The sequence below is a fragment of the Dasypus novemcinctus genome, chromosome 2, assembly GCF_030445035.2.
Source record: "Dasypus novemcinctus isolate mDasNov1 chromosome 2, mDasNov1.1.hap2, whole genome shotgun sequence".
Lineage (NCBI taxonomy): Eukaryota > Metazoa > Chordata > Mammalia > Cingulata > Dasypodidae > Dasypus > Dasypus novemcinctus.
The window spans coordinates 95620561-95692649 of NC_080674.1; the positions used below are offsets into that span (position 1 = coordinate 95620561).

General features: G+C 36.3%; 1 long non-coding RNA gene across 1 annotated transcript; it reads right to left on the reverse strand.

The window, feature by feature from the left end:
• Positions 1-13308: 13308 nt before the first annotated feature.
• On the reverse strand, positions 13309-48407 carry LOC105747309 (uncharacterized). Its single transcript, XR_011646232.1, has 4 exons — positions 48271-48407; positions 47549-47684; positions 46561-46702; positions 13309-17245 (listed from the first exon to the last, which is right to left on the reverse strand). It is a non-coding gene; the product is annotated as an uncharacterized lncRNA (long non-coding RNA).
• Positions 48408-72089: the final 23682 nt, after the last annotated feature.

The following is a 72089-nucleotide window of genomic DNA, read 5'->3' on the forward strand; positions in this document are numbered from 1 at the left end:
AATAACAGTGGTGATAGTTGCATCATTGTCACGTTCCCAACCTCAGTGTGAAAACATTCAGTCTTTCAACTTTGAGTACGATGTTAACTGTAGGCTATTCTTATATGCATTTTACAATTTTGAGAAAGTTTCCTTCTGTTCCTATCTTTTGGAGTGCTTTTATCAAGAAAGGATGCTATATTTTGTCAAACGCCTTTTCTGCATCAATCGAGAGAATCATGTGCCTTTTCCCTTCAATTTATTAATTTGGTTTATTACATCAATTAATTTTCTTCTATTGAACCACTCTTGCATATGATCAGAGTATATGATGCTTTTATTGTGTTTGATCATAGTGTGCAATTCTTTGATTGTGCTTTTGCATTCAGTTTCCAAGTATTTTGTTGAGGATTTTTGCATCTACATTCTTTAGAGATATTGTTCTGTAATCTTTTTTGTTGTATCTTTATTAGGTTTGGTATTAGAGTGAGGTTGGCTTCATAGAATGAGCTTGGTAGTGTTCTTTCCTGTTGAACTTTTTGTAAGAGTTTGATCAAGACTGGTATTAGATCATTGATGAATGATTGGTAGAATTCACTGTGAAGCCATCTGGTCCCTGGGCTTTTCATTTGGGAAGCTTTGGGTGACTGTTTCAATCTCTTTACACATGATTGGTTTGTTTAGGTCTTCTATTTCTGCTAGGGTCACTGTAGGTTGTTCGTGTGTTTCTAGGAATTTGTCCATTTTACCTGTGTTGTCTGGTTTGTTAGTATGCAATTGATCATCATATTCTTTTATGATCTCTCTTATTTCATGGAGTCAGTAGTAATGTCCCCCTTTCATTTCTGATTTTGTTTATTTGTATCCTCTCTCCTTTGTTCTTTGTCTAGCTAAGGGTTTGTCAATTTGTTGATCTTCTTGAAGAACCAACTTTTGGCTTTATTGATTTTTTTGGGAGGGGGTCTCAATTTATTTTATTTCTTCTCTGATCATTACTGTTTCTTTCCTTCCACTGGGTTTGGGATAAGTTTGCTGTTCTTTTTCTAGTTCCTCCAGTTGTGCAATTAGGGCTTGAATTTTAGCTCTTTTGTCTATTTTAATATAAGCATTGAGGGTTATAAAATTTCCTCTCAGCAATGCCTTTGAAATATCTCATAAGTTTTGATATGTTGTGTTCTTGCCTTCATTTTCACTTGTCTCAAGATATTTACTGATTTCTCTTGTGATTTCTTCTTTGACCCACGATTACTTAAGAATATGTTGTTTAATCTCCCTATATTTGTGATTTTCCCTTTTTCAATCCACGACTGTTTTCTATATTCATTCCATTTATATCAGTGAAAGTGCCTTCAATAATTTCAATCTTTTTCAATTTATTGATCCCTTTCTTGTGACCCAACATATGGTCTGCCCTTAATAAGGATCCATGAACACTTGATAAGAATGTACATCTTGCAGTTTTGGGGTGTAATGCTCTGTAAATATCTGTTAAGTTCCTTCATTTCACTGTCATTCAATTCCTTGTGACCTTGTTTCATTTTTTTCATTCTTTTCTCTTTCTGTTCTCCTGTTTTTTCAAGTGCAGATGCTCGGTCCTCCAATTTACTAATTCTGTCCTCCACCAACTCAAATCTGCTATTATATGCCTCTAATGTATTTTTAATCTCATCCACTTTATCTTCCATTCCCATGAGCTCTGTTACTTTTATTTGCAAGCTCAAATTGTTCTTTATGCTTACCAACCATCTTCTTAATATCTTTTATCTCCTTAGTCATATTTTCCATCAACTCCTTCAATTTATTTAGGAGATTGGCACAGTCTTTGATTTGGTGTCTTAAATCCTGTGTCTCATCAGAATTTTTGGTGGCTCCTTTGACTGGGCCAGCTCTTCCTGTTTCTTTGTATGGCCTGTAAATTTTATCTAGGCATCTGAATATGTTGGTGTATTTACTCTGATGGTCAATTTCTCTCTCTGGCCTACTGGTTTTTTTCACTGCTCTTTTTTGATTTTTCATTCAACTTAATTTAAGTCTTTATAATTGCCCATCTTAAGTTATTAAAATAGGATGAGTTATCCATTAAAGGAGCACAGATTTACTCCAAGGCATCTGGGATGAGAGACTCCAAAAAGGTTTATTTCCTCCTTGCAGTTTCCCAGCCAGCCAACAGATGGCATTTGTCTGTGAATCTTCCCACACAGGTGTCTCTTTTCAACCTTCCCTTGCCTGTGATTTTGGTCTGGCCAGAGCCAAGATTAAAGGTGGGTCCTGCTGGCCAAAGTCACTAAAGAGAAACCGCTCTTTACCTTTGCCACACCCTCCTTCTTCCCAGGGAGATGTCGCTTCTCCTCTTAGTTGGCTACAGTAAACCATGGGTTTTATCTAGACCGTTAACCTTGAGGATAGAGAATCAGTGCTGTTCTCAGCTGTGAGGGCTAGTAACTCAGTTTTCTTTTTAGCTTCTTCATCTCTCTGACCGTCGCCCTCCTGAAAGATGTACAGTGCTCTCCTGGTTGACAGATCCCCAAAGTATCTCCCTCAGAGAGCTTTTTGCCCATCTTCCATTGTTTTTGTGAGAGAGTAAGCCCTACCTACCTACTCAAGCACCATCTTCCTGGAAGTCCTCCATAATATCATTTTTAATAAAAGCTGTGTATGAAAGCTTCCTGAAAATAAGGCAATCGGCTTTCACAGCCAGGACAAGCTAACTCCAGGACACCACAGTTTACTGCTCATTGAGACTGTACAATGATTTCCTTATGAGTCCTTTTTGTTTTGTTTTTTTCTTCTGTGCAAGCCATCTCACATATACTATGTGTGGAGACATAGCTCCTATTGGGAAACTCAAGATATTTTCCTTATCAGGAGAAGAAGCTCTAAGCTATAGAATGACTGTCATTCAGGAATCTCATTTTGGACTTCCCAAATATTTCTCACCATTCAACTTCATGTTAGGGTTCACTCCTTCTACATTAAATTGCTCACTGTTTCAAGGATACTTTCTATGTTCTTATACCATACTTTTTGCCTGGGATTTCCTTCTCACCATCCCTGCTTTTCCAAATCCTTTGCATACAATGAGTTTAATTAAAAATAAAATTCTATGTGAATGTCCCCCTTTCTCCAAAGCTGCAAATGGCTTCTCCCTTTGTTTCCTCTCATACTTGCCTCACTGCAGCACTCATTTTCTACCTCACACTAATTAATTCAATATATTTTTGTTACGTGTCTATGATGTGGAAGAGAATATTTTCAGTGCCAGAATATGGAAGAAAAGACAGTTCTGTTCTAATGAAACTAATGAAACTCACGCTTTAGAGAGGAAGATAGCAAATGCATTATTGTAGTAGTATATGGGATATGCACCTTATGTTAAAGGTCTTAAGCAGAGAAAAGGAGAAGAAATTCTAGGCAAAACCACTTTCATCTTTATCATGTCTTGAATGAGCATAGAATACTAATAGGTAGATACAGCAGGAGTGGAAGGTATATGGAAGCAAGAGACAATAAATGAATTATAGAGATTAGACAAAAACGTTATGACAGCAACTTTGAATTTCATTTACAGGAAGTTTGGACTTCATTCTATAGGAAATGGGGAACCTTCCTTTTTAAGGAATTTACAACTACATTTCCAATAATGTCATATTTTCATCTATAATAAAATGAATGTACAATAGCTTTACTTTGATTTCACAAAATGGATAAAAAGAATAAATGAATTATTTTTACATTAATTTTCTTGTTGAATTGTCTGAATTAAAATGGAAAATTTAACTAAATATGGGGTTCTCTTCTACAAATGGGCCAAAATAGCTATCATTTCACTTTATATATATATTTCAAAAAGCTCAGAATCAAATGTAAGTGAAATTAATTTGATATGAGTAGTAATTAGATCAAATGAAAACAGTCTCCTAACAAGATCTATCAACTTTTTTTAGTACATACTGATGCTGCTTTAGCGAGTTTGAAGTCTTCTGTTTACATGCATTCAGTTATGTCCTTATGATGGGTGATAAATGTCAACAAATATTGTATGCACGCTCCACATATAGCTCCAAAAATATTAAGAAATTGAAAACCAGTACTTCATTTTTCAATAAATATGCACTTTCTGTTGTTTAATTATTTTTCTTAAGAGAGTAGAGAGTGTATTGAAAAAGTAAAAATATCACTAAACAGTAAAACAATTGAATGGTTTTAGATTTGCACTATATGGTAGATACCAAAATCACTTTAGCAAGGGTATTTAAACTATTCCTTATACCTTCCATGGCAGAGCTGCTCAGCCTTTATTGCCTGCCTTTTCATGTATACTCAACCATGTTTTGCACTGACTCCACTTGTTGATGACTCCCTGCAACTAGCAGGTCAATTATGGACCTGGCACAACAAGTGCCATTAGGGGCATTGGGATGGAATTTCCCTCCATTCCCACCTGGTATCAAATGAAGTTAGCTGTGCCTGGCCACTAGTGTCTCAGCACTCTTCATTCTATCGTTAAATAGCCTGCAATCATGGGAAATGGGAGTTTAACTACATTGTGTCCGGAAAAATTTAGAAAGGGGAAATGGGTTATCAATAGTCATATTTCTGATTTTACCACGTCTTGGAGTGAGAATTCTGTTCATAACACATATTGCACATACATTACTGGATGAGCCCATGGCAGAAGCTATGAAAAAAAGGTAGATATCTACTAAGCCCAGACAAGCTTATTTTAATGCAACTATTAATAATATTTAGTTAAAAATATAAGGTATTGTAAACAAACATGGAACTGGGCAGGACACAGAGCCAACAGGAATAAAGCAGAACTATCCCAAGAAAACAGGAATATATAGTCACCCTTGTATGAAGTCTCACTCTTATGGCCAAATTAATTGATTTGAATTCCCAAATATTTAACTTTATATTAATGCATGATATTACAGCCAATTTTCAGAGTTTAGTTTTCTGTTCCAACTTCCAAGATGCCCTTTTCAATCCTCACATTTTTTCCTCTAATGAGGGTGATTTGCCAACATTTGCATGGCCTTTATGGCGTGGTTGAAAAATGTATTCATTCTCATGTGTTAAAGAGATAACACTGGAGGAAGAACAGTTTTTACAGGGAAGATTTAGTTTTTAATGTTTCGTATTTGAAGTGCCTAAGAGGCATGCATAGAAAAACAGTAAGTAGGAAGTTGGGTATATTGTCGATTTGGAGCTCAGGTGAGAGGTCTATGTTGAAAATCTAGATCTGGGAATCATCAGCTTAGAAGAGGTAATTGAGAACACAGGTTTATATAGCATGTTTGCAGGGAGAATGAACAGAGTAAGAAATGACTTAAATAAAAAACATTGGGAAACTACATTTTCCATAGATATTTTAAGTTACTTGTTACCGCAGGATCCATTTTTAGTTTGGAGTAAACCCTTCTTGAGTAATTTGCCACATTTGCAAAAACATTACTCTCAGAACTTCCATCTCTACAGGGTGGGCTCCCTGCAGCCAAGTTTTTTCCACATAATCTTACTCCAGGCCCTGGGGACTAAGACAGCTGTTACCAATGGATGTCCACTTTGAGCCAGTTAGAATTATGCATAGCTAAGATATGTCTCTGGGTTGTAATATATAATCACCAGGATGTAGAGCAGCCATATTCTGTCAGGTGAGCACAGAGAACATCAATGCAGAGGCACAGGGATAAGACATGGAAATTGACCAATTTCTGGTTTGCCTGCCACAAGCTTTGCTGCTCCCTATTCAGTCCTTAAATTAATCAACATTTATTAATCCAGCACCCTCCACATGCCAGACACTGGGTTGCTAATTATGGCCACAGTGGTAAATAGATAAATTCCATGGTCTCAAGGAGCATCCTTTTCTGAGATCTGTTACATGCCTTTATATTGAATTCCATATATCCTTACATTAAATCTCCCCCTGGTTCAGTGCTGGCTTATCATATGACCCAGCAATACCACTGCTGGGTATATACCCAGCAGAACTGAAAACAAGGACACAAACCGATATATAGTACACCAATGTTCATAGCAGCATTGTTCACTACGCCAAAAGTTGGAATCAACCCAAATGCCCATCAACAGATGAGTGGATCAATAAAATGTGGTATATACATACAATGGAATACTACTTGGCTATAAGAACAAATACACTACAAACACACGTGATAACATGGATGAATCTTGAGAACCTTATGCTGAGTGAAGCAACCCAGGCATTGAAGGACAAATACTACATGACCTCAATGATATGAAATAAGCAAGCTGCCTCAGAGAGCTAGAGACTGGAAGATAGGCTTACAGGAAATCGGGGGGTGGAGGAAGGATGTGAGCCGAAGTCTGCAGGGGTGGAATCTATGATGAGCTGGCGAATTATGGCCCTAAATAATTTGAACATTTAATTTCGGAGTTTCTGATTGTGGCCTGAAGGGGGCGCCAGTCCTCAGAGGAACCGGAAGCTCCCAGTTTCCTTGGCTGCCCTGGCTGCCAGGAGAGAGCGCCTGACTCGTCTTTTTGGCCCATCTGAACCTCAGAGCAAGTGAAGAAGACCTCCCCTTTAGGCCCCAAGACTGTCGCTGTGTCCAATGGGGCAAGGGCTTCGTGGTGTGGTACCGACGCGAGAAGACCCAGGGGCCGTGGGACAACTCGCGCCCTGTCCACAGTGAGTGAAACGCTTCAGTCCTGAGTCTCCGCTCATGTCAGCCTCGTGAAAAGTCCTCCCCAGGTCGCCCTCCTTGAATGAGTCCCATCAATGGCTTGTGGTTTTCAGATCATAAAAGTGGAACATACTGATGCCCTTCAGAATGTAGCCTGAATCTCCGTCTCTACCACAAATTCCTGCTGATACCACCACAACTACCAATTCAGCATGATCATCCTGCTGTGGCATTTGGTATAATCACATAGTTGTGCATTCATCACTTCAAGCTTTTTTGAGCATTTTCATTATTTCAATAATAATGATAATGAAAAAACAGGAAAACAAGAAAATTCTTCACCTCTCATTCTTTCTCTGTGTCTCATGCTATACCTAGTTACCAATTATGGTTATTCTTTATTATTTATTCATTAATTAGTTTCATTGGAATCTACTCAAATTCAATGCAATCTATCTAAAGTGTGTAAATGGGGATTTTTAGTATAATCCTAATGTTGTGCATTTATCATCCCCCAAAAGTTTAGATGTATTTCATTACTTCAAAGAGGAAAACTCCACACCCCTTAGCCTCCCTTCCCTACCACTAATTAAGTTTCATCTATATAAAAAAATAAATAAATAAAAAAATGCTGACTTATGTTGGTTTCTGCCAAACAAACACGAAGCCCTGACCTGTATATGGCTTTCATAGAACAAAGCAATGAATCCTATACATTATCCCCATGATGCTCAATAAATGCTTGTGCAATTAATAAAAATTAAATATTGAATTAATGACTATTTTCAGTATTTCCATAATGTCTGTCATACACTTGAGAGTTAGTTGAAGTTCTAGGATCAAGGCATTTTATTACAAAAAATATTGGTTCTCCAAAACATACTGTCAGGGGTTTAACATAATTCTAATCAAAGAACACTGACTCATTTACTTCAGAAAGAACAAAATCCTTTAAACAGAGAAATCCTAAAAAGCAAGTTTGAATCATATCTGTCTGTATGTTCCAAAGTAAGCCTTTTAAGGGTGTGGTGCTGCTTGGTTTACTATGGGAAGGACACATTCAGTTTTTACTATATTCATTTCTTGCTAGCCTTCTCTGAGGATAGCTTTGTAACACTTATGATCGTTTCACTTATTGAACAATTAGATCAACAGAAAACATATTATTCCAAGAACAGTTAAAATATAGGCAGTAAATAAAATGATGTTAATCTTGTCAGCCTTGTTGCAAAACACTCCCTCCAACCCAAAACCCTGAAGCAAACAACTACATGGGCACAAAAATATACAGAAGAAACAATAAAATTTAGCTTCTACTGTTATATTTAGCACTGGAACAGCCAAAGCTTTCATGAACATTCATGGGATCAAATTGATTTAGAATTCTGTCTCTGTCAGGTTCTGTCTCTGTGATTTTGGGAAGTTAGTAAACTTTCTATCCCTTTATTTCTTAAAACTTGATGCCAGAACTGTTGTGGAGACTGAATAATATAACCAAAGTAACTTCTTTAGCCCAATGTCTTGTTTGACAAAGAACCATTTTTAGTAGCAATGTTTCCATAACTTGTTGAGCTGCCTTTTTCTATTCTTTTATTTTTATAAATTTGAAATAAAGTTGTTGATTTAAAAAGTAAATAAAGACCAGCCATGAGATCCTCAGTCATGGCAAGCCCAGTCTAGATTCCATACATTGATTTGTGACCTACACACAGACTCTACACAACAAGAGAAAGTGTTTCACATCTGTACATTCAGGTTTCAAAATGCAAATTGTTGATATCTTTTGTATCTTCTCTGTTCTGTTCTTCAAACATGATCATATTGCTGATCTGTAGGTTATACTCTTTGAATTCTTTGTCTAAGAGTGGAATTGTGTGGCCCTTCCGCATTTTGTCTAGCAATGAGAAGGTGAGCAAACTTGGGAAGTTTTGAATGTTGTCTTCTATGTTCCGGTTTTAGTTTCCCAGCTGCTAAAACAAATGCCATGCAATGAGTTGAATTAAAAAATAGGAATTTATTGACTCATAGATTTGAAACTGGGAGAATTTCAAAATCAAAGTGTCAGCAAGGCAATGCTTTCTTCCCAAAGACTGTAGCATTCTGGTGCCAGTGCCCGCCATCCTTGGTCCTTGGTTTTCCCATCACATGGCAATGCATATGGCAACATCTTCTCTTTTCTCTTTCAATTTCCATTGACTTCTAACTTCTGGGTGCTTCCTATGGCTTCTTTCTCTGAGGACTTCTCAATAAGGCCTCCAGTAATGGAATCAAGCCCCATCCTGATTCAATGAGGCTAAACCTTACCTCAATGAGGCTAAACCTTACCTGAAGTAACCTCAACAAAAGGTTCCATTTACAATGGATTCACACACACAGGAATGGATTAAGATTAAGAACATGTTTCCCTTGGGTATGTAACTCTAAACCATGAGAGTTACCAAACTTGTGTTTTCCTCTTTCTCCATCTCAATGGTAATTCCTCCCTCTGATGCAGAAGCATTGATTTTCTAAGTTTCTTTCTACTCTCTTTCTTCCCCATACCCATCAAACAGGATGTACATGTTAACTGATTGGCTGACTGGTGAAACTTGTGTGTAATTGAGTTTCTGCCTAGCCATAGGCAAGCCTGTATATTTTAAACCTTTGTCTCTAATTATAGAAAGAAAGGTGATATCCCCATTAAAGAAAGGTCAGGCATCTACAAAAAGAAAAGCAAGACAGGGGTCTGTATTTTTGAGAAAGAAGGCTTACACTGAAGGTAAATCTGAGTTATTCCTTTTAGGCTTATTGTTCATATGTTCAGAAGAGACAAAAGTCCTTTATTTGAAATGGCCTGTTAGTCACTTTGGGAGAATGGACTCAGAAGTGACTACTAAAGGCCTGCTACTGGGAGTAACCAAAGCACTGTTTCCTGACTTCTCCCTAGGGCTGAAACCATACTCCCAATATAAGTGTGTTTGCTGGGATCTCTTCCTACAGAAACTACACTTGATGTTGGAAGCAGATCAGAAAAGAATAGGGTAGAAGGAAAATCCAGCAGAGCAGGGGAGATTGCCAGAAAAAGGAGCCAGAGCCAGGCTTTGGAGTGAGCTCAAACCATCAGTCAGCATCAGGGTTTTGCTTAGAAGAGACTGAGTGGAGATTTCAGATCTCTGACTTATCAAGATTCTCAAGGAGCCTAGAACAGACATCAGGTAGAAATCTAAGTCATCAACAGAAGGAAGTGGAGACATAATCTTCACCATCAAGATTCATATAACCTTTAAGTTCCGGACAAAGTTGTGGTCTTTGGAAAGAGCAGGGCAGAATGAAAGAGTTGGTTGGGGAAATAAAATAATTGCCAAGGTTAGTCCCTGGAAACAGTTGCCACAATTGAACTGAGGTAAGTGAGGTTTCCTCTCCTCGACACTGTGCTTTAAAGGACTACTCCTTCAGCCATTCCTTAACCCATGAAGTAAGGCACATACTATGCTAAATCAAGTCCATCTAGAACCTTGTGTCTATCCTTCTATGCTCAAATGTTCCTAAGCCCACTTTGGGGCCATGGACAGGTCTTTCCTAGTCCATCCTCTCAGAAACTGACTGTATTACCAGTATTGGCACCACTGGGCCTCAGCAGTGACTAAGAAGTGGCTGTTTGGGAAATGAGGAAGGTGGACAGTGCTCAGATTTAGGTGCACGGTTTTGATGTCCACTCACACACACACAAGATCCCTCAGATGAAGAATGAAGCTAAGAGAGGGAAGAGGAGGGGGCTGGCCAGACAGCTGACATTTGTGCTTGGCCTGGTGCTCCTGAAACTCCCTTGACTGGAGAGTGACTTGACCCCAACGTCTGAGTGCTCCTTGAACTTCTAGGTAGAAATTCAGAAGTTATAGGTCACAAGGTTAGTGGACTCCAACAGTAAAGAATTAATAGATCATTCCAATTACACTTCCTTTCACGACTGAAAGATAATTTCCCTCCTCCCCCACTTCTTTTCTAATCTTACCCCCTTTCTCAGAAGAAAAAATAGAATCCATTACTGTATTTACTTTACTTGTTTAATTAGTGCTTAATGTTTTTAAAAAATTCCAATTAGGGGATTGCAAACTTAACTGTCTTCAGGGGCCATAGGTGAAAAGAGCCTGTGGTGACCTCAGGGTACAGGATTTAGCCAAAGGCATTTACACTGAAGAAAAAATATCAAGTGAATTAGCAGAATTTAGCCCAAGGTCAAGCAGTTTGCCACTTTTGAATTAAACTTCTTCATTCCCTTCTTGAGTTCTTAAAACTTACTATTATGCTTTTTTTGATTATTTATGGAAATTAAATTTATTTTTTAAAAAAAGTATGTTAGTGGAACATTTATTTTTATTAATTAGTTAAAGGTATTATTTGTGCCCTAAGTTTACTGTTTTTACTCTTACGAAATCTATGAAAGAAGAATGTATGTTTAATAAAATTTTGTTCAGAACTCTATCTCTACCTGTGAGATACTGTGTTACATATGTCCCAGAACCAGTCTGGTTTTAAAAAATAACACTATTCTATGATAAAACGCTCTTTTGTAAGTATATAAACATCTATAGGTCACATAGCAATGTTTAATACATAGGACTTGTCACTTGGCAAGTTGATTCCTAGAGGAAATATGAAGAGTACAATAATGAAATAAAGAAGCTAAATTTTAAACAACCTAACCAGAATGGATACCAAAAAATGAGTGTTCCCAATTTCAACTCAGCTACTTTAGGGGAACAGACACTTATTTCATTGCTCAGAATATTTTTGGAAGTCCTCTTTGGGAACTTTTGGGTTCCTTTGGTATAGTCCCTTTGAAGTATTCTTGGTGATGGTGAAGCTTCATTAATTGAGGTCAGATTTTATTTTTAGACAGAGCAAAAAGGCAATGAAAGGGAACTCTGCTGAGTGAGATAAGTGATCAAGCTGAGTCATTCCACTTCTGATCAAAATCAAAGCATGGTTACAAATCCCTGAGTGGTATGTTTATGTGGCTTTATAAATTTCTACTGGCATAGAAGACAATTTTAGAGAAAAGCTAAAAATATATTCTAAGTATCATTAGAATATATGATTAACTTCCCAAGATAACAAATTTGAAGAAAACTTGCACTTGGATCTATAGCTTTTAATAGATTTTTATAAAAGAAACAGAAAGAAATTAGATTTTTTTTTCAATAAAACTACACATCAGAATGAATTCCAGATGAATTTTAAATATTCTTTTAAAATTAAATCATAAAAATCTAGAAGAAATTACAGGTGATTAGCTTACTTAACATGAAAAAGTGAGAAACTTTAAGGAACATATTGATAAAATTGATGGTTTAAAAATAACATATCAGAACAAGGCTGTTAAGCCCACCCAGCTGGGCTAGAACAGCCTATTGAACAAATGGTGCTGGAAGAACTGGATAGCCATATCCAAAAGAAAGAAAGAGGAACCTTATCTCACACCTTGACTTAAATATGAAAGTGATAAACATAAAACTCCTAGAAGAAAATGTACGAACATCTTCAAGATGTTGTGGTAGGCAGTAGTTTCTTAAACCTTACACCCAAAGCATGAGCAACAAAGGAAAAAATAGATAAATGGGACCTCCTCAAAATTAAACACTCTGTACCTCAAAGGACCTTGTAAAAATGGTGAAAAATCAGCTGATTCATTGGGAAAAAATATTTGGCAATCACATATCTGATAAAGATATATAAAGAGATCACACAACTCAACACTAAAAAGACAAGCCACCTGATTAAAAAATGGGCAAAAAAAAAAAAGTTGGAAACAGTCCAGGTGCCCATCAACTAATGCATGTATAAACAAATTGTGGGGTTTACACACTATGGAATATTATGTAGCAGAAAGGAAAATGAAGTTGTGAAGAATATGACAACATGGATGAACCTAGAGGACAATATGTTGAGTGACGTAAACCAGACACAAAAGGATAAATACTATACGACTGTGCTTTAAGAACTAAATATATTAAGAAAACTCATGGAATTAATAATTAGAATATAGGTCACCAGAAAATAGAATGAGGATAGAGAATGGAAAGCTGAGGGTTAAACTGTGCAGAATTGATTAAATACTTGTTTGTAAATCTTCAGAAATGAATGGAAATGGTGAGAGCACATCAGAGTGTTTGTGACTAGCAGAGCTATTATATGGATATGGCAGTGGTTGAAAGGGAAAGTCTAAGGACATGTACATTCCTAGAAGGAAAGCTAAAACATGAAACATGGGACTGAATAACATACTGAACCCTCATGTAAAATACAAATATGGTGACATTGCATATATGACTGTCTTTTGAAAATATAAATGCATATAAACTAGAGAGAAGGAAACAGAATAGCAGCTAAGTATGGCTGGGGAAGCATAGAGAAACTGAGAGGCGATAAGTTTGGTTGGTTTGTTGGTTGGTTGGTTGGTGTTTTTTTAGTATTAATAATGTTATTGGAATAATGAAAATGCTCTAAAAATGACGGAAGTGATGAATGCTCAACTATGCGATTAGACCAAACACCATTGATTATATACTTTAAATGGATTTAAGCTTTATTAATATGTATCAATAAAATTGATTTGAAAAAAAAAATACATTGGGAATAAATGCATGTAGAAAATTAAAAGGCAACACATGGAAGAAAAAGGTTCAGTAAATTCAACTTTATGTGAGTTTTTTTAATATTAGAAAAAAAATTAAATTGTTATGCTCAGTGAAAGTAGACATGCTCTCTTCCTAAACTATGGGAGTAAAAAGGGCACAACGTTTCTGTAGGAAAAATTGGAAATATTTAAGAATTGCCTTTAAAACATCATACCCAGTAAGTTAACTTATAAGAAATTATTTTAAGAAAATCATTATGAACATGCACAAATATTAATATTCAAATAATTTTTGCTTGAATTTATATTCAAGTAAATTTGTACTAGTGATGGAAAGGAAAATAACCTGTGCCCAAGTAATAGGTTATTAAACTAGTAAATTTTGATAATTTCATATAATAGAATAAATGACAGAAAAATGTTTATAAAATAACAAAAGTTTAAAAAGTGGATTGTCAACCATTACAACCAGTCCATTTTACTTCTTTAGACACACTTTTAATTTATATTCAAACACCCTTAATTCTGTTATTTAATTAGGATGAGACATTGCATTGAGTGTATGTGTGCATGTGTATCACAAATATCTACTTTTGAAACACGACTTTGCGGTATATATATATTGTAGACACTCTTCATTTCTCCTGAATAAGGTGTCTCCTCTCTTCGTAGACGTTTCCTGACCAATAATACCATGCACTTTAGTCTGTGATGGAAAGAAGATGCAAAGCAATCACTTCTGGTGCATTTACAAAGCTGCCTCCTTTGCTAGGCACATTGTACCACTACCTTTTCCTCCTGAGAATTAAGGTTTCTTCCTTCTGAGGCATTCAAAGTAAGTGATTTAAAGATTGTGATTATCACTTCAAAACTGTGAGTCTGTTTTTAATGATGTTTTAAATCACTGGGAACAACACTGACCAATCTACTGATATCTTTTCTGTACCAGACAACAACTTAAACCCTATCTTTCTTTAGATCCTAGCACCTTTTCACATTTGTTTTCTTTTAGTTAAAGCTGAGAATATGATTTTGATTATTCATTTATTTTAGTGTGTTAAAGCTTGAGCTGCTTAATCTTATTTCAGGCTTATTTAAAAGTTTATAAAATTTAAAATACTTTCTATGAAATGGTCAGTCCATCATGCTTCTACATTACAGAGGGTATCTTGTGAAGAAAACCCCCAAAAGAAGACCTTGTAGAAACTGTAGAGGTATGGTTTCTATATCCATTCACATGCACACAAAAGCCCTCAGATGCAGAATGCCTCAGCAGGAACCAAATGATTGTTTTTTAAAGACTAAAAAGAGGCCATCATCATAATATTGGAAAATTGGGAATTTTTAGAAGTTCTATAAAATATATTGCTTGTTTATATGACTTCTCAAAATTTTTGATAAAAAATTTTATTCACCAGATTTATATTGTGGACTCAAGTAGGGCTACAATGTGTGCCATGTTTGTCTGATTTACTAAAGGACTAGAAAACTAAGTGATTTATTTTGAATTTTGTTAATAGGCCTGAAATTCTGTTTAAGTATAATTATGTTCTGTATAGTACAACTACAACTATGTTTCTCAATTTGGAGAAAGGTCATTTCATGGCAGCAGGTAGTTAAAATCATGGGCTTCAGAGTCAGACATACCACCACATAGTACTATGCTACCTTGAACAAACTGTTTTCTTTTTCCCAGGAACAAAAAAACATAATAATCTGTATCTTGAGAGTCAATTAAAAGATAAGTGAAACAATACCTAAAGAACTTTGTAGAGTTCTTGGATCACAGTGAAAACTAAATGGTTGTTGTCATTACTCCTAATAATAATAACAATTTTAACACCCACTAAAAATCCTGTTGTTCTTGTTTCCTGCATTGCCCCCTCACTAAGATATGCCGCCTCTCAGTTTTATTTCAAATTTGGCTTTTTTCCTATGCTTTCTTTTATCAATCTCTCTAATTTCTTCTGAGTCTTACCCTTTACCCCAAATGAATTGTAACTTCCTAGAGAACATAATATTTATGCCTTCCATGGCTTCTAAATTATGTAAAATGTATTTATAATACAATTGTTCTGGTTATTTATTGTTATATAATAAACTATCCCAAAACTCAGTAGCTTAAAACATATCTCATGATTTTTGTGCACCAGGAATTCGGACAGGGTTTGACTAGATGATTCTTCTGTTCCTTGAGGTAGTGACAGAACCACTTGGTGGCATTCAGCCGGTAGATGAACTAATATGGAGGGTTAAAGGTGACTGTACTCACGCATCAGGTGCTGGGCAGAGCTGATGGGAAGGTTGGGCTCAGCTGCAACAATCAATAAGAATGCTGGTGGCTGCACAGAGCCTATCCTTGTGGTCTCACCGGCAGGGCCACCTCGTGGTAGCTGGACTTCTTACATGCCAGCTCAGGGCCCCAAAGAGTGAAGTGTTCCAATAATCAAAGCAGAGGTGCATGGCCTTATGTGATTTAACATCGGAAGTCATATAGCCACCATTATTGGGCAAAACAGTCATACCCCACCCAGATACATGAGGAAGGAATGTAGATCCCACCTATTGACGGGAAGAGTGCCAAAGAATTTGCAGCCTTGATTTATTACTGCCACAATTCTCTACTACAGAGAGTCCTTGGAGAGTAGAGACTATGTCTTGGTCATATTTATATTACCAAGAATGCCTAGCAGATCTGGATTTATTCAATAAATAAACACAAAGAAAACCTGTAGAACGTATAATTTTAAAACTTGATTTAAAATCTTAGCTTTGTTCATATTCTCTGTGGTTAAGAAAAATCAAAGAAATTATTCTGAAGTTTTTTCATACCAATGTCTTGCCTTTACAGAACCTTACCTCCATGAAACCAGTGACCATATTGACAATTTTATTCTTATTGTCTCACAATTCTCATTATTTCTGTCTCCATCTCCCTTCCTTTTCTCTTCTCCTCTTTATATATGTATGTGTGTATACATGTGTATGATTTAAAGTCAGAAGATGTGGTGTTTTCTAACAATAATTCTGAATAAGTCACTTCTTCAGAGCAAAATTTTCTCTTTTTAATAATAATAATGTGGTTTAATTATCTGATATCCAAAGTTTCATACATCTCTAAAACTGCTTGCAACTGTGGGTTTAGTATTACCAAAACGAAAATGGAAGAAAGGCATAGAGTGGTGAAAAGTGCTGAAATTGGAGATGCTAGGATATGGATTTTTAAGACCCTCTACCTTCTAGTGGTGTAACTTTTGGGGATGATAATAACTTTTCTACTAAGTTCCCATGAATCCAATGAAGTACGTATATGAAAAAATCTTGATAAATTATGAAACATTGCATATAATGACTGAAAAACATTTCTCTGCTTTCTAAGGGGTAAGGGTGGCAGGACAAGGCCATGCAGGGTTTTAGATGGGCTCTGTTCTTATACTAAGCACAATTTGGAGCAGTTCCGCAAACAGACATCTCTACTGGAATATCTCCTGAACCTGTAACTAAACCCAGCCCATGTAAATATCATCCCCTTTCCTTACTCAGAGGCTGCATTTGCAGTCCTTGAAAACATGCACATTGTCAGGGAAAGGCTCTGATAATTCACCCTCTGAGCCAGGATAGAGAAGTTATTCATTATTGGGTTCAACCCAAGGTCAAGAACATCAAAACCAAACCATTAAGCAAAATGGTGACAGGCATGGTAGTGACGACCCAGAGTGAATATATTGCTCATGGGAAACAAGGTCAGGAATACAAGAGGCCTGTAAAAGGTTGCCCAGTCAAAATCAAGAACAACCAGCTTTAAGTCCAGAGGTTTATGTGAAAAACAGCACATTCCAGATGGAGTAGAGGCGGCAGCAAAGGAGATGGCAGTCATCACCAAACAGGAGAGGGTGTGGAAATCACCAGTGCGTGTGTTCTCATTTGTTTCTTCACTCCCAAATTCCTTCTCCATAATCTAGACTTCCTCACCTTGACCTTTCTGAGGAGAAATTGGAAGAGACAAATGATCTCTTTACTGCTGAAGAAGGCAGATTGTTTTGACCTCTTAGCCTCAGACTAGGTATTGGACTCACTTCTTAAAATCCATCACCTCAGCCAGGTTCATTCTCACCTCAGGAAACAGGGGTTCCAAAAGAAAAGTGTATTTAAACATATTAAACTATAACAAACCCATTAAAAGCATGCTGAATCCATTCATTTAAGGACTGTATAATTGTTTAGTAATTAATAATTGTGTTCTCAGCAGTTTTTTCTGGGTTTTTTTTTTAATTTGTCTAGGCTCCATAGAAACCATCATTTGCATCAGGGCACCATATAAACAGTGTAACTCTGTGTCTAGTGCCTATGTGGGAATGTCACTGTAATGACTGGGTTGTGTGGCTATAATGTGTGAAAACCTAGTAAGAAACAGCCAATTTCTGCATCCTATTGTCTGTATGGAAGCTGTGGAAGTTCCCACCCAGGTATGAAAGTCAAGAAAGGGTATGCTCCTCCTGGCCTTTGTTTAAAGCACCGTACTGAAGTGCGGTTCTTGGCTCGCACTGCAGAAGGACTAGTACTGCTCTGAGTGTCTGGGAAATGCCTGTTTCACGAAGGCCCCTGAACACTATCACATTACACTTCAGAAGTAGTGACCAGCTTATTTAAAACAAAGAAGCTTTGACCTTTCTCCCCTTCTGAAACCAAAAACAGATGAAGTTAAAGTGACTCATTTCTGGCCTTAAATATGCTCTAAGAAACATTTTTCCAAGTAGTTTTTGGGCCTAGTTTCTTTTTTGCCTTATTTTTATTTCATATTTTTACATAAATATCACATTCCCTTCTTGTCAAGGTCAACATATTTACTACTTACATTTATGGTGCAGTTCGCTATACTTTTGTTTCCTTCCAGATTTCTAACTTTTCTCATCTTTTTTTTTTTAATCTGTGTTGTTTATAACCATGACCCTTGATCTTCCAAGTCTTAAAACAGTTGGCTTTCAGCAGCTAAATCTGACAAGGTCAGCATTTTTCTGTTTATTCTGAGAATACTATTTGCCCTCTGGGGTTTTTAGAAGCAATTCTGTAAAACATCACTTGGAAAAAAGTTTGTAGCATTCATAGAGACTTCCATAAAATCAGACCATGAAAAATGACAATTTCTCTCTGATTTTTCAACTCTGGGATAATCACCACTATATAAGCATTTGGTGCCTAAGTACTTACACTGAACAAAATTTTTAAATAAAATTATTATAATTTTTTTCAAAATCCCTAAATGATTGAAATATAATTTATTTTACCCTGGTAGAATGTCCTTGTATCAACTAATCAAAAGCTAATCAAATAGTTCTTGACTTTTACCTTTCAGAAAATATTAAAAAATTTATATTATATTACTGATTTTAAGTTACGACTTAAGATAAAAAGAGGGTATAGCCATTTTTAGTAGTCAAACCACAGAGCAAATCTACTTTTGATCAGAATGTAAGTTGTGAGGCAGCTGGGGATCATAATTTGTCTTGAAGGAGACAAAAGCAGTTTCTGAACTGGCAAAACTGAGGATGTTATTTGACAAAAGACTAATGTATTTGTCAAAGGTTCAAATATAATCCACCAGGCCTAGATAAAGTTCTGTGTTCACTAGAGCTACTGCAAATGTCTCTGCTTCCACAAGAAGACACTAGTTTGCCAGCCTTGGGATAAAGCTGAAAACATAACTTCCTAATTGTGCAGTTTTAATACATAATCTCTCTCCACTACATCCAGAATTCTCCTCCAATAGACTCTACAGTGAAGTCAAAGAATGGTAATACATTCAAGTCTCATTAAGAAGTCTATTTGCTACACTGAGGGAAAAAAAAATATTACATGGAGACAAAAAGTAAGTCTAGCAAAAGTACTACTAGTTCAAAATGCACCACATTGGCACACATATGTCTTTTTGGTGGTGGATGATGGGTGAAGCAGGGATGAGAGGACGTTAGTGCCATTGGGAATGTTTTGTGGTTTCCTCAGGCAGGGGAAGGATTGTTGAATCCCTGGCTCAGGAGAATCAAGGAGCAGGTGGTGCCTGGGAGGATAAACACTGCTAAGTCTGCATTTATTCCGTTAGCTCTAACTGTACATTAATTCAATAAGATAGTCTAATAAAATAATGTGCTTTTCAAAATGCTTAGCTGGCATTTGGGGAGGGGTAGGCATTTTTACCATTTACTAAGGAATGCATCTGGAAGAAACCAGTGACTTTAGAATCCTCATGGCTGTAGGCGGCTTTGGCCTCCAGGGGTCACCCTTCTCTTTAACGACTTACGATAGTCTGAGACCCCCACCCTGAGGGACTTTGGTCTTTTGGCTATGTCTTGGGCCCTGGTGACTCAGAGAGGCTCAGAGAGTGTGTATGTGTTCCAGTACTTGTGCTAGTTGTCACTCTTCCCATCAGTTGCCAGCTCTCTCTGTCTGCTGCCACATCCTTCTGTAGCTGCCCTCTCGCTGCCCAAGTCTGACTGACTTAAGGCCATTTCTGCAACCCTCAGACCATTTTGTGCTAAGTGTAGGCAGGGACCGTCTTGCTACTCCCTAAGGTATAGTCAACAGAAGGCTGAGATATTTAACAAAATTTGCAGGAGGTTTAGGGATAACAGAAAGAAAGAAATTACAAAAAGAAGAAAAAAGAAAGAAAAGCAGAGAACTAAATTCATGATTCCTCTACAGTGTACACACCAAGGCTCTCCACAGGGGTTCCCTACTAAATGACTGTCTCCTTAACACACACACACACACATACACACACACTTTTTGCTTCAGATTGCACTGACTATCTTATTTTTCTCTCATCTGGAATCGAGGTCCTTAAAGCCCCTGTAACTCCCACAGAGAGGAAAATTTATTTTCCTAAAAGGAAACATGATCTGATCTGAAAAGAATTTAACCAACCACTTTATGGATATTACAACTTCTCCACTGTCCCAAATGTTCTCATTTCAGAATAGAATCTTTGCCATCTTACTTTAATCAAGATGGGAGAAAATGTGGTGCAGTTTAAAAGGCAGGATGTTTCCTGCTTCTAGTCATTGACCATCTAACAAATTTTAAGATTCACCTGTCCATCCTGTTCCAATGGTGAGTTAGTGACTAAGATGAAAAACCCCATTGAGATTTAAGGATAGGTGTTGGCATCTTGCAATCATTCTGAATCAAAGGAAATAGGTGAAGAGCAAAGCCCTGAGTGTAATTGGATAAGGCAAGAACTGTAGGTTGGCAGGTCCATCAGTTCAGGCCTTAGAGTGTGTGGACTGAGGAGCTGCTAAGTGCTAGAAAAGATGATGATATTTCTTGGGGAAAAGGAAAAACCAGAGTGATTGCGTATGGAGAAGCAGGAGATAGGAAAGAAAACTGCAAATCTGTTCAGAAAAATGGGAATTTTAACACACTGTATCTCCTCAATGAAATGGCATCCCCTGTTAAAGGCTAGCAGTTGGTTAGAATAACTCACCATGACTAACTCTGAATCAGGGGCAGACACCAGGGACCTGAAATTAAAAACATCCCTGGAGCCTGCTGCTGTACCACTAGCTGCCCTATTCTCTAGGAAGTTAAAAAAGCTGGCATTCAGGCAGGGCAATAATTTAGTGTCCCCATAAACCAGTAAAATTTAAACATTTGTGTACATTAATTAAGAGGAAAACCTCATGAGGGAAATATTAAGAAAGAAGAGTCCTATTGGTGACAGTTTTCAACTCTGGGCCAGCCTCAATACCCCACTCAATAAATCAAGGACATTGCTGTAAAGATATGCTAGTGACCAGCTATTGTCACGTGGTCCGCTCACCCCCACTCCAAGTAGACTTTCAAAATATTTCTCCAAACAGAGTCCTGAACCTTCCTTGGAAATTTGAATAAATACAACCTTTCCACCTTATTAATTCCCTTGTGATGTCCTAGTGTCCCCCATAGACTGAAGCCCAGTTCGTATACTTCTCAACATGACCTGACCAGACTCTTGCCACTGCCACCTGGAGTTACTGAGAGTCAGCATTATTGAACACATGTCCCTCACTCCCTACTTACCTACTTGATTGAAGATAGAAAGTACATTTTGAAACACAGGACCTTTACTCCCATAAACTCCCAGTAAATTTTGTTGAATTGAAATGAATAGAAGTGGTGGGTCTAAGTGTTCAAAGAACAATAGAAATGATGGCCAAGATGAAGAAGATCCATTTCCAAAATATTCCTGAGGCACAGTCATATGATAAGTCAGATGAAGTTTGGGGCCCCTTCTTTGTGCTACTATGTCTTGAAAAGCCATTTGAGAATTTTTTTCTTGAAAATATGCTTCTTGCTAACTTATTTAATAAACAGAACTTTGGACTTCTCAACCATACTATTTCATTAGCATGTTTTTCATGTCTTCTAATTGGTTTCTTTATAGTCACTTTTAAAACAAATACATTCTCCTGTGTCAACATTTTATATAAAATCATGGTCTAGACATGTACATGTACCACTAAAATTAAATCATCAATAATCACTATCTAAAATGAATTACATTCCAAAAGCTCTGGCTAATGATTTATCTCTTCTTCATGGAACCGATCTCTATCAGATTGATTTATGTAGCAGCCAATCATGTTTCAGTAAACTGCAGCATGCACATGCATCTTTAAGTGATGATAATCTGTGACTGTCCATTTATTTGTACAACACCAGCAACAAAAAAAGAAAAGGAAGAAGGAAAAGAAAATCCTACCTCCTTTACAAGCATCACATGACTAAACCCTCTAAGAAATGAAATGGCTGATTCAAATCTATATCAAATTTCATAATAATTGATATAATATCATGCATGTGTAAAAACATACACAAAAATGGTAAACACTAAAATGGTGACATCTGATACACAGGATTCCTTGCGTGTTTACATTATTTGCTTTGATAGGAAGGTAACTTTTTGCACATTTACATTATTTGCTTTGATAGTAGTTGCTTTTGTTAGTTGTTGAAGTGAATGACAACCTCATGCTGTTCTATTTAATTGCCTCTTCTGCAATGCAATATTCAGTGTTTAGAAGACACTGTTTCATAAATAAATCCAAAGTGTGTGTCTGTGTGTGTGAACTATAGAGGTTTCATTTCTCAAGCCAATTCTGTAACTATTTAGCTACAGCTGTCTCCATATTTATCTGTATTTACACTGCAGTTCATTCCTATCCTTCATTTCTTTGCTTTTTCTATATTTAAAGAGATTAATGGGCCTTCTTACATTGATAAAATCGCTTCCACGCAATCTTCATGTTTAAGTGAGGAGTGAAAATGTTGGACATAAAATGTTAAGCAAAATATGTCAAAGTTTCAGAATTTCAAGGTCTCAACAATTATTTCCCCCAAAACTATTCCTAAATTTAAAATCTCTAAGGATTTTTCATTCCATCTAAATTTACATTTTAACCTTTCACATTTGTTCTTTCAATTAATAAAGTACAAGTAATTACTTTTCTCCAGTTAACAAAATAAAATATAGAAGTAGTACTTTTAAGCTACCACATGATAATTTTAAAATTGAGAATTTAGTCAGTAGCTATGCTAGAAAATACAAGTTGGGTTATTCTAGTGATCTTTTTCTACATAACATAAAAAACTAACTTCAAACACTTTTGAAAAGTAAGTGATTGCCATTATGATATATTATTCTAATTGTCTGTAGGATATACTTCAAGATGATTATTACTCAAAATCTTTTTTTTTTAATTTGGGTAATTCATTGTTGTTTATAACAACTATAGATGGCTTTTAATGACTTTTAACACATTTGATAAATTCTGGAAGGATTCTACAAGCTACCTATGGAGTTACCTTCTACTATAGACTGAGTCTTTCATTTTAGATTCAATAAGTATTTATTCAATTAATATTACTGGCAATACAATTGTGAATAAATCTCCTGCATTGTGAGACAGATAATAAGCAAGTGTTGAAACAAGTAAATACCAAATGCGAAGTGCTGCTTTATCAGTCAGGGTTTCAGCAGGGCGCAGATAGTGCTCTCAAACCTAGTTGCAGAGTGTATAATAAAGGGTCTATTTTCAAAGTTAGGGGAGGGTTTAGGGAAATTAATAAAGGATAGTGTAGCACTCAAAGGCCAGCAACAAACAAGAGCTTTCACTATTCCTGTCCTAAAAGGACAAGGAGAGAGAGCAGTTGCTGAAATCCTCAAAAAGGAGTAGTGGAAAGATAGAGACTCCTGATAGCGTCTGTAGCTTTCAGTAAAGTGAAACAGCCTACACTAGATGACCTGGAATGGAAGAGTCAGGAGAATAAATATCCATACTCTACTTCCAATCATTTTGAATCTCCCCTCTAATTGGTCAAACCCAACCAGAATCTAGAGGGCAGGGAGCCCATTGACACAGTTCATAAAGAAAAGTCTCCAGGGCAGAAAGCAGAGAGCAAAGGAAGAGAATGGCAGAAAGTAGATTTTGAGAGATAAATGGAAAACTCCAGCAAGATAGGAAAGAAAAGAATAAGAGCCTAAGATAGGGGACCCAGAGAGAGTCAGATTTTTGGTAATATATTCATAGCAAGACTAAGAGGTAGCATGTGGGTGGAGCCCAAAAGAATGAGAAGGAACCAACCATGTAAAAACATAAGCAGAGAGAACTCAGGACTGAAAGAACACTATTGGCAATGGCCCTAAGGCAAGAAGGAGAATTTTGTGTTAGGTGATTTGACAGATGACTCAGATTAGTTAGTCAAGTTAAAGAGTTTAGACCTAATTGGGTGTGCAATGGGCTTTAAGCAGGAGAGTAAGATTTAGAAGGATGCTTCTGAATGTTGCATGAAGAATGAACTGAACAGGATAAAAGGGAAAAATAAAGCAAAGTGGGAAATAATGTAAAAAATACAATAGATGTCAGAAGGCAAAACCAAATGATTAAATACCAAATGAGTTATACAGATCACAAAATCTGTAGGTGTTCAGAAAAAGGACAGTCAGCGCCTTTCCACTTGAATTAGTAGTTCAAGTTTTATGGGGTTTAAGATGATTCTTATAGAATTCGAATACTGAATAGAAAGGGGGAGCTAATTCCAGAATAGGAAAAAATGGAAGTTGCATAATTAAAGGAATATTTGGGAAAGACTGAAGGAAAGTTTTTGCTGGAGAGGAGCAATGGGGGATGTGATTGAAGCCCGGAAGGGAGAGGGTATTCATGTTTCTAGACATTAGCATATTAATTTCTCTTTTTCCTAGATAAGGCTTTAATTTTTAACAAGGACATTTGGTAAGTTTGGTGAGATTTTTAGGTGGTGTTACTGGACACTAAGGAGATACTTTTGGATTTGTCTTCTTTAATTATATCATATAACCAAGCTCTCCACTACTGATACAACTTATGAAAGGCTGATTCTGTCTAATTTCCTATGCATCAGAAACACCCACTTTCAAATGAGCTTTTAACAAGATTTGCTAAGCCAGTGATGTAATCATTGCTTGTACTACCTGCTGTTTTAAAGTATCCCCATTGCTTCCGTGGTACAGGAAACTGAAAGGGAACTATACATTTAATTGTTCTCGCTATTTTTTGTAACTAGGAAATTTGATATTAGTGATGATGGAAAATAAGCCATCTTTTTTATTGGATTATAAAAATACTGGGAAAAGTAGAGATGACATCATACAAATTTCTAAAAATATAATTTTAGTTTTTAAAGATAGAAGCTATTCCTTGAAACACTAAAGCTTCACTCTCATTCTTATATTTCATATTGACTTGTTTGGTTGGTTTATTTCTCCTTCAAAATAGCACTGCATTTTCAAATTGTTGGGTGTTTATTTGACAGTGTATTTATTCTCCCCTTAAATTTAATGTAAAGGATGTAATCAACCATAGTCTATAAACTATACTTTTTAAAAATCTATTACCTTCAATATAAACATCAATCAGTGGTGTAGGTATAAACCCAGGTGTGGAACTGAAGATTCAGAGAATTTAAAACTTTTGCTCAAGAACACAAAAGAAGTGAAGGATACAACTGGAACTTGAATGAGAAATGATTGGAGAAAATCATTTTCTCACATCCCTTATTTGAGATACTTTGAACCTTCCTCTGAAAGCATCACAGCCATTAATAAACTCAAAGTAGTTTCAATACCCCTGTGTGGAAGGTGAAAAGTTGTACGTATGTTAGTATCTTGCAATAAGTCTAGTAATGACTAAGAGAAATTCAGGTAAAGATAGATCAAATAAGGAATCTTTACAAGGACTTATGTTACAAGGCAGCTTCAATTACAAAGCCCGCCTCATAATTTGTAATGCTATTATCTCTGTGATTATCTCATTCATATCTGTCTCTCTGGAGTAGACTGTAAGCAAATAAATGATTGAGTATTAATAGTTCTTATAAAATCATCAATGAAATGCTTTCAGCACTCTTTCAATGCAAATCTAAAACCACACTTTCTATAAGGTTGTGCTAAATTTTCACCTACTCCATGTGGGTTTCCTGACTTTAGAGACCATTATCTATCTTCCTTTTCTTAATAATAATCCACTTACCTCTTGGTGGTTTACTTTTCCCCTAATGATTGCTGTCTTTGGTATAAATCCAGGTGCCTATCTTACTCCTAATAAAATTGAGGGTTCCTATAGAATCCTTCTGCCAAAATGTTTCTCTCACCATCACTTTTTAACTCTTCACTTCAGTTTAGCCAATTGGATTCAATTTCCTGGAATTTTGAATCTTGAGCGGAGTAATCCAAGAACAGAAGAAAAGACTAGAAGCAATCATTTACCTATTTCAAACACTACTTCCGAAGCATATATAGGAACTCAACATCTTAAAAGAATTTTCAATAAAAGGAGTACATGAGAAAATAAAATTATCAAGAACACTATTCACTGAAAAGATCTGAAAGCATCAAAATGCAATCACTTCATTAATTACAATGTCATCCATAAAATGGAGCTTCATTCATGTTGAAATTATACTTCTTCTTGCTAAACACTAGATAGTTTACTCTCAAGACTTTTTCCTCACTGCTATAGCCCCAACAGAAGAGAAGGGAATACAGAATTAGTAGACAAAGGAAAGTGGAATACTAAAATGGAGTTCATCATGCCCCGTGGCCTGAAATATTTCAGTCCATTCCTTTGATAAACAAAATACCAAGATCGCATTACATTCATAATACACTTGCAACTTACAAAGAGGTTGATTTCATTTTTTAGTATTCAAAAATGCTAGAAGATTCTAAATTCTCTCAGAGAGCTTATGAGCATCATAGTTTGTGGTATACGGAAAGTTCATTGTGTGATCAATGATTTTCCTAACTAAAAAAATTACATAAAATGTAGAAAGCAATATATAGATAGGGATATAAATAAACCATACAACTAATAATAATACTGCCTGCTTATAGAGAATTTTTCTATTAAAATCACTTCAATGATTGTGGTTCAAATGATTTACATTATATGAAAGAAATGACTATGGAGGAATTAAGTAAATAATCTTTAAAATACCACTCATACATATAGCATTTATAGAAACAATATTTTCTGGAAAAAATTGGCATAAATATATATTTCATTTTTTTCCAGAGTAAATATCTTTTTATATACAATGGAAGATAAGGATACTATTGAAATATTATTTTTCACAAAAATGCTTATGGTTTGTGTGTTTCCTAAATAATTCATGTAATTTTCCACTGTTAATAACGATTTATGTAACTTGTTTGATGAAATTTAAGAAATGCCCCATTAAGAGGAGATGAAAGGCTAGCAAAACGTAAAAAAACTGTAAGGTAAATAGAATTGATAGCTATGATCCCTTTTTCACATAAAAAATCATCAAGTATTTCCTGTTTTGTCCCATTTCTCAGTTGGAACATATTCTCACAGAGGGAACATGAATAGATTAAAACTAACTTTTTTCTTCTTTCAATAACATAAACATATCACTCTTGATTTCTTTTAAGTAGTTCAGTAAACAATGAGTGCTATTTTAAAACTACAAACATTTTGTGGGAATCTCTGAAAAGAAAGAGCTTATCTTGAATGTAACTGCATGAGCTAAGTTTATGGAAAGCTATCATCTTTTCACAATACAGATTGCAGTATAAATTTATTCATACGTGTCCCTTCTCATCCAGTATATATAGAGGACCCAATTACATAGGTCAGAAATGAACTAAAATGATATATTTCTGTGGAAAAAAAAAGGGTATTAAAATTGAGGGGACTTTTCAGGAATTCCCTTAATTTACTAATGAACTACTTGACTCCGAAGACACTGAGATGCCTTAGTTTTGTCCCAATACTCTTCAGACCATATTCCCTGAAGAGAAGATCCCACACCATAAAAAGAAAGGATGCTAGAACAGTGGGCAGGGAAAGGAAGAAAAGCAAATCAGATGTTACTCAAACCAAGTGATTCTCTTTAAGAACTGGAGGAGGTTTATTGAGATCCTTAGGAGATCTAAACCCAGAAATAGGGGAATAAAATATTAAATGTATAATAACACCCCAAGTCCTTTTCAGCAAGTTAGGGAGGAGATAATGAAAAATCATGAGGAACTAATATCACCTAAACCCTATATAGTCTAGAGATTTAAAAAACTTGTTGATATATCTTGAGAATTTGTAACTTCCCTAATACACTTTATTTTTGTTCTTAGTGTTTATTTATGGGTAATATCTAGCAGTAAAAACCTAAAAACAAAAGGACCCAGGACCTTTGTTTCTGGGTCTTGTAGGAAGAGAGCACCAGGGAGGCTGCATTATTATGGAACTGTAAGGGAAGGAACTCCAGAAGACATAAATATGTTGGGGTGCTGGAGAACAGAATTATTAGTGATCTTTGCAATCTTCCAGAAGATATAATAAAAGGTAAAAGAGTAAAGGGTCCAAAATACCCCTTCATCAATAATTTATTCACGTTTATTTTATGCTATCTCTTTCTAGGTTTCTAGATTCATAGTGAATAAGAGGATATGGACAATAAGTCACTAATGGCTTTATACTGGGATAATATTTTGCTTCTGTACTGCACACATTTGTATATGCTAGTTTATTTGATTTTCATATCAATCAACCACATTTTATGATCCAAAAAAAAAATGAATTTAGAAATACTTGTTTAAGGCACTCTTAATCGGAGAAGTAAAGACTAGAACCTGAGATTCTAATTCTCTATTTTGCCTTGAATAGAATAAGTGTTTGATTATATCTTTTTTCTTCAACTCAATCTAAGTAGAGAGGAACGGGAATAAGCTCCAAAAGCAAGGCTAATTCTAAAATATGTATGGTACCTTATGAATATTTTAGCGTGAATAATTATTGGCTGCTTTGTTGATTCTGCTCATCCAATCTTACAATTAAATCCTTAAAAATTAATGTAAATATTTATTTTGGTTTTCTTGAAGTAGTGGTACAAATATTTGTGTGGTGCTTGACCTGCAAATGTCCTAAAACCCTCTTTAAATCTCTGTCCCCAATGTCCCATCAGCAAGGCAGATGCCAAAATCTCTCTCTTCTTCCTTCTTAACCACTCAGCACCATATTGGTATTCCTTTCTTCCTCCTAGACACTTGCTGCTTAGACTCTACTCCTCAAACTCCCCACTTTTCCTATATGTGACCCTGTCTGCCTTTCAGGTCTTCAGGAATTATACCAAGATCTTCTACTGTGACCACTTTTTTCTCTGGAGGAATTCTCCAGAATTCTGATGGATAACATCTCTCATCCTCATTATCACTAAAACTTCTTGCCACTTAATCTAATCCTCAAATAATCAATTTTAAGAGCATAGTACATCCTTCTTGAGACTTGATGCTTTTGACTAACAATGGTTTTCCCTTTCCAAAACAAAACATGGCTTCTTGCTTCATAACTATAAAACCAGACACTTCCTCTGGAATATAGAAGATTGATGATTGATTCAGAATAGGCGATTGATTCAAGATACTTCTTCCAAGCTGGTACAATAGATTTCTTTTTCAGGACACTTGAAACTTAAAATCTAGAGATAAAGACATATTAGTCAGGGCCCAAGTGAGCTGAGAAAAGTAAGAAGAGGCACAAACTTCTGCTTCCGAGCTCCTCAAAGCTTCCCTGCTTTCTTCCCTTCCAAGATCTTGGCTCCTCTCATCTTTGAATTCAGAGACACCTAATATTATTACAGTAAACATTAGTGACAATTTAAGTTTCATTACCATAGAAACTTATTTTCCAAAAGGATCAGAAAAGTTGATGGTTTGTTACTCTAAAAGGCTGGTCAAGCAGGAAATCATAAAAGCCATGGGCACTTTAAAAGTTTTACATAAAATATTAAAATGCACACATATTTGTCAATTTTTATATCTGTTAATTGAAGTGTCCACTGTTATGCTTACATGAAGCACTGCCATAAAACAATAACCATGCTTTCTAGTTGCATCTTCTTCAAAATGAAATGAGAGGTTAATGCTTATTAAAAAGCAATGTGGTTACAGAAGACTTGTAAATTTTAAAGATTTTTCCGAACTTTTATCATTATCCACAAATGATTCCTGAATAATATTGTTTTAATGATTTTCACTTACTAAGTTTCTCCAAAGCATGCCACTCAGTTTTAATTCATATAGCTACTCATTCTTTTTCACATCAAAAGTTCTTCAGGTGAGGAAGAAATGTAAGAGATTGCCTTGCCACTGTACATACAGGCAACACCTATTACAGTGATGAAAGGCAAAATGTCAACAAAATTTTTATGCTATTTTTCATTTCTTTAATACCCCAATTTATTTTTTACTTTTAGTTTTTTAAAATTATTATGTATTTATTTCTAGTCTTTAAACCTATCATTACTATTTCATTTTCCTATTAATTGAATTTGGCAATATATTAAGCTTCATTTTTGAAATTTTGGATCACAGAGGGGTTCAACTATGGCAGGGGGGAGCATTGGTGTGGTGTGTCACTGATGGAGGATGCATGGGTGAGAGGGAGTTCTCCAGGGCATGCATATAAGGTAAATAGATATGTTCAGATGTTCATTGAGTATTTATATAGTGGGTAGAGTTTCACATGGCAACTGAAGGAGTGCTGAGTTCCCATCCTGGGGAGCCGTGTTGCATTCCCCAGTGGAACAGCAGCAATCCCCCAAGTGTAAGGGCAAAGACCAGCGAAGAAGGATGGTCCAATGATGGGCCCTTGATACTGATGATTATGCTTATGAGCCTGTGTGCTTGAAATTTCAACTTGGCCTAAAGCTGCAGGGTGCCTAAAAGTTACTCCTGAGAGCCTCCATGTTGCTCAAATGTGGCCACACTCTAAGCCAAACTCAACATATAAATGCTTTACCTTCTTCCCAGTGTGGGACATGACTCCTGGGGGTGAGCCTCCCTGGTGCCAAGGGATTACTACCAAGCACCTGCTGGTGATGCAACTAGAAAGAGACCTTGAAATGATAAAAACAAATGAGTTCATATGGCTAAGAGACTTCAAAATAAGTTGGGAGGTCATCAGAGGGGTTGCACTTACACACATCTCAGCAGGATCTCAGAGACAGCCAAACTACATACAACCCCATGTAGTGGTGCTCCTGAGGGCTACAGGGACACCCAGGTCATGGTAGATGGCTATGGAGTTCAGTGCCTTCCTAGTGGGCCCTACCTTGGAATTTATGCTTCTGAGCATGAGGGAGTTGGACTCAGATGTAACTTCTCTACACATGACACTTCTGTCACTTATACTGGTATTGGTGTATGCCCAGGAGATTTGAATCTCTGGACTGTCCATGTGCCAGCTGTGTCCTGAGCCTCAACAGAGTTGTAACACCTACTCTCCAGTTCACTGGACTTACCCAGGTCAGCTAACAAGGGGATGAGAATGGCCAACCACCACACCAAGGAACCAAGAAAGTCTACAACTGCAAGGAGGAAAATCCCAGCCATTAGCCATGTGGGATCTAATCTCCCCCTTGATTTAGAGGTGGAGTGGGCATTGCCATCTCATGATCCTCAGGATGGAGGAATAAAATATGAATTAGAGTGGACTTTCTGGTATTATACTATAGAATTATTGTGACTTTAGCAATGGAAGAAATTATATCATTGATATGGAGACACTGGCCACGGGATTTGCTAAAGGCAGGGAGAGGGAAAAAGAGGTATGACATGGGGGCATTTTCGGGACTTGGAGTTGTCCTGAATGATATGGCAGGGACAAATGCAGGATTTTATATATCCTGCCATAACCCACTGAATGGACTGGGAGAGAGTGTAAACTACAATGTAAACTATAATCCATGCTGTGTAACGGTTCTTCAAAAAGTATTCATCAAATGTAATGAAGGTACCACACTAATGAAAGAAGTTGTTGAAATGGGAGGAGTGGGGATTGTGGGGAGTAAGGTATACAGGAACCTCTTATATTTTTTAATGTAACATTTTGTGTCATCTATGTGTCTTAAAAAAAATAATAAAAACGTAAAAAAAAAGAAATACTAGAGGGAGTTCTGAAAGTCAAAAGGAAAAAACAGGAGAAAGAGTTGGAGGAGAGTGTATAAACAACTAAAAAGATAAAAAGAGAAATAAAAACAACATATGGCAGGTAGCAGTCGTGGCTCAACTGATAGAGCATCTGTCTATCAAATGGAGGGTCCAGGGTTCAATCACCAGGGCCTCCTGACCCATATGGTAAGCTGACCCATGTGCAGTGCTGCTGTGCACAAGGAGTGCTGTGCCACGCAGGGTACCCCCGTGTAGAGGTACCCCACGTGCAAGGAGTGTGCCCTGCAAGGATAGCTGTCCTGTGTGAAAAAAGCACAGCCTGCCCAGGAGTGGCGCTGCACACATGGAGAGCTGGCGCAGCAAGATGACGCAACAAAAAAAGAGATGCAATTTCCCAGTGCCACTGGATAATGCAAGCGGACGTAGAAGAACACATAGTGAATGGACACAGAGAGCAGACAACGGGGGGCAAGCGGAGAGAAATAAATAAAATAAATCTGAAAAAAAAATACGGCATACTTAAAGCTAAAGGAAAAAAGTACATCAGGTAATAGATATTAAATTAACTTACATAATAATATTAAGATAGGCATAAACAAATTTGGAAACAAATATAGCTTATTCTTTATTAAGCATTCAGCTCTCTAGTAGGACAAAGGCACAAGCATGCTTGAGAATACCACCTAACCACCTGCACTTAACATTCTGTGGCCATTAGCTCATTTTATAGGGGAAATAAAGGGCAACTATTAATCTAGAGATTTGGTTAAGTAGCGGTAGATTAAATAAGTATCCACTGGACTTAGAACGAAAAGAGGATTAGAAAATATAAATAGGAAATTCAATACCAGGTCAAGGGGAAAAACTATATAAGTAGATGAAAATACTGCATGTTTAGCCTTTTCCACAATTTCAAATAAGCTAATAGTTTGATAGTTAAGAAAAATACAGTTCATTGAAATAAATTAGAAACTGGCATTTGGGCTTAATACTTATTCTTACCCAAGCTGAACACATCTTAATGGATAAAACAACTACAATTTGTCAACCACAAAACAGCTACATACTTCATCCACTTCACTGAATTCAGGTAAAAAAAAAAATTCTTTTTAAAAGAGAAATCTGTTAACTCTTTCAGAAAACTGTGTAGTCCTGATCTTTGTAATCAAAGATGACAATTTCCCACATTGATTATTCCCCACTAGTTGTTATGACAGAAAACAGCTTTAATCAATATATGGTCATCAGGAGTTACACAATGAGATTTTTAATTAAAAAAATTATAGCAACAGCCAATATTGCTGCATATTAATGGTGTCGTATTTCTGACTTAGAAACACTGTGACATCCAAGTTTGATATCAAAGTGGCACTAGAAAGTAGAGCATGGTTTTAGTTGACTGTGTTAGAGGGTATGGTGAAGAACATAGAAATGCCACTTGAAAATCCACAAGATAATCATTCATATCATTAAGACATGCGTTTCTAAAGTTCGATGACTATTGATATATATTGATTAATCTCCAGAAAGAAAAGAATTAGTGATTATAGATTACTTGTGAAGTCTACACAGTGTTCATCATAAATCCAAAAGAATTATATATATATATTTTATATTTATGATTTATATATTCTGCTTGCATTCAGAGAAGTAACATATGTTCAGAATATCTATTAGCAATTCCAAAACTAATGAGATCATTTCAAAGGATGTATTGATACATGGAGTACCAAATTCCTAACTCTCCTCTAGAATTTTAGCAAATGGAGTCAGCTCAAATTTCTTGACAGAATCCAGCCCTGCAGAGTATGGCTCTTCCAGAGTCACATCCCAGTTCAGGATCTCTTGTGTTCATTTTGTCAGTAGCAAATGTTTGTAACCTCAAATGACAAGAAGGGGTCAGCAGTTCTGACTTCCTACTCTGCAAGCCAACTGGCATCAAAGTCAAGTCCACTGCCACCAAGAACTGCTGAGCTAAGAGTGTGAGGAGAATCCACAGAGAGAGATGCTAAAGAAACAGTGGGAAGGGAAGCGAAAGCTGTTGATCAGAAGTGATAGGAATGCTGTGAGACACCACCAGAGGCAATGTGGGAAAGCTGTCATTTTCTGGGTAGCAGCAGGAGGACATGCTGGCATGTGGCAATCAGAAATGAGGTGACTTACACTAGGGGAAAAAATATCACACTGCCCAAGAGTGATCATGCAAGTAGGACTGCTCACAGCAAAAGGATTCCCTACCAGCAGCTCCTAGGCTAGGAAATGACTAAGTCATTCACACTGCGTTATGGAAGTCTCTGCAGGACTCCATTGATCTTGTGGTCTGTGCTGATGCACATGGCTTGAAATACCTTCAGCTATGTCATCTGTAAATACAAACCAAGTTAACTCCCCGCCCCTGTTATTAGGAAGGATGATGAAAGACAATGAGAAAGACTGTACCATGGTCCATAAGTAGGTGTGAGTTGGGGCAGTAACTGAACATTGTCTTTAAGTCATTCCTACCCCCTCCACCACCACCACTACCACCACCCCTACCACCCAGCATTTTGGAAAATGAAGTGTGAAACCTTAGTTGTAAAACATATGGGTGTGAAGAGTGGGGATGTGTATCTGAATCTGAACAAGGTTCTAAACGTAACCTAATGGTCGATATCAGAAATGACACATACCAATTCCCATCATAATATGTAAGATGCCTGCCTTTAAACCCCAGCACTCTGTGGGCCCTTCTCTTATAGTATTTATATTACTCTGCTCTGAAATATAGTAACTTGTTCATGTATTAATATGTCTCTTCAGCAAACATTTATTGAACAACTATCATCTGCCCATGTATTGGCTAGGTGTTATGATGTTGGTGAGCAAGACAGAGAAGTTTCCTCATGGAGTCACAGTGCCAGGTGATAGACATATACTATTTAATCAGGGAGAGGGGAAATGAAGAGCTGCCATTTTACCCTGCCATGTTAGAGAGGATTCCACGATTGCCTGCTGCCACAGAAAGAAAAAAGCTGCAGTGACTGAAAAGCCACAGACAAAGCAGCCGGAAGCAGAACTAGCCAGGGGCCCAGAGGAGAAGGATAGATAAGTGGGAGTTCCATTATGCCCCGCCATCTCCCTAATCACCCACAGCTGCAACTTGGTACAACAGCATTTCTTGATAATGTCTTGATTTGGACATTTTCACAGCCTTGGAATTGTAAGATTTTACCCTAATACATTCCCATTATAAAAGCCAAAACTTTTCTGGTATTTGCATTGGTAGCTCTTAGCAAACCAAAACACCTTCCATTGGTATATTTGTCTTTCATCCCTTAAATAAAAAATATTTGAAGGTTTCTAAAAACTGTTATTTCTGAGGGGTGCAAACTATTTTTGATGTGCTAGAATTTCAGTCACTTGAGCTTTATTTTTGGAAATCTAGGGCAAACACTTATTTCAGTTCACTTGAATATCTGAACCTGACTCAGAGTTCCACTCTTTAATACATAGGCTAAAATCCTATCCTGCTTCCCTCATTTTAGGTGAGGTGTTTATAAAATCTGTTTTAATTATTTAAACAACTCAAATACACTTTTGAACAAGGCAGGCAGGTCAGCTAGAAAAGTGAAGCCACCTGTCAAAAACCTTGACATCATATAAAATTCTGCTTGCCTGGGAGAGTGAGTAATACATCTCTGTCTCACTACTTAAGGCAATGGTTCAAATGCCCATTGTAAGCGAAATACCATGGGCCTTTTGGAGGTTTGCCTCTCTCGTTGGTATGTTCAGTGTTGATTATAAGTCCCTCTATAGTCAAAGGGTCAATGCCTAACACAGCAAAGGACTTCAGAATTCTGCCCAGCATTAAAGAGAGTGCTGGTCAGTTCCTATGCAGATATAGCTGAAAAAATATTTGGTAATATAACCCCTGGATAAACTTAAAAGTATCCATAAGTCTAATCCTAGAATCTTTGGAGAATAATATACATATTTATTGTCATTTTCCTTAAAGAGTACCACAAGTTTGACACATGCATTGTTACCTAAAAATCTTCTTTGGGTTGCATACATTGTGATTTATTGTTGCTTACAACTATCAGGGATAGATGATCTCTGGCAAACTAAGGGCCAAAAAGGTGTGGTGAATGCCTTGCCAAAAGCATTTAAATTAAAATGTAGTTAACCCCATTTCTCTTTAAAGAGTTGTGATTCAATTTATTGAGGTTTACTTGATACTAGGATACTGAAATACAGAAATATGTTGCTCTTACCTTCAAGAAGTTTACACTGCAGTGAGAGGAAACAAATCTTACCCAACTAACACTGATGCGAGGCAGAAGTACAACAACAGAAATATAAATATCACAGATGATTTTTTAAAAAGGGAGGTAGGAGAGGTGGCATCTCTAGAGACAGAGAGACATATACAGCAGCAGAGTGGTGTGGTACCAAGTATCTGAACTCTATAAGCCATGATACCAAAATGAAAGGGTGTGAGCTAAAAGTAATAATGAGAGGGAACTAAGGACAGTGTGGAATTCTGCACTTGCTCAGCTGCAGCAGACACAAAGTGCATCCACTAAATGTATCTAACCTTTGCAAAGATATATCTGCAGGGATTATTTATTTAGTTTAGATTTGGAGCATTATCCTCATGAGAATCCAGATGCTTCAGTACATTCTATCTTCAGAATTTAACAGAAAAGTCTATCCTTGCCTAGGGTGGCATTTCCTGCTATAAATCATGACATGCTGGGTTTTAGCTGTGGCTGTAAGGTGAAATATGTCTCCTTTTAACTTCTACCCAGTGGTCCCAGTTCTGCCCTCATGAACTAACAGGTTAAGATGAATCCCTCTTCTGTGTGGCAGCCTTTGACCTGCCATTATAAGGTCTCCCTTTGCATCCTCATTTCCTTCAGCTATTCATGTTGATATGGACTCTAGTCCTCACCCCATCCTGGTTGTCTTCCTCTGCACATACACTAAGTTTTCAATATCTCTCATAAAATAGAAAACCCAGCCAGGACACAAGGTTCCACAATGCTAGGACTGGTAGAGAATAGAGAGAAACTCCTACCTCCACCATCCTGTGCACTCTGTGTTTATGAGAATACCCTTGAATTGCTAGCACTCTTTTTAAGCAGACTCCTCCTACTGTTAGTGCCTCCTGAGTTTACAATGTGCCTATACCTGGAGACATTTATCCCCCAGATTTTGTAAATCTGTCTGTTCTTGTTTAGCCTCCTTTTATTAAAGTTCAGGATCAAATTTTACAGTACTTATTGCAGCAGCAAAGATGCCTATCCACTTAATGGAGGAAAAGGAGAATACGTTCTTGGCATTACACAAATAGCCAGCATCTACTGTACTCTGTTGTATGCCAGACAATGTTTTCATCTTTTAAAGGAATTATCTGCTTTTAAAAATTAATATAGAAAGTTTTATAAAAAGAATGTGAACAGGGAGGCAGCTGTGGCTCAATCAGTTGGGCTCCCATCTACCGTATGGGAGGCCCTGGTTTCATGTCCCAGGGCCTCCTTGTGAAGGCAGGCTCACCCTCAAGTGCTGCAGAGCACCGCTGGCCCACCAGCGCTGGGGAGCACCACCCAGTCGGCACCGTGGAAATCTGACTCAGAAAGGTGACACAACAAAAAAGGAAGATAAGCAAAAAAAAAACCACAGAAGAGTGTGCAGCAAATGTACACAGAGAGCAGACAGCAAGCAAGCTGCAAGGGGGGAAGGGAAATTTTTAAAAAATATGTAAACAAGTGACAAGGCATTGAATAGCATAAAAGGGTATAGCATAAAAAGTAAATCTTCCCTTCCCATCCCTTGGAAATCATAGATTTCCATTCTATTTAGTTATGCTACCAAACTTTTCTTTATATACATGTTATATATCCTGTCTTTACAGATTATATAAAATGTTTTGGTCTTGGATTTTTAAAATCGGACTAGCTTATGATAATCATATCATAACCACAAATGTAAGTCCACCTTGACCAACAGCAGCATGTATTTCATTGTGCAAATATACCAAACTTTTCGTTATCTCTAAGAACAACCCTATGTATTTGCATTAGATCTTATTATCATCACTAAACATCCAGAAAACTGAGGATTAAAAAATTGTTTACCTTATCTGATGCTACACATTTGAAAAGTAACTCAGTAAATGTTCGAGTGCATATCTATCTTATTCCAAAGTTTATAACTAAACTATCAATAACCCCCTAGAATAATAATTTCCAATTGTGAATTTCATAGTACTCCACAAAAGGATTTTTGTAAACACATACCAGGCTGTCCTCTATAATCTGCAATTGAGACAATGAGAATTTTTTAAAAGGTTGCAAGCATTTTATTATGACCAGAAATGTTAAAACAGTGCAGATTGTCCTGATCTACTTCAACCTTGGGAGTCCATGGGAGCAAAGAATGATTTCCCAGATTGTAATTGCAGAATGAAATAACATAGTCCATATTCATGAAAATTGTTCATTTCTATACAATCTCAAATCTTTGTTGCACAGGTGCCTTTTGTTTTTGTTTATTTTAACAGAAAGTGTTAAAATATCCAAAAGTATCTCAAGCAGTGCTTTGGAAATCTGTGTTTTATTTACTAAGGTTTTAACATTTTATTTACCCTATTTCAGAAAGCCATAGTTGGTCCTATCTCCTGGACTCATATGGCATCATTGTCTCTTGAATAAAGCTGCTAATTGAATGCAGAAAATATTAAAATATGATTATGATTCTGCTAAAAGAGTAAACATGTCAAGAAGCAACAAAATATTTTAAGTCTGCTCTGCTTCAAACTGAGTCAAAATAAATTGCTCAGATTTTTTTCTTTTCAGTGCCTGTTTGAGAAAGCAAAAAAGATACACCTGTTATATTAACACATTCACTGTGTACTAAGGCTGTTCATCCTTACAATAAATAAATTAAGATTTTAGGTCCTCTTGCAATTCTCAGTTCAATTTGGCTGACTCTGACACCTTTCTAATCAAATATACATCCACATGATATTGTAAGCTGCATTATGGTACATTAATAGCTTGTAAAGTGAAATTGATACAGCATGATGGACTGTATTCCTGAAGCAGTGACAAATTTATCAATGATAGATGAACTAATGGATATGTTGAATTGCAATAAATATAAATGCAGAATAGCAATTGCAAAGCATTAAAAATGTCATCTATGAGTTTAGGTATTTATGAGACTGAGCCGGCTGGAAACACAAGTAGTACGTTCCTACAAGGCACTGCAATTCTGGGCTTCCAAGGAAAGCAGAGTCCTTTTCATCAAATAGGTCAGGCTGCTTGCAAATTGTTGTCACAGCTGTGCCATTGTCAATTAGGTCTCCAATGACTCAGCCCTTTGTTTTTCCTGCTCGCACATCTCACTCCACCTTTTTTCTAGGCTTGGGTGCTTCACTCCTGCAACCTTTCCAACACATTTCCCCTCGGTCACTCTCCTCACATGTTCCGATTCATCTTCCAGGCATTGATCTAAAACTCAGAGAAGTGACATTAGGGAAGCATCTCAGCTACTTCAAAAGGCACTGCTATTTCTTCTGGGCTATTTTGGCATGTCAAACTCAACAAGGGAGCAGAAATGCTCCACGCTGTTACATAGTTGCCTCTGATGTGTCTAGTGCACCTGCCCAACCTTCCTGAACCCTAAAGACTTGTTTAATGTCAGCAAAAGCGAGCAGGACAGCAGGGCACAGGGGCAGTGGAGGACGGAAGCACCTCATTTTTTTTCGTCAAGCTCAAGCTGGAAAAGCAGCATCAGGGTCAAGTCACAGAAGCATTGTGAGTTGTGAGCAGAAAAGGAGTGGGCTTCGAAGTATGTTTTGGGGAGCAAGTGCTTGGTTATGCATTTTTTTGAAGCATGCTGACATGGTAGAGTACAAGTTAACAGAATTCTTCAGCATGTGCCAATCTCGAGCTCAGTTTGTAAAATGGGGTGTGTTACAGTTACCAGAATATGCTCCCTTCATTTCTTGGGCTATCATCTGCATCCAATGTTTTCATCAACTGATGAACAATTTTTGTCAGGATATTGCAAGAAACTGCTCAATACCTTTTAGAATCAGATGTCACAACATGTTCTTGATGTAAGTAAAAGATTGTCAAATAGGTTATTTTAGAAGGTTTCAAGATTTGCCATAAGTAAATAAATAAATAAATATTTAGCAATTATAATGTGGTTTAATATGAAAATAAGTTAGTTTGCTTGCCATTGATTCTGCTTATCACAAAACCATGATAACTAAAGTCTAGGAAACAATAATGACATCACTCTATCCTTATTATTTAATAGGAGTAAACAATATTTTAAACTAAAGAAAAAGCAATATGCAACACAGTAAACTAAACATTATGATATGACATTCCTAGTGTAAATATGATATTTCTAGTCTAAAAGCCGAGATGTACCAAAAAATTTTAAAAGAATCTTATAGCCCTGATTTTTTAATGTATTCCCTGCCATTTGCTTAAAATCATGAATTATGTAGAAATCACATCAGCTTTAAAATCAAACTTCGCTATGGTGCTAAACTCACCATAACTTACATGAGTCATTTTGATTTTTTAATAGCTAAGACAAAAGTCATATCAAATTAGGAAATGGAATGAACATGTTAAAGAAAATGAGAGTTAGAGACATAGAATACTATTGGAATTTCCTCCATCATTAGTAGCCCTCGAATTCAGTTTGATGATGAAAAAAAGTTATCTATAAAGTAACTACTTATTGGCTATCTATTTTGTGCCTCCTAATGGAACCAAAGAGAACAAGCAAGAACTTGCACTCATGGAATCCTACAGTTTAAAAAAATAGGGGAAAATAGGACATAGATTTTTTTTCAAAGATAAAGAAGAAAAATGTTAGATATTGATGAATATACTGCAATGTAGAGATTTAAAATAAGGTGACAACAGGAGAATAATCAGCTGCCTTCTTTATGATGGTCAAGAAAAGCCTCTTTGAGAGATCTATAAATTGAAATTCAAATGAGGACAAGTTGTCAATTGTAAGAAAATAGGGGAAGAGCATTTTAAGTAGCCAAGCAGCTGGTTCAAAGGCCTAAAAGCAAAAACAAGTTTGGCAAGTCAGAGAACAAAAAAGGACCAGTTAAAGGCCCATAGGTGGAGGGAAAGAATGGTTTGAGATGTGGTTAAAGGGACAGATATGGACTAGATTATCTAAATCTTTTTAATTTATGACAGAGTATGGATCTGATGATGGAAAGCCACTGGAGGATTTAAGTCAGGTTATGACCTGATCTGAATTAATCTACAAAGTCCATTCTGGGTGTTTTGTGTAGAAAGTACTGAAGGAAGGAAGAATGGAAACCTGTTAGGAGGCTATTGAAAAAAATCCAGGTTGGGCTAACTGGCTTGGGCTATGATTTTACTGATAAAAATAGAAAGAAGGAAGAGAAGTTCAGGATATTTTTAGATATGTTATTAGCAGGATTGTTAGCACTTGCTGATTAAAGTGATAAAAAAGGGTGGGGAGAAGAAATTAGTAAGAGTGTTTCTCAAATTTGTTTTTGTTGCTTGTTTGGTTTTAGACACCGAATGGATGGTAGTGCTATTTACCTAAATGGGAAAGATTCAGATAAGAGCAGGTTTAAGGAAAAATGAAATGCTCTGATTTATCAGGTTAAGTTTGAAATGCTTATTAGGCATCAAAGAGGAGAGGCTGTATAGGCTGTTTGCTAAGTGAGTTGAGAACTCCAGGAGCCATCAATGCTGGAGGTAAAGATTTAGGAGTCACTGACACAGAGATGAGAGGTTAAAACATGGGGGGTCACAGAGGAAGAGTCCCTAAGAAAGTCTCCTAGTGAACATCTGCAGGTTTTAAAAAAAGCTGGATTAAACCCCAGCTTTCAGGAACTCACAGAATTGGCAGGGGAGGAAGCAGACAGAGAGAGATTCAGAACCACTAATTAGAAGAAACCCAGAAGGAGCAGCAACGAATTCTCCAGATTCAGTGGGGAAAGTCACCCCAAAGCAGGGGTCCGTGGCCCAGGACTTTGAAGGATGACGAGCATTTCCCCATTCATTTGGAGACGGTTTCAGGTATAAATAGGAAAAAAAGGCCCATAATTCATTTAATTTGATTTTTAAAATATAATATACTTATTGCCAGCATTTGGGGGAGAGGCTTAGTATATTGCACAAGGCAGACTGATTGAAGGCTTCCAAAGTTATTCACTTCCTGTCCCCAGAATCTGTGAAGCTATTACCTTATATGGCACAATGAAATCTGCAGATGTGTGCAGATGTGAGTAATTTCCCTTAAGATGGGGAAATTATCCAGTTGGGCCCATATAATCACATGAATCTTTAGAAGTGGAGAATTTTCGCCATGGTTGTAGTCAGAGAGAGAGATGAGATGATAAAAGCAGAGTCAGAGAGATGCTAAATTGCTGGGTTTGAGCATGGAGGGAGGGGCCATGAGCCAAGGAGTGCAGGAAGCTTCTAGAAACTGGAAAAGCAAGGAAACAGATTTTCCCTTAGAGCCTGCAGAAAGGCAGCCCTACCAGTACTTTGATTTTAGCCCAGTGAGATCCATATCAGTCATAAGGTCTACAGAACCATAAAATAACAAATCTATGTGGTTTTAAGTGGTAATTTATTATAGCAACAACAACAATCAAACAAAATACCAATACCAACATTATTTTGTCATTTTTCAGCCCTTTCTCTTTTTGTCCATACATTTGAAATATTTTTCCTTTTAAAAAAAGTCTAAGAAAATGAATTTATGAAAAAAATCTCAATTTTAATTAGAATTTTCAATAATTCACTTCCAAAAACTTGACAAGTATAATGGTTCTATATTCCTTACAACATACAGATTGCATGTTATATATAATCTGTTTATGACTAAAAATCAAATAATTTTTTTGTGAAAATAAACTCCCATTTTCTAGTGATTTTCTAACCAAAATAAAAATATTCAGAGTGTTGCAATATTAGGAGTTCAATAATATTTATTGAATATGACTTTATGCAATTTCACTATAATTGCTGTCATACAAATATGCAAATTATAGTCCTTTGTAGAAGACAGGAGATCAAAGAGAAAAGACTCTGTAACCAGCCTGCCTTTTATCTGTTTTATATAATGGGTGCCTAAAGAAGAGTTTGCTTAAATAAAAGTTCTGCTGCTGCTTAAGAAATTTGGAAAAGTAATAGCCTGTGTCATCTCAGGTCTATGCAGTCCATTAGACCTTTGTCAGTCAATTCTGATTAAAAATCATGATGAATGGTGCCATCATACTAATTAATGCAGCCATAAAATTTATCAAATTAGTACTCCCTTTAATGGTACTTAAATGTAAGATCCACACAAAATGAAAAAAAAAAATTATCTTGGTTATCCTTAGTGTCTAACAGGTTAAGTAACGGAAGTCGTTATTTCCCAAGTTTGTCTAACAGATCACTCATGTCATGAGATGCTTCAAACCAAAGTTTTAGAAGTCAGATAAATTTACAAAAAGCTGCATCCTCATCCATCCCGTACAGCTTCACAATTCTCTCAAAAGCTCTGCAATGAAAAGAGATATTGAACTTTGTTCAACATAGTATTTCCCAAAGTTATATGATAACAAAATTCTTAAGATGTGGGGAGCATGGCAGGAGGATATTCCATGGCACTGGTATTGCCACAGAACACATATTCAAAAATACTTTCTATAACTTTATTCAGAGAGGGTAAATATTTTCAAATATTGTTATTCTTTGAGTTGAGATAATTTCATTTAAATCATACTATTTTTCTTCAAGGAACGTACTTCTTTATTAAAAGTAAAGAAGTCACTATCATGGTCTACTCTCTCTCATTGTAAATATGTGCATATCTCTGTTTGTTGCTTCTCCTCCAGCAGCTGTCTGCCATCTGTCAATAATGTCTTATTCACTATCTTTCTGTACTTGTCTCTGTTTTTTGCCTTGAATCGCCTTAGGTCTTGAGACACTGGGAGCTAACTCTACTCTAAAGGCCAGCTCTCAGCCTTCAGGATACCTAGAAGCATAAACAACCTTAAGCACATCTAGACAGATTAGCTTGGGAATATGGAAACCTAAATCAGAATAGACATGCCGGGATGCTCTGAGCATCCTGGCTCTCTAAAAAGAGAAGTCCTTCATTCTGTCTTCTGGTCAGCTCTTCTACCTTGAGCTGAAACATAAAACCATCCTCTTTCAGACACATACTAGAATAATTTGTCAGAATTTTCATCAAGGTCATAATGGGTGATAAAGCCCTTATATTCTTTGAATATAAGACAGTCCTGGTCCTTGGAAAGAATTTGTAGTTTGATGAATTTCTTGTTTGAAATTCTGATAAGTAAATCTCTGTTAACTGAGTGATAACTTTGCTGCCTTTTATGGATCCCTTGATTTTAATGAAGTCATTAAATTCATTCTTAAAAGAAGATAAAACCAGATATCAGCCCTGACCTTGAGTGTCTCATGGCCAATCACTTTTATATAATAGAAAACATAAGTCTGAATCACAATTTTGGTTAATTTTTTCCCTGAAAAAACTAATAAGTTAACCCATCTATGACTCAGTTCCCTCATCTGTAAAATGAAGAAATTTGTTTAAAGTGCTGCTAAAGTCCTTCCTATTGCTAATATTTATGACTAATAAACCACAAACTATTATACAAATACAGACTTCAATTGGTTTCATTGCTGATAATAATAATAATAAAATAATCCTGTGTACATACCTACTACAAAATTGTATCATATGTAATTTTATATAACTTGAGACAATGAAAAGGGTTTTATGTTGGCAATTTTGTGAAGAGAAACAGGAAATCTACTCTGGGGATTAAAACCGAAATAGGAATTCTAGTATATACAGATATAAATTTTGCCAATTGATTCCTCAATTTCCCATTTAATCAATTGCTATACATTTAATCTGAACTTCTCAACTTCATAAAATAGCTTCAAAATAAGTATTTTATTTGATTCCAGGTATTTTCCCTAGGCATTATTGACTTGCATTCCACGGAACAAATTGCTTTTGTGGTCCTATCTTGCTCTCATGTTCCTGTGTAACCTTAGAGACAAGTTTTAAAAATCCACTGTTTGGGAGGTACCAGGGTATAGCTTAAGGACTCCTTCCTATGATTGTCTGTTCCTGAAAATATCTCAAAGAAATCCACTGGTCCGAAGCATGGTCTCTAAGTTATTTTATGAAGCCTGTTCACCTTTCTTCCTAAAAATGATGTGAGACTTACACAGTTTTCCCAATTTGCCTAAACACAGCATATAATCCACAGTCCTGTATCAGCTAGTTCACAGACGTCTGAAGAAACAACAGGCTGATGGACTGTAAAATCAACACCTATATAGACCTATGCATCGTCCTAAGTATTAAGATGAGTTGGTGAAGGTGAAATCAGGAAAGTCTTCTTGGAAGTTTAGGCCAAGTGTTGAAGGCTGAGTTTGAATTAACCAGGTAGACAAGAAGAAGAGGTATTCCAGACAGTAGAACCAGTATGTCTCAATGCTCAAAGGCATGAGAAACTGAAGGGAAAATAAGAGAAGAGCCTTGGATTGCATACTAAGGAGTATGGGTCTTTAGCCAAAGGTGATGGAATACCATTTTGGGAAGATAACATGATCAGATATATACTTTAGAAGACTAAGCCACCAGAAGTCTTTCGTGCCTTGCATGGGATGCAATAAAGACACTCAACATTGGACACAATTGGAGGGATGATGTAAGAAATCAGATAAGGCACTCAAAAGATCTGAATTTCTTCAAACTCTCATTATCATTAATAGTTGAGAGGATTTACAATTTGGTAGGCACTGTATATCTATTACCTTATTTTATCCACACAATAACCATAGTGCCATTATAATCTCCATTTTACAGCAGGAAAACGTGGGTATGCGACATGACTTCACAAAGTAGGAATCAGCAAGAATTGAAACTCAGAAAGTTTCATATTAGAATCTCATGCTTAACTGCACACCACTCTGTGATTTATCCTGCTTGCACACTGGTTGAGAAGCTGTGCTTTGGGTAAGAACCTACTCCTTTCTGGTAGAAGGCATTCAGGGACTGGAGGCTAGAAAGGAAGGAGACTGTGGTGACTCTTTAGTAACCTGGAAGCCTCAGGAAAATAATATTCTATTCAACTTTATACAGACAATAGAGAGAAAGGAGGGTAAATATTTAAAAATATGTAGCATAAGAACATGTTTTGTGACGACAAATGTTATTTGATTGAAGAATAAAAGGATAAAACTTTTCATTAGAAGCCTAATTAGACTTCAACTAAAAAAAGTCAGACCTAATCACTTGTTCTTTTTGCTCTTAAGCCTTTCGACTATTATTTTATATGTGCCTGATTTTATTCTTAGTAATTGTGTAGTTATATGAGTCTAACTTGTTCCCTTTTGACTAATCCACTCTCTATGAAAAAGATAACATATTCATATAATTGTATATGTTACATTTTCAAAATATTGACTAATGAACTTAGTATTTCTTTATTCTGAAGAGATATGGTGATAATGTTCTATTATAAATGGATTTTATTTTAGGTGACAGTTTCTAGACCCACTCATTGAAGCATGAACTTCATTATTTCTGGCAAGGATCCCAGAGAGGATCTCCATAACTCAAAAACTTAAATATCACTTTCGTTCAGGATAAACCATTGCAATAAAGCCAAAAATGCCAAAAACACTCATACCTCCAAATCAATCTTAGGAACAAGTAAGGGGTGAAGCAGATAAGAATCAACTTTCCAGTTTCAAATGATTTACATTTAGAGTTACCTCCACTTATGCAGAAATAAGACTTTGCCCAGGACAAGATACGTAAATCTCCAGCAGTCTGCTTTTATTGTACAGGAATTCTTTGCCTTTTCCAGACAAAGAATTAATCTCTTCAATGTTTTTTAAAGTGAAGAGCCACAAACTAGATTGAATGAGAATCAAAGAACAAAGTTAATACTCATCTCATTCCTTGCTAATTTAACAAATTAAAAAATAAATACTGAAGCACAAATAAAACCAAGTTACTAAAGTCTCAAATTATAATATTAATACAGATACTTTTTATTGCTATCACCTAATGTCTATGAACTTTAATTCATGTTGAGTGAAATAAGATTTAAATTTTGTTCTTAAATTATTTTGAAGATGAAGAAAGATTTGTGCCGTGTAATGGACAGTAAGCCCTCTGAAAGCAGACACCATGCTTTAGTCATCATCTTTAATAGGGTAGTGACCTCACATGGACATTGCTCAATAAATAAAGGTTGAATGGACAGATGAACAGAGGAATAATGAATAAAATAAAAAGGAGAATTTAAACAATAACCTGATAATTCAGGCAAAATTGTTCTTTGTAAAGGAGGAAGGAAATGAGACTCAAAAGCCTCGATTATTAAAATTAATCATCCTCTCTAATTGAATTCAGAGAATAATTTGACTTAAATTCATAGGATAATTTCTCTCCAATTACAGAAACAACCATCTGATATGGGTACAGTGTCAGAGTGAACACTGGGTCATTCTTATGACCCCTCAGACTTGACATTGTTTTATTTGACTTTGTATTCTTTCCCAGGAGATCATTTATTGCCCCCATTTAGGTTTTATATTCATCTGCTCATTTACATTTCTCTATGTAATCAATGAGTTAAACAAAATGTCTCTATTTTGCTAAAACAAAATAAAATTGAATTAAACTCTGTTTTAGTCCTGATTAACAATTTAGCAATAAGTATTAAAATATTTGTTAAATTAGCATGAGACTTACCTTATTTTATTTTCCTGACATTTAAAGAGGCAGCTCTCCTCTCTCTTTCTGACTTAAAGGCATACTGTTTATTTAATAGTCTAGATAATAAATCTGTGATAATTTGATTCTACATTTATAATCCATACTTTTTTATCTGACAAAAGAAAGAAAAATAAAATCAATCAACAAAGGGAATGGAGAATAAGTATAGTGAAAAACTACAAAACAGTACTATTTAAGAACATAGGTCAGGGAATGAACTAAGAAGATATTAGAGCTTTAAATTAAACAAAAAAAAATTAAAAGACCTTTTCCTGCCGTGATTCTAAAAACTTTATGAAATATTTGTCCTTATTATCGACTTTTGTAACTTTCATAGTTGTACAGTTTTTAATTATTTCACAGCATGATATGAACTTAATTATCTACAGGCAAATACTTAGGAATCCATCTCTATTACTTTTCACCCAGTATTTACTTTGAAAAATAAGTGAATAAAGCATATTTGTGCATTATTTTATCTAAATGAATGACCTGGGTATTTTTACTAACTGCCAAAATCCAGATTTTCAAAAACCAAACAAAAGAAACATGACATTCCCGTTTTGTTCAAGTAATTTTAATCACCTGCTGCAGTTTGACTCACACAAACATTTTTTGATTAGTACACTTAGTTCAGAAAAGTTCAATCAATCATTGTCTTTAAAGTAGGAAACATTATGCAGCAAAGTTTAACTTACCTTAAAAGGGATTTTTTCCCAGAAACTCTTTTCAATACAACCTCAGTACTTCTGTCAACAGCAATGCAGAGACTCTCTCCTCCTCTTCCTTCCTCTTCCCTTAGAGCCAATGGGTTGATGGTTCCCTCTCAGTCTGTGATAAACACGGGGGAAGACTCTCAGCATTTATCTTCACTCCTGATGCTACACACCTTTTCTTGGCACTCCATCTGGTCCCAGGGGAAAATTCCTGCAGAAATTTTCTTCTCTGTAATCTCCTGACAGATGGCTTTGCTGGCAAGAACCTTGACTCTTTGGAGAGCTTTAATAGGCTTTTATTCTCCCGTGTGGCTTCCTCACAGGTTTTATTTTTTGATTGCACGTTGGTTGGTGAACATGTCCTAACAGGCCAGAGCATCAGTGTCCTTTTGCAGTAATCCTAGTTAATGTTTTTCTGGTTTTTGATTTCTATAAATTTACAAACCTAGTTTCCTTTTAATGCCTCATTATTTTACTAATCCCAGAGACAATTGGAGAAAAGCTCAATTGTTTATTTTAAAGTACAAACTGAATAAATATTGAACTGTTCAACTACAAATAAGATCATTTTATATGGACATTGATAAAATTCTAAACTAGAAACCAGAATTTCACAAGTACCAATTTGTTTGACATAAAATGTGTTCTTCTGTTAAATGCCTTTGTTATGTAGTATCTCTCTCTCTCTCCCCACCCCCTTTCCCCCCACCAGTGGTCTTCCAGGCAAAATAAAATGCAAACATACCTAGAAAGAGGCTCAGTTGTCTTCTAGATGATATTACTTAAGTTGGTAAAGAGAATACTCATTTATCAATTCATTCGTCTTCATCTTTAAATGTGGTCAACTTAAAAGTCCATAAATGTAGGCAAGGGATTGACTCCAAGCCTAAGATAAAGTAAGGAGCGGTGGCAACCATGGCCAACTAAGCATGCATGACCATTTATTCATAAAGGACAACTGCTGCTCATCTCCAACTAGTCACTGCCTGGTGGCAACAGATGCTCTGCCTTGTGAGATCTATTTGTTTTTCAAGAGAATCCCCATTTCTGGATTTTCACCCAGCAAATCTCATGCTTTTTAAATGTTGTGGAACACTATGGGAACTAAACCCGGCACCCGAGTCCCAGCTCTTTTGAACACTGCCACATTTTGACTTTTGGTTATGAAAATAATTAAAATGAAGGAATGCAAATGCCAGAATAATACCCTTCGATAATTGTGAGATCCTGAGCTCTCGTCTCATGTGTGAAAATAATAATAATAATATAGAGTAGTGAAATCAAATGAAGAAATATAATCCTAAATAAAGACCTTAGGGAAAGCATTAGCCAAAACCAGGTAACTAAAGTGGCCAAAGTCTAGCTTTGAATTCAGTTCTCAAATCTGGAAAAGAAGGACAAGGTTTACTTTAATTTTTTTTTTCTTCCCCCTTCTCCCTCCTCACCCACCTCCATTGTGTCTGCTCTCTGTGTCCATTCACTGTATGTTCTTCTGTGTCCGCTTGGATTCTTGTCAGCAGCACTGGGAATCAGGTTTACTCTAAAACGAATAAAGTAAGTATTTGAGGAAAGAATAAGAAACTTTGTTTCATTTTTATCTGAATTTCTTTGCTTTCTGCCTAGTACTAATAATTTTTCTACTTGCACAAGGATGCTTAATGCAGAAAAGAGCAAATTTTTAATGCTCATGATTTCATTACTAGTAAAATTTTAATTTGTAAACTTTGAGATTGTGCATATATTTATATGTACACAAATGAACTTATAGATATGTACAGTTTTACCTACACATAGCTTTGCATTGTGTACATACTTTAATTTCATCAAAATTGCATACTGCATATATTATTTGATAATCTGCTTTTTTACTCAATGCTAAATACATTATCAACTTTTCACCATTTGAATAAATAACCCTCACAATTTTGATTTTTGATGGCTATGTAGTATCCCATTGTTTGGCTATAGCAAATTTTACCTAGCCAATCCCCTAATGCCTGGTAGATTTTTCAAATTTTTTCTTTACAATTAAGTATCTATAACTAACAAGTGAACATTTATCTTTTTGCACATCTCTTATATCTTAATGTATCAAAATATATGCACATTTCCTTGAAAAAGATTGTGCCAATTTACAGCCTTACAACTGTGATAAGTATACTTGTTCCCCTGAATTTTCAGCAAAACTGGGTGTAATCATCATCAGTAATTACTTTAGATGGACAATAGATCATGTAATATTTTTTCTTAACAAATCAATTTTATTGATACATATTAATAAAGCTTAAATTCATCCAAAGTGTACAATCAATGGTATTCGGTGTGATCACATATTTGTGCATTCATCACTTCAATCATTCTTAAAGCACTTTCATTATTCCAATAATAATAATAATAAAACAACCAAAACTCTACACCACTCAATCTCTATATGCTTCCCCTGCCATACTAGTTGCTATTCTTTTTCCTTTTCTCTAATTTATTTGTATTTCTATTTTGTAAAAACAGTCATGTATGCAATGTCACCCATATTTGTGTTTTTCATGAGGTTTTATTATCTTATAGAGTCCCATGTTACCATTTTTATCTTTCCTTCTAGTAATACACATGACCTTAGACTTAGCCTTTCAACCACTGTCATACTCATACAATAGCACTGCTAGTTACAAACACCATGATATACTTTAGCCATTTCTATTCATTTCCAAAGTTTAGATCAAATAATATTTTAAACCTTAAAAAACAAAGTTTCATTTTCACAACTACCAGCTGAACTACCATCCTTTAATGTTTTTCTTCTGACTGGCAGGGCAAGTTTATCTAGCACTTTTCCAGAGTCAGCAAACTAATAGGGATGGTGAGACCCATCCAGGGAGATGTTTGTTGTCTGACACCTGCTAGCAGCTCTGGCCCTTTTTCCCTCTTGGGATCTCTGATTTTGTGGTGCTGATCAGATATTTCATACAATGGTGTTGATTAAGATGGGAAAGTGAGGGGATTGCTCAGCTGGTAGACACTTCAAGGAATAGACTTTAAAAATCAATGACGGATTGTGGCATAGATATAACAGCAAGAGAAATGCAGCACTGAGACTCATGCCCACTGCAGCCTTACTGGGCAGTGCAAGTGCTATTCTGGATAAAAATGCCCTCTTAAAAGGTTTGATATTGGAAGGACCTGCTTCATTCAGTAGTTGCCACACATAAGGTCTTTTGTAGTCTGGGGCTACTCAATATCCCCTGTGAGAAGTGACTCCTCTCAATGGACCATGAATTCACTGGGTGATGCTGGACAAGTAACTTAACCTTGCTGTATTTCAGTTTTCAATCTGAAAAAGGAAATGATATAATAATAGTACTAGGCCACAACATTGCTTAAAAGCTAAATATAAAGTGCTTGGAAGATTGCCTGACATAAACAAGATCTACATAAAATTTTCTTGTTATTGTTATCACCATGGTACTCTGTTATATACTTCTCTAGTTTCACAAACTTTACTGTAATAATTTATATCTTTGATGTATCCCCCAAAGATTAATTCCTTGGGATCAAGGTCTATGCTTTCATTCATTTTTATATCACTCAGAATCTACATCTACAATGTCCTGAAAATATTAACTCCTGAATAAATATTTCTTTAATAGTGGATGGATGAGTGGATGGTAGAATGAATAAAAACATTTTTTGACCAAATTACAAGGCTGAATCTTTTTGTGTCCTAGTTCCTTGACATAACAGCATGTTTTAGTCTTTAACTGGTTGTGCAGTACTTAATAAATATATACATTCTGGTTGACTTGGAACCAACAAAGCTTACACAGAAAGTCAATAATCATATTGACTAGCCATAGAAAAGGTGCCCATTGTCTTATGTCTATTTCCACCATTTAAGGTCTGTTTGTCACAGGTGACCTATTGCATGATAACTGATATTATAACTAGAATAAGCAAGATCTTGGTCCTCAACTTAAGGGAAGTAAATTTAATTTTTGAGTGAAAGATCATGATCTTGCTTGTCAATAAGAGCATTGTCAAAATGTGATCATTAGGGGATAAAGCTGCTGCCTGTAAAGCAGGTATCAGTGGGAAGATGGAAGCACATGTCCTAAACAATTTAGTTGTTGTGCTCCAGAAACCTATGGAAATGCTGAAGGCAAAGAGAGTTCTGTTTTGTGGTCCAGATTAATTGCAGAGCACTTTTAAAGATTTAAGAAGAAATTACCGTTTGATGTTTCCTCCCTTTAGTCTGGGTGAGTACTGGTTTTGGTTGTTTGTTTTACCATATATTAGTATTTCTTACTTACTACAGAGATGTCATTAATTGAAAAACAACTCATTCTGTCATAATTCCCAAAAGACAAACACTATCTTAGCAATGTACTTTCACACAATTCAAACCATTCTCAACTGAAACAAACATCAACAATTCTGCTCTGCATATAAGGCAGAAAGCAGAATTCAGTGTAACTGTACCCTCATTGCACAAAGGCTATAGTAAAGTTCTAAAATATAATTGGATGCTACATATACGTAAATTATTTACTTACAAATTAAGGGGATAAAAGATTTTAGTCAGATTGTCTCTTTTTTTTTTTTTTTTTTGGTTTCCTTATGGTTTATATTTTAAACTGTGCAATTTTCTAGTCAGATTGTCCCTTAACAGACTGTTGAAAACATGTGGAAAAAAGTAAATAATAAGTAGCTACCAGAGGTAGTTTATATGCCCAGTTTGTCATACCATTTCTTTTCCTATATGTCCTAAAAGCTAGGTCAATTTTCATTTAATTTTCTATTAAATGTCAGGCAAAAGGAATTTTCTTAGAAAATGTTGGATCTGGAAAGCAACTTAGAGATCATCTGATACCACTTTCCCCTTTTCACAGTTGAAGGAGGGTAAGAACTAAAGTTATTAAGCAACTTATACAAAATTATAGTTATTAACTCACACAGCTGCAACTCAACCTGGGTTCAGTACATTTTGTAAAATTAAAAACCAAAATCTTTCTGTATACAAACATAGGTTGCAATTCCTGTAGAATTGAGAACCTCAGTTAATAAAGATCTAAGCTTGACCTAGACCCAACATTTCATTAGAAACCCCATGAAAAATCATATATCATCCCAATACTTTCCACAATATGTCAGCTGGAAAGGGATAACTGCATTTGAATTGGAAATAGATTAATAATGAACACACTCTCACCCAAGACTAGTATACAGCTACTTATTAAAGTATTGAAATAGGGAACTCCAGTATCACAATTGGTTAGCGCATGGTACTTATAAAGTATTGAAATAATTCCTTACTAGCTTGAGTTCCCCTATGCACCCCTTGCTGTCCAAGCCTCCTAATTCCTTCCACTGGGACCCAGCCTTCCAAGAATTCAGCATGCAAGATCTTAAATATTGGTGTAACAGAGGTCTCTGAGGCCCAACTCTTCTTTAAGACCAGTTTCCATTATGATTAGCTGGTGCCCATGATTATTAAATATTTTAATATTACTACTGGATCCACTCCCTTCTTTTCCCTTCTGAAAATGCTGAATAGAAGTGTGGTGGTTTGAAGTCTTACGTACTCCAGAAAAGCTTTTTCTTAAATTTAATCCATGCCTCTGGGTGTAAACCCATTTTAAATAGAATCATTCTTTAATTTTTTATTTTTATTTTTAGGTAAGTTTAAATTTCATAAATATTACATAAGAAATATAGGGGGGGAAACGGACTTTGGCCCAGTGGTTAGGGCATCTGTCTACCACATGGGAGGTCCGCGGTTCAAACCCTGGGCCTCCTTGACCCATGTGGAGCTGGCCCATGCGCAGTGCTGATGGGCGCAAGGAGTGCTGTGCCACACAGGGGTGTCCCCCGCGTAGGGGAGCCCCACGCGCAAGGAGTGCACCCATAAGGAAAGCCGCCCAGCCCGAAGGAGGGAGCAGCCTGCCGAGGAATGGCGCCGCCCACACTTCCCGTGCCGCTGACGACAACAGAAGCGGACAAAGAAACAAGACGCAGCAAAAAGACACAGAGAACAGACAACCAGGGGAGGGGAGGGGAATTAAATAAATAAAAAGAAATCTTTAAAAAAAAAAAAAAAGAAAAGAAATATAGGGGATTCCCATATGCCCCACCCCCTCTCTCTCCCACACTTTCCCACATTATCAACATTCTTCATTAGTGTAGTAAATTTCTTACAATTGATGAACATATTGAAGCATTACTACTAATGGTGGACTATTGTTTACACTATAGTTTACACTCTATCCTGCATAATTTTGTAGGTTATGACTAAATATATAATGGTCTGTATCCATCATTTCAATATCATGCTGGACAATTTCAATGTCCCAAAAAATGCCCCATATTTCACCTATTCTTCCCTCTCTCTCTCCTCAGAACCTTTGGTGGCCACTGCCTTTATATCAATAATAAAAGTTCTTCCATTGCTAGAATAATAATAATTCTATAATAGAATAATAAGTCTATTTTAATCCATTGCTCAGAAAAGCCATGTGTAGGGAAACCATAAATGAATTTAACTTTGTTACACTGGGGAGCATAAATTCTAGGGTAAATCCCACTGATAGGATACTGAATACCTGAGCTTGTCTGCCCTTCCTATATTGTCTGGATAGCTGTAGAGCCCTCAGGAGCCTCACTGTTTTAGGCCTTGTTTACTGTGGCAGTCAATGAGATCCTGCTGAAACATGCAGCATAAGCTCTGGAATGACCTCCCAACCCACTTTTGAAATCTCTTGGCCATAGAATCTCATTTGTATTTAATATTTCCTTCCTTTGGTCAAGTTCTTTTTCCAGATGCACTGCTAGTTGGCACTTGGTAATAATCCTTCAGTGCCAGGGAAGCTTATCCCTGGGAGTCATGTCCCATGCCCAGAGGAAGGTAGTACATTTATATGCTGAGTTTGGCTTAGAGAAAGGTCACATTTAAGCAATGATGAGGCTTTCAGGAGGTAACTCTTAGGCAATAAATAATATTAAGCTAAGTTTAAATTTCACAAGAAAATGTTTATAAGTATTTAATACAATCATCAATATAAGGGCCTGGCTTAAAATTCTGTCTTCCTTCCCTAGGCACTGCCCTTGTACTTGGGAGTTCTTACCAATCTTTTAGAGAATGTAGCAGGACTCCCCAGGATGGGAATTCAATGTTCTTTTAGTTATTGTGAGGGTGTTCACCACCACCAAGACAATGCCCCATGAACACTTGATCATATTCATATGCCTTAGAGGCATGCCCCAGATCCACCCCTTCTCACACATCCCCTATCACAAAAACCGTACACCAGTGTTCCTCCCTGCCACAGTTGTGACCCCTCTGTGATCCAAAACCTCTCCAAAAATGAAGCCAACAAAATAGCCAAATAAAATTTATAAGAAAATGAAATAATAATATTTTTTAAAATAACAAAGAAAATACAAAGAAAAAAATTTAATTGAAATAATATAAAAATATTTTTGGACATTGTGACTTTCTTTCATCGCTGTAGTAAGTGTTGTCTTATATGTATAGTAACAATTTCTTCTGCATATTCTCTCAGGGTCTTATTTTTTCCATTTTATCTTCAAAGAAGCTTTAGGTTACAGAAAAGTCACATGGAAAATATAGGGATTTCCCATATACCCATGTCCTCCCCCTTTTCCACTCTCCCCTATTAATAATTTTTTTATTTCAGTTAAGACATGATCAAGGATAGATCTTAATCTAATTACTGGAGTCCTTTATAAAAGAATGAAATGCAGAGGTGAGAAAGCCACTGAAGCAAGAAGCTAAAATCAATTCAACCTGCAAAAGAAGGAAGAGAACAGCAGGTGCCACCATGTGCTTAGCTGTGAGACAGAGGAGCCAAGGATGATTGCGAGTGGGTTTTTTGGAAGAAAGCATCACCTTGATGATATCTTGATTTGCACATTTTCCAGGTCTTGTTACTGTGAATAAATAAATTCCCATTGTTTACTCTCACTCACGTCATGATATTTGCTTTTAGCAGTCTAGGAAATTAAGACAAGCAGCAAGTTTCATTCAGGTAGCATGATATATCCCTGTTTATCTGAAGCTAACCTAGGTATAATGAATAAGGGTTATTCAATGTATAGAAGAATCATATATTTAAATGTTGAATGGTTCCATTGAAAAGTCAGCTCAAGTACTACCCTGAAGACATCTAGTATAACTATTGAAAGATTAAGAGACACTTCTATAAATAACACTCAAGACCAAAGAGTTTAAGGTTTCCACTCAAATCATTTTCTTGTGTGCCCAAAGTAGAGTTTTCAAAGGGTGGGCAAGAGTCCAACTCCTGGTTCAAAATTGTCAGTACATCCTTTGAAAATCAGGTCCATCAAATTGAAGAAACATTTAATTTAACAAACAGTTGAAACTTATGATAGAAAATAGTCAATGAATACCCTCACCCACTGAAAAATAAAAATGAAAGTTGAACCAAGTTAGTGGTAGAGATTAGATAGAAAAAGGAAATTAGAACTATAACAAAATATCACATAAAAGGCAAACAAATACAGAACAAATAAAACAATGCATAACAGGAAATGATCTGAACCAATACAAACAACTGCAAAGGATCTTATTGGCAGGCTTTTAGACACAGATTATGGGGAAGGCAGAAACATTTAATTGTTGAGTAATACTTCTTAAATGATGTTTTACCTCAAGAAAATCATATCAGTGAAGAATGTGAAAATTGTTGGGCAGCTGCGTCCACCCCTTCTAACCAAAGCCCAGCTGCAAGAAGAAAAGCCAGAAAGAGAGAGGAAACAAAGAATAATGAGTGAGAGGATGAAATCTAGTAAAAAAGAGAAATTAAGATGAGACAGTGAAAAATTAAGCTTCAACTCAGAAATGTAAGACAGAAAAATGCTTTAAACAAAGTGTGGCTAATGAAATTTAAAATGTTTTTAAACTCAACTATTGAAAACAAATCTTTCTGAAACTCATTTGTAAGACTAGCAGATACTTGAAATACTTGTCTCAGTGGTAGAAAGACTAATGATAGCACTACGTATTCACCAAGGGGTACTCCTTGATTGCCAAGAGCTTTTATAAAGTGAACATAACTGAGAAAATTGGTGAATATTTGGCTATTTTTCTGATATATTGCTGAAACATAGTATAGTACCTCCATGATTTTACCACTGGAAAGCATATAGGAAATTTTGTACTGAAGTTATGATAGTGCTCCAAGTCTTTACAATGTACAGTAAAAAAAAATAGACTATGAGTGGCAATTGAGCTCAGTGGATGTGTGCAATTTTCAGACTACTTATATTTGAAACCCATTCTGCCATTCTTAAATTTTTACCCATGCGGAAGGTACTTAACCTCTTTCAGTTTACTCATGACTAAAATGGGAATAATAGGAATAATTGTGATGTCTAACCCATAGGATTGTTGTGAAAATTAAATGAGTTAACCTATAAAACTCTTAGTAGAGTGTTTGCAAGTGTTCAATAAATTACAACCCCCATTGGATGACCTTTGTGGCACCACTACCAAAAAGTCTGCTTTCGTTTATTTAATGTTTAAGTGCTTTCTTGATATCACATATAATATGTTTAATAAGTCAATAGCTATTAGATAACCTAAGATCATGTCTACAGTCAGTCAATAAATAAACGTGTTGAACACTTTCCCTGTGCTTAGCATTGCAATGGATGTTTCAATGTAAAAGATGTAGACACTAATTAAAAGGAGCTTATTAAGTAAAGCAATCTGTGACCAATTCCAGAAAGCACACTTTTCATTAAGGTGGATTGTACAAAAATATCATTATAACAGATATTAGAATGCAGGGAAATCACAACCAAGAACTGGGATATTAGGAAGGAACTAGAAAATAAATTAAGCCTTGAAGGATATGTATGGTTAAGACTGGCATAAAACAAAATGGGATGCTTCTTATTAAAGGAAATGATGTCAGAAAAAATTATGGATGAATGGGGACTATACTTGAGATGGGCATTACTAAACTGAACAGAGCATTTTGGAGAAAATGGTAAAGAGTTTGTTTTGTAGAGTTGAAGGATGATTGTGGAGGACCTCAAAAACCAGATGATTTTTGACTAGAAACAGAATGAGTTAAGGATTGTGTGTTACAAAGTGAAGTGATGAAAACAGAGCAAAATCAGGAGACAGTAGTGTATGGAGTCTTGGAAGATACTGCAATTATCTAAGTATGACATTGATGTAGTAACCTAGTACAAGGAAAAAGAAATGGAAATGAGTGAAGTAAGAGTCACTTGTGAGTTTTGAGAATAAGAATATGATTTAACTTATCTCAATAGGTCATTCTGACTATTAGGTTGAGAATAAACTTAAAGGGTCAAGAGGGGGACATGGAAACTTGGTTGGACATCATTTCAGTAATCCAGGAAATAAAGGTCAATGGTTTGATTACAGCATGAGTGGAAGTGATAAGAAGTGATTAGAATCAATATATCATAGATGGTTTCAAGATGGCAGAGTAGAATGCTGCAGGAGCACTTGCCCTCCAGAAGTGGCAGGAAGACAGGCAGACTCGCTGGTGCAGGGACCCATGAGGATGGCCTTATTAGGTGCACTAGGAAGCAGCTTGGATAGTCCATGGGGAGGTCTCACTTGGCATAAGCAGCACAGGCAGGCACAGGGGACAGTCAGATGGTAACCAGGGATCTATGAAACACCAAGAAAGGAGTAGGATGGGGAGATTGAGAGAATCTGCCCCCAGAAGAACTGACTCCTAACACTGGTCTGTAACCTCTTCATGGGTCTCTTGGTCCAGTTTTGATCAGTTAAACACAAGGAAATGCTAAAGAATTAGAAAAAGCTGAAAGAAGTGCCAAAGAAGAATCCTATCACAAAACCAAACATCAATTAAACTTTAGACAAGAGAGAAATTGACTGTCAGAGTAAAGTCAAGATAAACATATGCCTAGACACTAGCAAAAAAAACATAAGCCATACAAATAAACTGGAAGATATGGCCAAATCAAAAGAACAAACTAATAAATTGGAGGAGACATAAAATTTGGAAAAACTAATCTAAGATGTCCATAAAAATCTCCTGAACTAATTCTACAAAATGAGGGGAAAGATAAAAGACACTGGGTGAGCATATAGAAGAAATAAAAAGCATACCTAGAAAAATAACAGAATTTATGATAATGAAGGCACAATGGAAAGGCAAAATAGAAGAGGTTAAAAATATATTAGAATCACAAAACAGCAGAATTGAACAGACAGACTAAAGAATTAAGGAATTAGAAGATAAGACATCAGAAATCACACAGAAGAACAGATACACAAAAAAAAATGTCAAAAAAATTGAGCAGTGAATTTAATAGCACAAAACACACAAACATAAGCATTATGAGGAAAAGGGGCAGAAGGAGTGTTTCAGAAACATGGCTGAAAATTCTTCAACTTTTATGAGGGACATGGACAAATATGTCCAGGAAACACAGCCTACTTTAAACAGAATAAATCCTAACAGAAATACTCCAAGACATATACTAATCAGATTGTCAAATGTAAAAGATAATGAAAGAATCCTGAAAGCACCAAGAGAAAGATGATCCACAACATACAAAGAATGCTCAATAAGATTAAGTGCTGATGTCTCATCAGAAACCATGGGGGCAAGAAGGCAGTGGAATAACATATTTAAAGTACTGAAAGAGAAAAACTGCCAGCCAAGAATTCTGTATCTCTCAAAACAGTGCTTCAAAAATGAGGGAGAAATTAAAATATTCACAGATAAATAGAAAATGAGAGAATTTGTCAACATGAGGCTCTCCATCCAAGAAATAATAAAGGGAATTTTTCAGAATGCAAGAAAGACAAATTAGAGAGGCTTGGAGGAGAGTGTAGAAGTGAAGATTATTAGTAAAGATAACTAAAACGGTAAAAAGAGAGACAAAAATAAGATGTGGCATATAAAAGCCTAAGGATAAAATGATTGATGTGAGTACTGCCTTTAGAGTAATAATGTTGAATGTTAATGGATTTAACCCCCCAATTAAGAGACTGAGCTTGGCAAAATGAATTAAAAAATATGATCCATTTATATGCTGTCTACAAAAGACTAACCTTAGACCCAAGGGCATAAATAGACTGAAAGTGAAAGGTTGCAAAACAATATTCTACGCAAACAGTAACCAAAAAAAAGAATTGGATATACTAATATCCAACAAAATAGACATTAAATTCAAAACAGTTTTAAGAGACAAAGAAAGATATTATGTATTAATAAAATTGGTAATCTAGAACAATCATAATTATTTCTGGTGCACTAAACAGGGTGCACCAAAATACATGGGCAAACACTGGTAAAACTAAGTAGAGGAATAGAAACCACTGCAGTAATAGTGGGGGACTTCAATACACCACTCTCAGCAATAGAATCAACATCTAGAAAGAAATAAGGACATAGAGATCTTGAATAAAATGATAAATTAACTAGACCTAACAGAAATACAGAACGTTATACTCCAAAAGCAGCAGAATATACATTCTTCTCAAGTGTTTATGGATCTTTCTCCAGAAGAGACCACGTATTAGGTCATAGAATAAGTCAAAATGAATTTAGAAAAATTGAAATTTTACAAAGCACTTTTTTCCGACAAAGTGGAATAAAGCTGAAAAAAAATGGGGGGAGAAGTGGATGTGACTCCAGTGGCTGAGTACCTGCTTCCCACATGGGAGGTCCTGGGTTTGGTCCCCAGTGGCTCCTAAAAACAAATAAACAAGAAGGAAACAAACAAAAAAACAACTCAGGCAGCCAATGTGACTCAGTGGTTGGGCATCAGCTTCTCACATATGAGGTCACATATGAGATCCAGGGTTCATTCCCCAGCCCTGGTACCATAAAAAATAAAAAAATAGATGAAGAGTAGAGAACTGGAAAAATCACAAATAAATGGAGGTTAAATAACACACTACTAAACAATCAATGGGTTGAAGAATTTACAAGAGAAATCAGTAAATGTATCAAGGCAAATGAAAATGAGAATCCAAAATATCAAAACTTATGTGATGCAGCAAAGGTAGTGCTGAGAGGGGAATTTATAGCCCTAAATGCCAACATTAAAAAAGAATAAAAGAAGTGAAAATCAAGACCTAACTATACATCTGGAAGAACTAGTAAAAGAACAGCAAACTAATCCCAAAGGGAACAGAAGTGAAGAAATAAAGTAGATTAGAGCATAAATAAATGAAATCGAGAATAAAAAACAAAACAATAGAGAGAATTAACAAAATCAAAAAATTAAATTAAAAAAGCTGTTTCTTTAAGCAGATTAATAAAATTAACAAATCCTTAGCTAGACTAACAAAGAAAAAAGAGAGAAGATACAAATAAAATCAGAAATGAGAAAAGGGATATCACCACTGATCTCACAGAAATAAAAATTATCATAAAAGGATACTATGAACAACTGTATGCCAATAAATTAGAAAACTTAGATGAAATGGATAAACTCCTAAAAGCACACAACCTACACTGACTCTGGAAGAAATAGAACTTAGTAAACCAATTACAAGTAGAGACTGAACCAGTCATCAAAAACTTCCCAACAAAGAGAAGCCCAAGACCAAATAGATTTACAGGTGAATTCCACCAAGCATTTCAAAAAGAACTAAGGCCAATCCTGCTCAAATATTTCCAAAAAATCAAAGAGGAAGGAATATTACCTAGCTCACTCTACGAAGCCAACATCACCCTAATTCCAAAGCCAGATAAAGATGCTACAGAAAAAAAACGACAAACCAATCTCTCTAATGAATTTAGAAGGGAAAATACTCAACAAAATAAACAAATAGAAAAATAAACAGATAGAATCCAACAACACATTAAACAAATTATAGGCCATGATCAAGTGGGTCTTACCCCAGGTATGCAAGAGTAGTTCAACACAAGAAAATCAATTAATGTAATACATAACAGTAACAAATCAAAGGAGAAAAATCAGATGACCATCTCTATCAATGCAGAAAGGCATTTGACAAAATCCAGGATACTTTCTTGATAAAAACACTTTAAAATATTGGAATGGAAGATGATGCCTACTGTCACCACTCTTATTCAACATTGTATTAGAAGTTTTTGCTAGGGCAGGTAAGCAAGAAAAAGAAATAAATGGCATCCAAATTTGGAAGCAAGAAGTAAAGTTTTCATTATTTGCAGAACCTATACATACAAAGTCCTGTAAAATCTACAATAAAGCTACTAAAGCTAATAAAAGAATTCAGAGAACTGGCAAGATCAACATGCAAAAATCAATAGTGTTTCTGTTTACCTGTAATGAGCAATCTGTGGAGGAAATCAAGAAAAAATTCCATTTACAATAGCAACTAAAAGAATCAAATATCTAAGAATAAATTAACTAAGGCTATAAAGCACATATACACAGAAAACTATACAACATTGTTCAAGACATCACAGGAGACCTAAACAAATGGAAGGACATTCCTCATTCATGGATTAGAACGCCAAATTTTGTAAGATGTCACTTCTCCCCAAATTGATTTACAGACTCAACACAATCAAAATAAAAATTCTCTCACTGTTTTTTGCAAAAATGGAAAAGTCAACTACCAAATTTCTCTGGAAAGGTAAGGGGCACCAAATAACCAAAAGCGTCTTAAGAAAGGAGAACAATGTTGGAGGATGCACCACTGACTGTAAAGCATATTACAAAGCAGTTGTCAAAACAGCATGGTATTGACATATAGACATATTGACGGTTGGAGTCTAACTGAGAGTTCATAAATACACTTGCACATCTACTGCCAACTGATATTTGACAAGGCTGCCAAGTCCACTCAACTAGGATAAAATAATCCCTTCAATAAATGTTGCTGGCAGTTAAAATATAACTGATTGATTCTGACCATCACCAAGCACATGAAAGCTCTAAGGTTTTCAAGCAATCCCATGTCTGCTTTATTTTTGGTCTACTTTTTAAAGCCTCCCCAACCTTTCTTCTAACAACTGGTATAGTGCCTTTTCCACTGAAATTTCTTTAAAATTTTTGCAAAATGAATATATGTTAGATGAAAGGCTAGAGAGAATAAGGCACACCTTAAGATGCCTTAGGAAAAAGCACATGATATTCATAAAAAGTTTTAACTTGCTTAAGGTGATAGTTAAAACTGGAACTCCCAACAAAGTGTTTGTCAAAGATAGGTGCTAGAAGACACCAGAGCTGTAAGGAAGCCAAAAAAAGACATCCAAGTACAGCCACTAAATCCTGAGGTATCTAAATATATTGCTTGCTTTTCAGATTTATAATGCTTAAGTCCTAAAGCAGATTTTCTTTTTCAAATTCTCCTAAATTTGTTTCTTTCTATATGAATATGTAGTAGATTTGGTGAACTGTAGCTCACTCTGTATTTGGTTTTAAATTATACTTCAGTATTTCCTTCACTAATTGCTCTTCATGTCTCCCTAAATATGATTTTGTCAATAACTGTTAATTTATTCACTTGGTCATAACTATCCATTCTCTAAAGATGACTCAAGTTCAGAAACCCTGGTCACTCAAAATCCATCTCAGTAGTTATCTCTTTCAATATACAGGCATACTTTGATTTATTGTGTTTCACTTTATTGTGCTTCACAGTCCATTTTTTTTACAAATTGAGGGTTTGTAGCAACCCTGAGTCTACTGGTACCATTTTTACAACAACATGTGCCTACATTGTGTCCCTGTCACTTTTTTTTTTAGTTCTTTTATTTTATTTTTCTATTTTTTAGTACACACACACACACACACACACACATTTGGTGTGTTTTTGTTTCATTTTATTTTTCTCCTGTGTCACATTTTAATTAAGGTATGTACATTGTTTTTTTTAGACATAGTGTTACTGCATACTTAATAGACTACAGTATAGTGTAAACCTAACTTTTATATGCATTGGGAAACCAAAAAGTTCATGTGACTCACTTTGTTGTGATATTTACTTTATCATGGTGATCTGGAACCAAACCTGCAATATCTCTGAGGTATGCCTGTAATTTTTTCCATCCCTACCTCTTTATCTACCTTCACTTCCCTTGACCTCAGTTTCCTTATCTATAAAACTGGGATAATAATAAAATCAGTCTCATAGAGTTAATTGTAAGGATAATAATAAGATAATGCAAGTTGCTTAGCACAGTGCTTGGCATATATTAGGGACTCAATAACTATTATTACTAAATGAATGAAACATATTCCAGATCATCCAAACTCAGAATATTGGAGTAATTTTTTATTCACCCCTCTTATATTCAGTCACAGAACACTACTGATTCTTAGAATTAGAATTCTAGATTAGTAAATGGAGATAATAATTCCTGTCCTTCCTGCCTTACTAACGTTTAAAGGGTATATATAATGAAAGCCAACATTTATTGAGCACTAGAATATCACATCCATTGTCTCATTCATCTTCACAATAAACCTATAAGGGAAGTAAAAAAACAAAGTGGTGCTGGGAGAACTGGATAGCCAAAGCCAAAAGAAGGAAAGAGGACCCCTATCTCACACCCTATACAAAAATCATCTCAAGATGGATCCAAGACCTAAATATAAGACCCAAGACCATAAAACTCATAGAAGAAATTATAGGGAAGCAGCTTCAAGATCTTGTGGTAGGAAATAGTTTCATAAACTTTATACTCCAAGCATGAGCAATGAAAGAAAAATTAGATAAATGAGATCTCTTCTAAATTATTAACCCTTGTGTTTAAAGGAGTTTGTCAAGAACATGAAAAAGCAGCCTACTCAAAAGGAGAAAATATTTGGAAACCACATATCTAAGAAGAGTCTAACATCCAGCATATATAAAGAAGGCCTACAACTCAACCATAAAAAGACAAAAAACACGATTAAAAATGAGTAAAGGACTTGACAGGTATTTTTTCAAAGAAGAAATATAAATGGCTAAAAAGTACATGAAAAGATGTTCAACATCACTAGTTATAAGGGAAATGTAACTCAAACCCACAGTGAGATATTATTTCACACTTACTAGAATGGCCACTACTTAAAAAAAAAGCAGGGGGAAACAGATTGTGGCTCAACCAATTGGGCTCCCATCTACCATAAAGGAGGTCCAGGGTTCGATGCCCAGGGCCTCCTGGTAAGGGCCAGCTGGTCTGCATGGTGAGCTGGCCCATGTGAGTGCCAGCCCACGCTGGAATGCTGCCCCACACAGGAGTGCTGCCCTGCATCAGAATGCTGCCCTGCATGGGAAAGCTGCCCCATGCAGGAGTGCCAGCCGATGTAGAGAGCTGGCACAGCAATATGATGAACAAGAGACACAGAGGAGAAAATAAGAAGATGCAGCAGAACAGGGAGATGAGGTGGCACAAGAGAGTAATTGCCTCTCTCTCACTCTGGAAGGTCCCAGGATTGGTTCCCAGAGCCACCTAGTGAAAATACAAGCAGACACAGAAGAATACCCAGCAAATGAACACAGACAAGCAGACAACAGGGGCCGGGAGCGAGGGGGTTGAAATAAATAAAAATAAATCTTTAAAAAAAAAAGAAGCAAAAAATAGAAAACTACAAGTGTTGGAAAGGATGTGGAAAAACAACAACACTCATTCACTGCTGGTGGGAATGTTGAATGGTGCAACCACTGTGGAAGACAGTGTGGCAGTTCCTTAGGAAGCTAAATAAAGAATTGCCATTTGATCCAGCAATCCCACTACTAGGTATATACCCAGAAGTACTAAAAGCAAGAACATGAACAAATATATGCACACCGATGTTCATAGCAGCATAATTGACAATTGTCAAAAGATGGAAGCAACCCAAATGTCCATCAACAAAAGAATGGATAAACAGAATGTGGCCTATACATACAGTGGAATATTATTCAGCTGTAAGGAATGAAGTTCTGATGCATGCAACAACGTGGATGGACCTCAGGACCTTATGCTAAGTGAAATAAGCCAGGCACATAAGGACAAATATTGTACAATTTCACCTACATGAACTAATTTATAATAAGCAAGCTCATAAAGGTAAAATCTATAAGTTAGGTTACCAGGAGGTAGAATAGGGGTAAGAAGGGGGAGCTGATGCTTAATTTGTGCAGAATTTACAATTAGGTTGATTATACTGGTTTGGGGGTGGCAGAGGTGATGGTAGCATGATAGTATGAGTGTAGTTGGCAGTCCTGAGGGATATGTATGTGCATGGTTGAAGTGGGGAGGCTTTGGGTTATATATGTTACTAGAAGGAATGCTAGAGGACAAAACATGAATTGTAAACACAGTAAGCCGTGTGGTAGATAGGGATTGTGGTTAATACAAAAAGAACATCAAAAACAAAAGTGTGGGAAGTGGACTTGGTCCAATGGATAGGGCGTCCACCTACCACATGGGAGGTCCATGGTTCAAACCCCAGGCCTCCTTGACCCGTGTGGAGCTGGCCATGCGCAGTGCTGATGCGCACAAGGAGTGCCATGCCACGCAGGGGTGTCCCCCGTGTAGGAGAGCCCCACGCGCAAGGAGTGCGCCCTGTAAGGAGAGCTGCCCAGCGCAAAAGAAAGTGCAGCCTGCCCAAGAAGGGCGCCACCCACAAGGAGAGCTGACACAACAAAAAGAGTCACAGATCCCCAGTGCCACTGGTAAGGATAGAAGCGGTCACAGAAGAACACACAGCGAATGGACACAGAGAGCAGACAACTGTGGGGGGGGGGGGGTGGGAAGGGGAGAGAAATAAATAAAAAATCTTTAAAAAACAAATGAAAAAAATGTGTGTCACTAGTAGAGGCTGTTAATTAGAGAGTGGTATACGGGAGAAAATGCAACTAAGGAAAAATGTGGACTACAATTAATAGTGACATTTTAGCATTCTTGCATCAATTATAACAAAGGTATCACACCAATGTTAAATGCCAACAATAGTGGGGTAAAAGAAAGTTGCATATGTTTTCCTAAAAAAAATATTTTATTGTCATTGAAAGAAACAAATTTCCCTGCAAGTTATATTGTTTTATACAGGTTTGTAGGCAGATAAGACCTTTTGAGCAGCTGATCATTATATAGCCACATAATGCTATGGGATGTAAATGCATCCTTGTTGCCATAAGTATGTTTCCTGGATAGATAGAGGTCTGTATAGTAGATAACAAGATATTAAGGTTTCCTTCTGGGGAAGTCCTGCTACTTTTTCAAATATGATGGCCAAAAGTTCTGGAATATATAAGCATTGCCTAATAAAGGAAAACAGGTTAATAAGCCAAGCCCTCAATCTTTTTTGTTCGTTTGTTTGTTTGTTTTTGTCTATATTTATTTTTTAATGTTACATTAAAAAAATATGAGGTCCCCATATACCCCTCACCCTCCTCACCCCACTCCTCCATCATCATGAGACATTCACTGCATTTGGTGAATACATCTCAGCACCGCTGCACCTCATGGTCAATGGTCCACACCATAGCCCACACTCTCCCACAGTCCACCCAGTGGGCCATGGGAGGACATACAATGTCTGGTAACTGTCCCCGCAGCACCACCCAGGACAACTCCAACCTCCGAAAATGCCCCCACATCACATCTCTTCCTCCCACTCCCTACCCCCAGCAGCCACCGTGGCCACGTTCTCCATACCAATGCCACATTTTCTTTGATTACTAATCACAATAGTTCATGAATAGAATATCAGTAAGTCCACTCTAATCTATACTCTATTCCTCCATCTTGTGGACCTTGGAATGGTTGTGTCCACTGCACATCCCTCAATCTTAATGATTGCACTTATGAACCTTATCCCTATAATAATGAAATGAAACCTAATTATACTTAATGCCTAAGACTTGCCTCTTGCAAACCTCCTTGTTACTCAAATGTGGCCATCCTCTAACCCAAACTCTGCAAATAATGGCATTACCTTCACCCTGACATGGAACACGACTCCCAGTGATGAGCTTCCCTGGCACCAAGGGATTATCACCAAGCATTAATCAATGATGTGTTTGACTAAAGACCTTGATCAAAAGTAGGAAATATCAAGTAAAACAGTTTTATGGCAAAGAGATTTCATAGTGAGTCAGGGGGTCATTCCAGAGGTAATGCTTACATAGGTCTCAGCCAAACTTCACAAAATGCCGCAGTAAACAATGCCTCAAACAAAAGTGCTCCAGGGACCTCTGGACACCGTAGGCATGTCACATAGCCACATGAAATCAACACCCCCTTGGAGGGCTCTACTTGGAATATACGAAATACTGTTTACCCAATATAACATAATTACACTTATTTGTAGGTTACCTAATCATGATTCTTCTACTTCTTTTATTTGAACCTATAATTTTCAATGTACTTGTTACATGTACTTCTCAGAGACTTAAGCCCTCAAATTCATCCTTTGCCAGTTGAGCCCTGAAACCCAGCAGATATGTGGCCAACTCCTACTCTCCAGTTCTTCATACATGCCCTGAACAACTAACAAAACAATAGAAAGAGACAGTCCCATCCCCCAAAAGAGTAGTGTCTTCAAATGCAAGCAAAATAATTTCATTCCTCTCTCCCTAATAATTGTGGCCCTTCTGTGTCTGAAGCAGAGTGGACATCACCCCTATTCCCTCATCATTGAGGAATGAACAATAATAAGGGCAGGGGGGATGTAACACTAACTAAAGCAGATGTACTGTTACTGTAGTTATTATCTTGAGTTAACTGAGTTACTTGTAACATTGATATAAAAATAAAAATTATGTATCTAGTGAACAGCACAGGCTTCATGGGCTTGAGGCCTGTGCAGTCACACAGACCCTGTACCTCAAGAGCTCTGCAGTTGATTTAAGGCTTTGAAATTTTTAATAATTTTTGAGTAAATAGCCTCATATTTTCATTTTGCATTGGTTCCCACAAATTATGGATTCAGTCCTGATTGTTAATGTAGAGATGCCAGGATTTCTTGAGGTATTGGAGTGTGAGAGAAAAGAAGGGAGTCAATGATAATTCCACGGTGTTTGATCGGAGCAATTAAATGGATTTAGTGTGATGGAAAAGACTTGGATGAAGCACAACTATGAAGGAAAGATAAGAAACTCTGTTTTGGAAATTTGGGGATATATAAAGTTTGAGATACCTTTTTAAGCATCCAAGTAGAGCTGTCTGGAGTTCAAAGTTTCAAAGGAGCCTTCTGAGCTAGAACTATACATCTGGTAGTAATCAACAATTGGATAGTATTCGAAGTCATGAAAATGAAAGAGAGCATCCAAGAAAGGAGTGTAAATAGAAAAGAGGAGCCCAGAGTCACTCCAACCAGTAAAGGTCAGGTGATTAGACACCAGCAAAGGTGACTGAATATCAGGCAGAAAGACCCCAGGGCATTTAGAAGAGTGTGTTGTACTGGAAACCAAAGAAAGATAATGCTCAGATAAATTGCTGATGGTAGTTCCAGGAAAATGAGAGTTAAAATTTGAGCATTGAATTAACAACATAGAGATCATCAATGATAAGATCTGTTTCAGTGGAGGGGTGCAGGCAAAAGCCCTATTAGATTGGGTTCAAGAAAAAAAGAAAAGAACTTTGGAATTACAAGTGTAAACAACTCTTTGAAGAATTTTGCTATAAGGAATGGAAGAGATAGGTATAGTAGCTTGAGAGGAAAGAAGTTAAATGAAGGTCTTTTTTTAAATATGGGGGAGATATACTTAGGTTTAATTAATATATACTTATTGGAAAGATCTGGTAGTGAGGGGAAAAAAGTGACTGAGTGTTGAATTGAACTAGAATAAGAGTATGACAAAGTGAGAGAGGGACAAGGGAATTGGAAGTGTGTTCAAAGACTATTTCTAATTGACTAAGGAATTAAAGTCGGGTAAGGGGAAGACATCATAGAGTGAGGGAAAGTGAAAAGGAAGAGTGGATCAATGAATTGGAGGTCTTGGTCTAGGTGAAGATAAAGTTAAAGTACCAGAATAAACAATCTGTAAATAACTGATGTGGTCATTGGAGAGCTGCACGTCTTAAATCGAGATCATGTAGGTTGTACAGTTATTGTTATATGAAAGCATAGAGTATAACCAAGTGAGTATATGTGCAACGTAGGATGGAGTATGAGATTATAGGAAGAGAGGAAGTCAAGAACTGAAAAACTATACTATTGATAGGTTCTTTAATGAATATATTTGAGTTATTGCAATCACCAACAATTATGACAGGACTGATTGTGAAGACACTGTCAGTGAGCCACAATGAGGTAGAGTGACCAGGGGCACAAGATGACTACAACAGTATCAGGTAGCAAGTGATACAGTCTAAGTCACTGGGATTAAAATCTGGCTATTGTTAGAAGGAGGAAGTGAAAATGGTCCAGAAAAAAACAACCGGTCAAGAAGAGTGTTCAGACATCTATTTTTCTGGGCTAGTAGTATGAAGGTGTGAAGGAAGGAAAACAGCCTTGTGGGTCTCCAAGAAAAGATGCCTCGGGCATGGGATCTGGGGTGAAAGTTGGTACCATGGAAAGGACTAGAAAATGTGGGTTCATAAAATAAAGATTAGCAGTTTGATTTTAGGAATATGGAGTTTGAGATTATGATGAGCCATTCAAATGGAAATACTCAGTAGGCATCTAGATAGATGGGAATAAACATCATCTGAGAAGAAAGAATTGAAATTATTTATAGTTCAGATTCTATTCACACAGAGGTACAATTTGGGGCTGTGAAAATAAGTAACCCCGGAACAAAAGTGTAACAAAAACAATAGAGGGCTGAACAAACCAGTGTTCTGAGTAAAGTATAACATCAAAATCACTGGGTCACATTCCCAACCTTAACTCCATTTAGGTGTAACTGTATTTCCATTAGCAAATTGAGGTAATTATCTGCATAATTAAATATCCACACAAAAGCTTTAGTCCAAAAGAGGTGCTAACACATATGAAAAGGTCTATTGTTGGGTGCATTTTTGTCTACTTTTCTTGGTCTCCATGGACTGATTACAGGTGATCTATTCTTTAAAACAGGCTACTTGAAAATAAAACAAGTCAATTTATATGATGAATCTCACCTTCTACTTGAGTTCCCTTATCTCCAAAGTTGGGATTCTTAGAAATACATGAAGGAGCAAACAAGACAACATGAAAGACAACATAATTTGAATTAAAGTGTACTCTTTGTTAAAATATTAATATATGTAAGTAGCCAGTGAAGAAAACTGAACAGCAATGATTGCCTTTCTCCAAGGAGCTTTCCACTTCAGCAAAATCCACACAGCTCTTCTCTAATGTGCCTTGTAAACTTCAAAACAAAATCGAAGGGATAATAGCTTTCTGAGCAAGAATTTGCTACACACATGTACACAAAAGAAAATCAAGTCTAGTCAAAGAGCCCTAGAAGTGGAGTGAAAACTTGGACCTTATTTGTAGCAGAAGGAAAGTCAATCACTTTACTCACTGAAATTACGCTGGTGACAGTTGGCTCAAACCTCAGCAGACTCATACTGCTTAAAGCAAATGGAACAGTTCAGATTTGGGATGTTGGATGCTCATGTTTTCCTTTGTTTTCAAAGATGATCCCACTGACAGTGATTATTGTCTAAGGATTGTCATCTAAGAAGCATTATACAGAAATATAAGAAATGTCACATTGGAACTGACAAATGAGCCTTATTATGGCTCAGACAGAAGCACCAAGGGACATTTTTGGCAGAACATGAATGCTACTCTAGCAACCCAGAGATTATTACAGCTTTTTTACCTCAAAGTTCTCCCTCTACTTTCAGAGTCACTTCATGAGCTGAAGAAGAGAACCTAAGGAGTCAGGTATAGGAAGACATTTG